This window comes from Acinonyx jubatus, chromosome A1 (assembly GCF_027475565.1).
Source record: "Acinonyx jubatus isolate Ajub_Pintada_27869175 chromosome A1, VMU_Ajub_asm_v1.0, whole genome shotgun sequence".
NCBI classification, from domain to species: domain Eukaryota; kingdom Metazoa; phylum Chordata; class Mammalia; order Carnivora; family Felidae; genus Acinonyx; species Acinonyx jubatus.
In genome coordinates, this window is record NC_069380.1 from 39414434 (window position 1) to 39486522 (window position 72089).

At 34.3% G+C, this 72089-nt stretch overlaps 1 pseudogene; it reads right to left on the reverse strand.

Annotated features, from left to right (window-relative positions):
• Positions 1-25970: 25970 nt before the first annotated feature.
• On the reverse strand, positions 25971-33121 carry LOC106970590 (CBY1-interacting BAR domain-containing protein 1-like; annotated as a pseudogene).
• Between the last annotated feature and the right edge of the window lie 38968 nt (positions 33122-72089).

A 72089-nucleotide genomic window follows, 5' to 3' on the forward strand; every position in this document is an offset into this window, starting at 1 on the left:
CCCCATATCCATTTGAAAATTGACAAAAATCATAAATAAAATGGCACTGAAGAGAATATACAGGCAGCAAATAAACACATGACAACATATTAAACATCATTAGCCAATAGGAAAGTGCAAATTAAAACCACAATGAGAGGGGTGCCTGGGTGACTCAGGTCCAACTTCAGCTCTGGTCTTGATCTCATGGTCCATTGGTTCAAGGCCTGTGTAAGGCTCCATGCTGGCGATGCAGAGCCTGCTGGGGATTCTCTCTCTCCCTCTCTCTCTGCCCCTTCCCAATTCATGATCTCTCTGTAAATCAATAAATAAACTTAAAAAAAAAACAACACAATGAGATCACTATACAGCTATCAAAATGGCTAAATTAAATATATATCAACAATTTCAAATGTTGGTAAGGATGCAAAGATACTGGAACATTCATACATTTCTGAGCAACAGTTTGGTAGTTACTTTCAAAGAAGGCAAAAAAAGAAAAAACAAAATATAAAACTGCCACATGATCTGACCCAGTAATTGTACTCCTGGGCATTGGAATAATGAAAATTTCTGTTTTGTTCGTACAAAACAAGATGACACAATTATGTATAGCAGCTTCGTTTGTAACAGCCCCAAAGTGCAGACAATCCAAATACTGTTCAACTGGTAAATTGTTAACAAGCTTTGGAATACTATTCAGCAATATAACAAACTAAATAGTAAACTACTGGAACATGCAGGCAGCAACCTGAATGAATATCCCAAGACTTACGCTTTATGAAAAAATTCAGTCACAAATGATCATATGTTCTTGAAATCACTCTTGACATGACAGAACCATAGAAATGAGAAACAGATTAGTAGTCACTAGTGATTAAAGAGATAGGGTAGGAGGGATATGGGTCTGAGTATGAAAGGGCAGCTCATGAGGCCCTTCTGGTGATAGAAATAATTTATATCTTGACTTTACCAATGTCCTGGATATTACATTGAAATATCATTTTGTAAGATCTTATCACTGGGAAGAACAGTGTAAACGGTACACGGGATCATTCTGCATTATTTCTTACAACTGCATGTAAATCTAGAATTATCTCAATAAAAAGGTAAATTTTAAAGATAGCCACATCTAGGGGTGCCTGGGTGGCTCAGTTGGTTGGGCGTCTGACTTTGGCTCAGGTTATGATCTTGTGGATTGTGAGTTTGAGCCCCGCGTTGGGCTCTGTGCTGGCAGCTCAGAGCCTGGAGCCTGCTTTGGATTCTGTGTCTCCCTGTTTCTCTGCCCCTCCCCTGCTCATGCTCTCTCTCTCTTTCTCTTAAAGATAAATAAACATTAAAAAAAATTTAAAGATAGCCACATTTGGATAGTGGTTACCATATTGGGCAGCATGATTCTGAATCTTAACTATTATGTTCTATGCATAAATCTTTCCTACTATTTTGTAAAGACTTTAAACATGGGCTTTAGAAAATGAATATATTTAACTGAAGCATCTAGTATTTTGCTTATAGCATAATAGATAGCAAAAAGATGTTAATTTGGTGAATATTTTTTTACATTTTATTTTATATATTGTTTCTTTCACCTAAATTAGATTGTTAAGACCCAGGTGCTAAAATAAGAATTGTCTCCTTTTATGTCTGTAGTCCCAGCATAGCAGTGATTGTTAATAGGTTTAGCCTTAGAAATCTTCACAGCACAGTAAGTTTCTGTGCATTGAACTTACTGGCATAATGAGTAAGATTCCACCCTATAAATTGGCCCATTAGCACAAGTCCTGAGAGGGCTGACCTCCTGTGCGCACCAACAGAGTACCTGCAGAGTACATGTGTGTGATTGTTTATTAAAGCAGAGAGAGGCCAAATGCAAGGGATTTCTGAAAAAGTGGATAGAACAGAAAGAGAGACTCTAGGGATAGTCTTTGCATAAGATACGTTCATCTGTCAGAGGGCAGGACAGAACAGCCACGGGGGAGCGACTTTGGATTTAAAAATCAAATTCTGTTTGGAGGATAGTCTATAGATAAGAAAAAACACTACTCTTAAGAGATTTTAGAAATATATAAAATACCAAGGTGAAACTCCTGGGCAGGGCCAAATTTGGAAGTCAAATCTGATAACTGTAGCATAAAAAATAGAGTTCAGGTTAAATTCATAGGGTAAAGTTAATTATCCAACCTCCAACTCTTTTTTCTTCCATTAATGTGAATTAAAAGGGCCTTAAGTATATCCTGTCTCAGGTTATAATTACTCTTACTCAGGTTAAGATTACCTTTAAAAGAATATTTTTAATGTCCTTAGAAATCACCTAAGTTGAATATTAAAAATGCAGATTCCTGTGCTTATCATAAACTATTATCATTAAGTACATCCCGTGTGTACCCCAGGTATCTGCATGATAGTGAACAGCTCATATCGTATAATAACAATGCAGGTAATTGGACCAGACTTAGAAAGGAATATTGCTCTACACCTGAGGAAGAACTAATTCTCCAGGAGAGTTAAAACGTCTCTACCTGTTGAGAAGACAAGGTAATAACAGAAGTAACAATATTCACAAAAATGCCCTTTGATAACTACTTATGCATCTACCAGGAGATATATTTCTTGTGAGTCCAAGACTTGGGGCTTTATACTAATTTGCATGGCTAACTTAAATTAATAGAATTAATTATCCATAGAGCATACCTCAATTTGCCTTTCTCTGACACCTCATTTTTCCTGTGTCTCAATGTAAGGTATTGGGAAACAGGGAGCACATGATTTTGGATAATAAGTTGTTGAACCCTGTGGAGAGCAGTTTATTATAATGAGTCACCTTTTGATTCTTGGAACTAGGAGAAACTAGGTTGCTTCTCCAAGATGTACTGATCATAACCTTTGTAGAATTCATACCAACAAGGCTAAATGAATGGAGTATGTAAATTAAGGCAATTATATATGTTGTCAGTTTGCCTTGCTAACCTTCACTAAATCTGAAGTCACTGCTCTCATTAATTCTTCATCTTCTCAAGTTAATTAACTAGTATGTGGTTCAGTGTCCTCATTTTTAAAAATGAAATAATAGTACTTTATTAATAGAAGGTGTTATGGTGGTTGATTACTTTTTCATGGAACTCTGCAAGATTAGTGAAAGAAATGGTGCCAAATTTAAATCATGTTTAACATTGCATTTTAACATTTTAATTACATTTGTAAAATTTACAATTAAATGGTAACTATAGCACAGGATAAATTTATATCAGGCTATTACAGTAATAGTGTATACTAGGTCTCCACTACCTGGTTTACATTCAGGCAAATTCTACTTGCCACTCAAAGCACAGCTCTTACAAATATAAATTAAAATTCTCTTTTCATTATACACCCAAACTCTTTTGGGCATTGTAGTATTTTGAGATAATTTGAAATGCTTTTGAAGGGTGATACAAATTGAAAAATACGTATCTATGGCCATAAGGAAGTTTTGAGCAGGGTCATTTATATTTATATATGAATAATTTGCCTTAAGTGGGAAAATTTGAAGTTTATTTTTTTTTAATTTAGTAAGTAAAAAAAACCCTAAATCTCATAAACAATTGTTTTCCTAGTTACATGCAGATAGGAAAATATTTTTATAATTAGCATATTAATTAAAATGGATTTAGCCTTTCCGCTTCTGTAGATTTATTGGTGCTATGATAATTTCTATACATATCTGACTGTGTAAACTTTTTGTATTTGCATCTAATATGCAAAGACAGAGCTAACAGTGACTTTTATTTTCTTATTGGTTTATTGTCTACTTTCTCTTTCAAGATATAGATCGACTTTCTCTTTCTCGAAAAATAATTTTGTACTTGGCCTTTGTAACATTCTCCTTGATTTCCCTGGCTGCTTTTTCTTAGTTTCCCTCATTGGATGTATCTCCTTTGTTTCATTTCTAAGTGGTGTTGGGTTAGAGATTAGTCCAAAGTCCTATTTTTACCTTATACATAGTATCAACAGATACTCATTTTGTTCTGCTTCTTTAAATGCTATCTATATGCTGATGACCAAAAAAATTATAACTCTGACTTTCTACTGAACTCCATAGCCACATACATAATTGCTGATGGAGTCTCTGTGAAATATATAATTCATCTCCTTTAACCATTTCTTTCCCAAATTTATCCATCTACTTAATAGTGTCACCCATCAGTTGTTCAATGCTAAATTGTCGAAATAATGTTTAACTCCTATTTTTAAAACTTTCATTTACAATATGTTAGCAACAACTTGAGCTCTGCATATAGAGAGTCTTCCTTGAACATCAGGGTCCCAGGACACTGACATTTTCAGTACCCTTGTAATTTACTGTAATTTTCCAGTTAACAGGTAAGCTCTATGATAGCAAGATCAGTATCTATCTCTTTTATGATTATGCCTACAGAGCCACCTATCAAACATTACAAGTATAAAAACATATGTTTTTTTAAATAAATGTCATGGTAATGCATAATCAATTATCAATTGTTGCATCCCTTTTACTCTACCTGCACTAGAGCTTATTTAATTTTACATGCAGAATTTCTAAGCTAAGAAATTAAAGGACTAAAACAGAAATCTTAAAATTTGTATAAAATCACACACACACACACACACACACACACCAAATAGCCAAAGCAATCTTGAGAAAGAAAAACAAAAACCCCAGATTTCAAGATACACTACACAACTATAATAATCAAAACAGTGTACTACTGGTACAAAAACAGACACATAGACCAATGGAACAGATTGAGAGCCCAGAAATAAATCCATGCATAAACGGCCAACTAATCTATGACAAATTAGGCAAGAAAATGTAATGGGAAGAAGGTAGTCTCTTTAATAAATGGTGTCAGGAAGACTGAACAGCTGCAGGCAAAAGAATGAAATTAGATCACTTTCTTACACCATACACAAAAATGAACCCCAAATGGATTAAAGAACTAAATGTAAGACATGAAAACATAAAACCCCTAAAAGTAAATATAGACATTAATCTCTTGGCCACCCGGCTTAGCAATATTTTTCTGGATTTGTCTCCTCAGGCAAGGAAAACAAATAATTGAGTCTACCTTAAACTACACATTAAACTGAAAAGCACAGCAAAAGACACCACCAACATGACAAAAAGGCAACCTACTGAATGAGAAAATATTTACAAATGATATATCTAATAAAGGATTAATATTCAAAGTACATAAAGAACTCATACAACTCAACACCAAAGACACAATCCAAGTAAAATATCCAGATTATTTTAATAATCCAATAAAAATAAAATAAAATAAGATAAGATAAGATAAAATAAAATAAAATAAAATAAAATAAAATAATCCAATTAAAAAGTGGGCAGGAGATCTAAATAGACATTTTCCCAAAGAAGACAATATACATGGCCAACGGACACATGAAAAAATGCTCAACATCATTAATCAGGGAAATGCAAATCAAACCCACAATGAGATATCATCTCACACAAATCTAAATGATTACAATCAAAAACACAAGAAATTGGGTGCCTGGGTGGCTGTCAGTTAAGTATCTGACTCTTGATTTTGGCTCAGGTCATGATCTCATGCATCCCGAGATCAAGCGCCACTATGGGTTTTGGGCTAATAGCTTGGCTTTCTCTGTCTCCCTCACTCTCTGCACCACCACCATTTCTCTCCCCCCCCTCTAAATAATAAATAAATGATAGATAGATAGATAGATAGATAGATAGATAGATAAAACTTAAAAAAAAGACAAAAAATAAAAAATGTTGCCAAAGATGTGGAGAAAAGGGAATCCTTGTGTACTGATGGTGGAAATGTAGATTAGTGCAACCATTGTTGAAAAGAGTGGAGGCTCCTCAAAACACTAAAAATGGAAGTACCATATAATCCAGTATTTCTACTTCTGGGTATTCACCTGAAGAAAACAAAAATACTAATTTGGAAACATATATGTACCCCAATGTTTAGTGCAGCATTATTTGCAATAGCTAAGATATGGAAGCAACCTAAGCGCCCACTGATAAATGAATGGATAAAGAAAATGTGATATATATACACAATGGAATATGACTCAGCCATAAAAACAAATGAAATCTTGTCATTTGCGACAACCTGAATGGACCTAGAGAGTACTATGTTAGGTGAAATAAGCCAGACAAAGGAGGACAAATACCATATGATATCAGTTATATATGGAATCTAAAAAACAAAACAAACAAGAAAAATGAGAGAATCAGATTCATAAATGTAGAGAACAAACTGATGGTTGTCAAAGGGGAAGGTTTGGGGGGATGCGTGCAATGGATGAGGGCATTAAGAACTACAATCTTCCATTTATAAGATAAATAAGTCACCGGGAAAAAAATTATAGCATAGGTGATGTAAGCAATATTATTGTAATATACTTATTGTGGCAAGCATTTCATAATGTATGTAATTGTTGAGTCACTATGTTGTTAACCTGAAACTAATTTAATATTATGTCAAATATACTTACATTAAAAATAAAGAAAATTTACAAAAAGAGTTTGAAGCAATATTCCCAGCCTTCCTTAATGCAATCCTTCCAAAGCTTTGACTTACAATATGTGAAACAACTTACACGTGTGAAACAACTATAAATCTTATTAAAATATAATTTCTGATTCAGAAGATCTGGAGTAGGGCTTGAAATTTTGCATTCTTAACAAGCTCCAAAATGAAATAGACATTATTTGCCTGACCACTCTTTCAGTGGCAAATTTTTAAAGACTTCTATCAGTCAATATTCTAAACTTTATGATGGAAATACTGTGAGCAATAAGTCAAGTGAAATTTGGAGGATCAAAATACTACTGAATAATTTTTCTCCAACCCTACATTTTCATTGTAATATTTGCATGGCCACATGCATGCTTTCACAATTCATATTAGAGTATTTTAAAAGCTAGCTTTGGTATGAATTATATTACTTATAATGTGAATAAGAGTCTTTCTCTTTACCTTTTTTTAAAATTTTTTAATTAAAAAAAATTTTTTTAATGTTTATTTATTTTTGACAGAGACAGAGCATGAGCAGGGGAGGGGCAGAGAGAGAGGGAGACACAGAATCCAAAGCAGGCTCCAGGCTGTGAGCTCAGCACAGAGCCCGATGCAGTGCTCGAACTCACAGATGCTGAGATCATGACCTTAGCTGAAGTCGGACGCTCAACCAACTGAGACACCCAGGCGCCCCTAAATACCTTTAATAACAATTTCATACGTTAAGTTCATTTCCAGTCACCTCCATGTTGGTTAATATTCCTCTGTAGAGCTAAGTGACAAAACATTCTGAAGTAATTAATATCAAGATAGATATTTTTGTAAATTGAGGGTAAGATACATAGCTTAAGAATTTATCACTCAGTACAAATATGAAGATACGCTTAACACGATGATTTCTTCTTGGAAGTGATCTTTTGCAGTGATAGAATGTTGTATAAGTTTAGCATTTTAGTATTACAGTCTCCTAGAAATTAAGATATTTTTCTGAGGAAATGTTTCTGTCTAGGTCATTATAAAAGTGGATTAGTAGAATAATTCTGGGAAATCTACATTTTGCTAAATGTTATGCTTATCTGAGGATTAATAGATAATGCTATTTATTATTAAAGTCATCATTTTAATTGACAAAACAACATTAAAACTAAAATATAATGAAAATTTCAAAAATATATACTAATATATACTAACCAATGAAGTCATTCGAAGTATTACAATTATTAGTTACACTGCACATTATTTTTTAGGCTGTAACATCAGACACTATAAAAAATTTTTCATGATATGCAATTTACATTAATTTGGTCAGTAAAAAATTAAAACAAATTTTATATGGGGAAAGAAAATCATTTAAACTGTGGAAATTCATGTGCAAATAAATATTTTCTTCTGTTTTTAACAACTGTACAATAGCATTTATGATTTAAGAGTTCTGCAGATAGCAATAGCTCTATTAAGAACAATAAGATAATCAGGAGCACCTAGGTGGCTCAGTTGGTTAAGTGTTTGATTTCAGCTCAGGTCATTATCTCACAGTTTGTGAGTTCAAGCCCCACACTGGGAATCTGCTGTGAGCACACAGCCCACTTTGAATCCTTTGTCGCCTCGCTCTGTGCCTCTCTCACTCAAAAATAAATCAATAAATACATAAATAAAAGAATAATTAGAGAATCAGAAATTAATTCCTGCATTTTTAAATTTTGAAATTATATTTTGAAATTAGGCTAAATATTTGGGCCTTTTACTCATGAAGTTATTGTAAAAGAGAAAAGAAAGTAGTGTTTAAATACACAATCAAAACTTTTCTAGTGTTTTGATTGTGTTAAGATTATTTTTAACTTTTAAGTATAATGAGTATTTTTTAATGTTTTATTTATTTATTCTGAGAAAGAGAAAGAGAGCATGAGTGGAAGTAGGGGCAGAGACAGAGACAGAGAGAGAGAGAGAGAGAATCCCAAGCAGGCTCCACTCTGTCAGCTCAGAGACAGATGTGGGGCTCAAACCCAGGAACTATGAGTTCATGACCTAGGCTGAAATCAAGACTTGGATGCTAAACTGACTGAGCCACCTAGGTGCCCCTAGAAGGAATATTTTAGAGTAATTAGGTACTTAGAATAAAATTTTGGTAAGCCTTTGACTGTTATGAGAGTAATATAGCATAGTTATGAACATCAAGTTGATAGTCATTTATAATCATATTTGGCTTATAAAAATAGCAGAAAAAATAGATTTTTTCACATTCCTGATATTTTTAATTTATCTTTTCTCTCCATAGGACATTTTAAATACCTGTGAAAGAAAAAAAATTCAATGAATTCTCACAAGTCTCACACATAGTTATGAGATGTATTTCGTAAAAGGTGTTCAAACATATACAGTTTTGATATTTTCGGAGATTTAAATAACTACTTTTATAATGATAGGTGAAGTGCTATTTAGAACTTGAAAATATCTACAAATTAAAGGATCCTGAAGTGCTTGAGGATTTTTCCAAACTAATAAATTCCAGGGCACCTGGGTGGTTCAATCAGTTGAGCATCTGACTCTTGATTTCATCTCAGACCGTGATCTCAGGGTCATAAGCCCCACATCAGGCTCAGTGCTGAGCATGAATCCTGATTAAGATTCTCTCTCCTTCTTTCTGCCCTTCTTTCCTGTTAGTGCTCTCTCTCTCTCTCAAAAATAAATAAATAAATAAATAAATAAATAAGTTCAATTTGTTGAGTATCTATTCCTTAGGAGGAAACTTTATGTTCCTTTACTCATGTCCCCATGGAAGAAAGAATTATTTAGGAGAAATAACTCAGGTCTCTCTATCTCCTTGCTTTATATCACATATTTCCATATGAGAAAGTGTCATTTACCTGTCAATATGGAAAGAAGAAATAGCCTTTTTCTCTGGGAGAAGCATATCTTATTTTCTCCTCAGCTACGAGTAAGTGTTCTATCAACAACGGAGACGTCTACCATTGTCCAGTTCTACCTGTGACAGATAATAACTTGATAAGTAGTGGAATGTGTATGTGTGTTGGGAACAGGAAGGGAAAGTTAATGGAAGTTTTGAGTATTTTCAAGTACATTTGGTAACAGATCACAACCTTGTTCTGCAAGCAATTTGGCATGATTGATAGTGATAGGATTGGAAACTTGCTAAATTAATATATGCAAAGAGTACCAAACAAAATATTTTTGATGTGTAAATGTTAGCCCCTGTCACCATTATTATTATTATATTGAGCAACATATTTTGATCTCCATATATCTCAGTCTTTTGCCTCAACTGGTTCCATTAAGGAGGGTAAGGGAGATGTGTTGTTATTGATCCATTGAACATCAGGAGAATCGTTACATGCTCTATAGTAGAGTAACCCTAGGGGCACCTGGGTGGCTCAGTCGGTTAAGCGTCCAACTTTAGCTCAGGTCATGATCTCGTGGTCCATGGGTTCAAGCCCTGCGTCGGGCTCTGTGCTGACAGCTCAGAGCCTGGAGCCTGTTTCAGATTCTGTGTCTCCCTCTCTCTCTGATCCTCCCCCATTCATGCTCTGTCTCTGTCTCAAAAATAAATAAGCAGTAAAAAGAAAAAGTTAAAATAAAAAAAGAAGAGTAACCCTAAAAGAGCAGAGAGAGTAGATGACCTAACCTTGGAATCTAATATATATCAGCTAGATACAAGAGCTTGTACCCTTCCCTATTCCTCAGTGCCTCTCAGAAGTTAAATTATAATGAATCAAAATACAACTCAAAGGCTCCCCCCCCATTATATAGTAAGAGCAAAAACAACAACAAAAATAAACTCTTTTTTCAGATATTTATGTTGTGATGGATTCTATCTGAAATGCCAGAAGTTGTATTTTTCCATTTAAGACTTCAAAAATTTAATAACACTCAAGAAAAAAATTAATGACACTCAGTTTAGTGGACATGAAAACAACATTGGCACTTGTGTCACCACTTTCACAAAGCTATTTTTTAAAAATTAAAAAAAAATTTTAAGTTTATTTTTTATTTTTGAGGGAGAGAGAGAGAACGCACAAGCAGCGGAGGGGCAGAGAGAGAGAGAGGGAGACACAGAACCTGAAGCAGGCTCCAAGCTCTGAGCTGTCAGTGTAGAGCCTGACACAGGGCTTGAACCCACAAACCATGAGATCATGACCTGAGCCAAAGTCAGACACTTAACCAACTGAGCCACCAGGTGCCCCTATAAAACCATTTTAAAAGTGAAGTGACGATATTGTTTTCTTCTGGTGTCCAATATTAAGACAAAAGTTCAGAATTCAGATTGATGTTAATGTTTTTCAATGTATACTTGTTGATGTAATGGGTATAGACATGATCAGTTATCATTTACAGTATATTTTAACAATGCCTTGCCTTTAAACATTAATTATCATGTTACTATGATCATTTATTTTTTCAGCTTTTGCTCAATGTTCTTATAAAAATTGTTAAATATTCTATTCCAATGCTCATTTTACTTGTTTTATTACTTGGCTTTGAAGTTATTCAGTCGTACATCTCTGCAGTAGTCTTATAAGTGCTCCCCACATTGTTCTTTTTTCAGGTCCGTTCAACAGCTGTCATGGTAAGTACTGCCTCCCTATTGGTGCATATGAAAAGTTCTTGTTGTTTGTTTTCTCCAATTAGGAAAACTCTCCTTCAAAGATAAAGTAAACACTTAAAGTGGTGCTTTGTACATACCAAGCAATGATTGATTTTTATTGTATTAAATTAAAATGAATTGAAATAATGCATTTTGCTGTCTTCTTTAATTTTTTATTTATTGGGAAACACATTTACCTGTGAACTTTGTGGGATCGGCAATTCTTCCAGTAAAAGGGAGTAATTTATGTTTCTTCATTTCCCAGATTTCACATCACTCAGAAGCACATGGACAGGCTTTCAATGAGGCATCCATGAGAAGACTCAGTGGGATGTCTGGCAGTTTAAAGCAAAGAGAGAGGAGATCAGGAATTTGTAGGGATGACCTACAAAACCACCAACATAAAACAACCTTTCTAGTTTTATGTTTCCCTTTGTCAAAAAAAAAAAAAAAAAGAAGTTTCTAAAGTATAATACAAACATGTGATCTCTGTTTTGGCAATTTCTTATATATCTTTTTAGCTCTGTCACACTGGACTGATATTTCTGTTTCTTTATGGTGCTATCACATCACATGACACAAAGAGAATGTGCCAAACCAATCTATATATGCAGTTGAATAAATGAAACTAAATCCCGTATGAAATCATCTTCAGGGAAATGTGCCATACATAAAAGTATTCAGACTCTCTGATAAAAGACGATTTTATTTTCTTAAAATGAATGACACTGTTTAACCATGGGATCAGCTACACACAGATATGCTTATAGTTTATCATCACAGGATAAGTGATCTTTTTGGTTTGTTATACATACAAACACACACAAAAATATATATTCAAATCCTTGGTTTATCATCCCAAGTGTTATATAGTGGAAATAAATGTAAAAAGAAAATTGTTTTAAAACTAAGTATTACATGTTTTAAAGCAAATTTAAGGAGTATCTTGCAGGAAGTTGTGTAAAAACTGATACAATGAAAAGGAAAATTTAACAGCCACATTAAAGGCTATTTTTGATATTAAAAAGAAAGCAGTGGCAGCTTTAATTAATCGTTAGGGTGAAAGAAAATTCTGTGTATATTTTTTACCTATTTTTGGTACCAAAGATACTGAATTTTATATGAAGGAAATATTGATTAGCACCACACTGAATATAAATTCATTAAAATACTATTTGCAGCTCTCGTGCAGAACCATGAAGAGTAAGCCTGGGACTGTGAATAAATTTCAGGACAAGAAGAAGAAAAGGAATATGAAGAAAAAGCAACCCAACTTAATGAAAAATGCTTAATGTTCTCATTCTGATTGTATAGGCAGATTGGATGGTCTTATTTTAACGCTAGTGTGCTTATTAAATGCATTAACCTCAGGTACCAAAGCAATATTATATTTATTTCTACTTTTTCTGCTCATCAAATATTACTCCAGTTATATATGACAGGGGAGATATGGGCAGGCAAACTCTGAATATATGGTACTTCTGTCAAATGTCTTTTAACTCAGGTTCCTGTCATTTTTATATTTATATTTCATATGCCATGCAAAGTTTTCTTGTGGGACTGTCATAAACTACCCGTGCTTATTTCTCACATGAGCTGTGATCAAAACATCAACATTTTGCCAGAGGCTTTTATTTCAGTTTGTTTTATACCAACTAACTTCTTCTTTGGAATCATTACAAAGCATTAACGGAACATTCTAGAGATGGGTTATGCACGGCATGCTCACTGATGATATACTAAAATGCCACATATTATCATTTTGTAACTGGGTTTTAAAGGTTACCGGCAAGGTTGTTAAAGGAAAACAATATAAAACTTAAGAGAAATTGTATTATGTTAGTTTTTGAGGTTTTTTTTTTAACATATAGTGTAGGCTAGAACCTTTTTTCCTAAGGCTTGCCATTTTCTCTTGAACTCTTAAATATATTTGAGAAATTTATGATATGAAGAATCATGAGATGTTTCGCAGCTACAGATAAATATGTGAAGGGTGAATATCTAAGAGTAAATTGCAAAGGGCGAGAAGCCAAGCATTAGCACAGAAAATGTAAGAAGTTAGATTTGAAAATGCTGTAACTATAATATCGTAAAGGGAGAAGGAATAGCTTGCAGCTAATGTTAAGCTTCTGCCATAGCTGGTCTTCTTTTAAATTTTTCTCATTCGAAGTTTTATACTTCAATTTACACAGAAAGTAAAACATTTTCAATATCCATAATAATCATAAATTTCAAAAGACACAGCTTTTTAAAGAAAAATGCTTCTTTTTAACAAATAAAATGTGTTTTCAATTGAAATCTCTAGTTAGAAAAGATTTCGCTCCTTCTCTTTTGACATAAAATTTCTACTTAAAACAAACTGATTGTCAAAGGATGCACTGAATGAGATGGTAGAAAGGACACCACTAATATTTTTATAATATTAAACAAGTCACTTAATTATATATAAGTCTCACTCCTTTTTTTCTTTCATAAAAACAAGATAAAAATTAACACAGTGGTTTTCAGTCTACTCATAGGAACATCTGTAAGTATTCAGAAAACATTTTATTTAAGCAACCATTGAAGCTCAGTACTTGGAGAGGTTCATGATCATTGATTGCTGCTAGTCTTTGGGCAGGAGAGAAAGGCCAAGGCAGATACCAGTGGAGGGTGAGTTGCTTAAAGATGACAAGAATTTCAAGTCCCATGGCCTCAGCCATGGTCCCTTGAGCTTCCCGGTTCCCCCAAAGCTAGAGTTTCTTGAAATATTTTGTTTGGAGATGGAAATCAATTTTCTGAAATAAAGCTAGATATTCTCTATTTTAATACTCTTTAGTGATCATTACAATTCTGATATTCTAGAAATTAACTTACTGATCAATTATTCTCTCTTGACCATAAGAAAGCTATGTTATTCACAAAACTTTAAAACCACTAAAAGTAATGTTAAACAATTAAAGAATTCAGATTGATAGAACACTGAAATACAACCCACCTATATTATTAAGAATACTGTGGTCTACGTACCTAAAAAGGAATTGAAAGTTATCTTTGTACAACATAAATTATTGGCAGTAGGAGAAAAGGTATGTTTGCGAGTAAACATTACCCAACAAATTAGTGGGACAGGCTTAAACAAAGAACAATAGATATTGAACAAGGAGTTAGTTTATATAGATAAGAATATGATCAAACCCTAATGCCTGGGCCAGAGTGTACGTTCATATTGAGAAAGATAATATAACGCTTCAGGGCAACATGTATCTCCTTCTTTAGGAAGAGAAGTAGCCCTAAGAGTTAGCAAGATTAAAAATATAGAAGAGGATTAACTCTGAGAATTTAGCTCTGGGTTTCTTCAAGTATGATCCATATGCTCTCAGGAGTAACGTTTGTTAGTAATGTAGGTTTCTAAGCTCACCACTTAGGTCAGAATGTAACTTCTTTTTTATAATTGATTAAGCTTAGGTAATGACTAAAACAGAGTAGTGAGGAAGCCTCAGTTATGATGTGACAAGTTTTATAAAGAATTTACAAATTGCTAAGGAAACTTGCTAAGGAAGAAAAAAACACTTTAGAGAGGAAATAGCAAAAGAAAATCCACAGCGTGGAGGAGAAGCAAGTTTAATGTATGACAAGAGAAGAAACATACAGATAATCCAAGGCAATAAATTTGAATCACAGGGATGATAAATAGAATGTACTGGATCATGAAAGAAAGGACATATGCCTATGGTTCAAAGAGTTAATACCCTTACTCCCCAAAACAATAATCAGAGGACTAAATATAATACTTTGTCTTACAAGTAGAAAGTGGAAATGAAATCAGATAACCCCTCAAATCCTGTAATTTTATTCTGTCCAGTGATGGGAGCCACAAAGGTTGCTTATTCTCATACTGCTTTCTAGGCTTTCACAGGGCAAATGTAAGAATTGGAAGAATTTTAGAGAGGACAGAGAAGAAAGGATGTGTGTAGAAAATGAGTAAAAGACCTGGAGAGAGTTGGAGCTCCTGGGTGTCTCTGTCAGTTAAGTGTCTGAGTTCAGCTCAGGTCATGATGTCACAGTTTGTGAGTTCAAGCCTCATGTTGGACTCTGTGCTGACAGCTCAAAGCCTGCTTTGGCTCTGGAGCCTGCTTTGGATTCTGCGTCTCCCTCTCTGTCCCTTCCCTGCTTGTGCGCTCTCTCTTTTTCTATATAAATAAATGAATGAATGAATGAATGAATGAATAAATAAATAAATAAATAAATTTATTTATTTAAAAAAGAAATGCATTAAAAAAAGTACTCAGAGAAAAATGAGAGTCGACATGGGAGATGATGCCATTGTTTACCATTCATCCACTCTTCATTTATTCACAAGTACTAAATGCCCTTACTCTGCCAGGTAAAGACAGAAACTACAGAGGGGAATAAAGCAGAGCTCTTGACATCAAAGTGCTTAGTTTTGTGAGCACTTGGTGAATTATAATGGGGACAATGGCAATTAATGTTTTGGGGGGAGATCAGCATCTGAAGGGGAACAGGTACATCAAAGAAATAGCTGTTCCACTTTAGGGATAAAACTCAAATTTTAAACTTGATAGCTAGACAATAGTCCTGAGAACCCAGCTTTGTTGAGGAAGAAGGCAGGTTGAGTGAGAGAACTGTGGGAGCTCCACTGAAGTGCAGCGATAGGGCAAGTGCAGGGAGAATTCAGCATAGGAAACATGTTAGAAGACAAATCATAAATGTGAAAAAAAAGCCTGTAGCGTCAATTGTTTCATGAAAAAAATGTGCTTAAGAGCATCAAACATTGCATCTAAGAACTAAAAATTGCTTATTTTATTTCACACTAAGGTCTCTAGCAATCTTAAAAATAATCCATTCAGTCTAGTGGCCAGGGAGCATTGTAGAGAATATTAAGTAAGAACTGAGCAGCTAATGTAAACAACTCTTCTATAAAATTTAAGGTGGTATCAGAGAAATGACTGTGAAATACAGAGGATAGTTGATGCTTTAGCTATAGGGATTTATACTATAGGGAGAGAGAATAATGGGTGCATCAAGGACCTCAAGCAAACAAGGTACAGGACCCAGAGCATAAGGAAAGTAATCATCTAGACAGTAAGAGAGAAATGTTCTTTGATATTTTCATCATGACAGTAGGGGAAAAGATCACAAGATTTCTAGAACTGTGCTGGTATAAGTATGAAAGAGTCTCAATTTGATGGTTTCTATTTCTGTTTCAGAAGTAGTAGAGAAGGAGGCTCTCTTCCCAAGTGAAGGGAATGGGAAGTTGAGGATAATTGAAACATTTTGAATTAGCCACTGTGAAGAATTATAAAAGGGAGTTACAGAAGTAGTTTTAAGGAGCATTGAGAATTCCATTGAAGCAGATTACATAAAAGTACTGTAACTTGTGAGGAAAGTATCTGTCACAAATGATGGATAGAGTTAGGATGAAAAAAGAATTTGGGGCATTAATTTTGAAAGGGATAAAATGAAACAAATATTCAGTTAAGAAACACTGAAAGGATGAAAGTTGCCTTCAAAAAATGTGCCCAACGCAAACTTAGCTAACTAAAATTGTACTGAAGGGTAGTCCTAAAATCAACTTGCTCCGTGGAACTCATTGATTGAACTTGCTTGTTCAAGCAAAAAGTCATTGAATTGGGCAGATTTATTGAAAAAAAAGTCAAGGATTAAAGCCTGCTGTCTTAGACTGTGATCCCTGGAGTTGTGTGCAAATGGTGTATAAAAATTGCTCCAGAGAGATAGGCTTGAAAAGAAGTTAGGGAGTGTATCCATCCAGGTTTAACCAGCAAAACAGACCAAGTAAGAGGTATATGTTAGGAGACTAATAGGCAAAAAATCAGCTTAAGCAATTGTGGGAGCTGGCTGACTAGTCAAATTCAAAATCCATAGAGCAGGCCATCAGGAAGGGTAGGCTGGACCTCTCAATATAGGCTGAAGCTGTTGTCCAGTGAGCCTCACTCTGTTGTGAACACTTTTTAGCTAATTGAATCAGGCGCAACCAGATTATGGAAGATTTCCCCTTACTAATATTCTATTGATTATGGACTTTAACCCAATCTTTAAAAAATACCCTTGCAGCAACATCTAAATTAGCATTGAATTGAATAACAAGGGACTACAAAACACCATCATTGGAAGGTATGATTGGACTGGACACACCCAGTCCAATGGAGGTTGTAATGGAGGCCTCAGTCCTTCCTCTGGGAGCCAAGCTCACCCTTCAAAGTTGTCCCAATTGAGGCATGAATGTAAGGCTTTTGTATTTCCAAAGACTCAAATAAATTCTCAGTATTGACCATTCTGAAATTGTCTAGAGAGATGGTGGGTTCTTTTTCTTCAGCTAAATAATTTGCTCTTGGTTCTAGAAACATAGGATCATTTGGTATAATCTATATTCAAATAAAAAAAATTTCTCTTCCCATTCTTTGTGACTTGATTACTGTGATTCACTCAGCAACTGCTACTCCTCATTTCCTTTGATGTCTTTGATGCTTTTGCAGATGAATCTTAGTGGATAGGAACTTCATGTTGATGAGGAAAATCAACAAAACAATTCATTAGGTAAGTGACTTTTTCATCTGAGTTGAAGCTATCAAAAGGCAGATATTTCATTACTTTGATCATCCTTTTTCTTTTTCTAATAAGCATATCTGGAAATAGCCAATCATAACAGAAATGCCTACAAGCACACTGGTGAAATAAACAACCGTTTAACTATCTTAGTAACCTATGAATTCACTGTTTTTTCCTAAATATGCTATTATTTTTATTCGAAGTGTCATTTAACATTAACTTTATATCTTTTGTCTAAAAAAATCCATGTTTAGGAAGTTTTCTTAAAAACACAAGAAATGTCTATATAAATATCCGCACAAGGATGTACATACACAGTTCTAATAACAAAGCCATGATGCTCAGTTCCAACTCTCTTGTCTTTCAACTGTGTCACATTAGAAATGTAGCAAAACATTATTTAAAAACTTACAATTTCCTTTACTATTCCCAAACAGCCCAAATCTCTCAAGATTTTCTTACCTTAAACCCCAACATGACTGCGGTACTCTGTCATAGTCATAGCCCTTTGGTTTCTCGTGGTCCCTTCGTTCATTCTCTCCTATTCTCAGCCATGCGTGGTGTGATGCTTATCAGTCATGGTCATATTCTTAGCCTTTCACAGTCTGCCAAGTAGGATCGCACTGTCCTTAATGGCTCTTTCTCCCTTGAAAGCACTATTCCCAGACACTAGGAAAGTCAGGCAATGGTAGAGGGGTTATGTTCATCTTTATCTTATAAGACACAAACACTGTATCTATATCTATTTATGTATCCATGAATCTACCTACCTACCTACCTATCTACACATAAACTGTCAATAATTAATGAAAATGAAGAGAATGTTTATATGTGAGTGAACTTTATTCAGACATTTGAGTCATTAAAGGAGAGTGTTTGCTGATTCCCAAAATATTGGTGAAGAAAAACAGTTCAACACAATTAATGTTTTAAGGATTTGTATAATACTGAAAAATAGCAAAAGGACGTATATAAAAACCTTAAGAGACATTATTGAAGACAGTAGGATGATGATTAGTTTTGTTTTCCTACATATTTATCTGATTCCTAAGATTTTTTAAATTGAGCATGGGTAGATTTCAACAGGGCAAAATATACAAATTGATCTCATATTAAAATGAAATATACCCTATTCCAGAAAACAAAAGGAAATAAATATCAGAAATAAATCAATGCTGAGATATGTTTTTAACTTATAGATCTTCCTCAACTGAACATGAGGTTACACCCCCAATAAACTCATCATAAATTGAAAATATCATAAGTAGAAAATACATTTAATATACCTAACCTACCAATCATCACAGCTTAGCCTCACTACTTGAAACACGATCAGAACACTTGCATAGCCTACTGTTAGACAAAATCATCTAACACAAACACTATGTTATAATAAAGCGCTGAATATCTCATGTAATTGTATTGAATACTGTACTGAAAGTGAAAAACAGAATGGTTGTGTCTTCGTTGTTTACCTTGGTGATCATAGGGCTGACTGGAAGCTGAGGCTTGCTGCGGCCGTCCAGCATCATAGGGTATGGTGCCACCTATCTTCTCTCTAGCCCTGGTGATCAAATTCAATATTTGAGGTAGAATTTATATTAAATGCATATCACTTTTGCACCATTGTAAAATTAAAAAAAAAAGCCAAACCCTCTTAATCAGGAACAGTTTGTACTCAAAATTTCTTACATTGTAAAATAATATGTATTTCCAAATAGTTTATATTTTAATGTTTAATATTTTCTGAAAACATCATTATGAAGCATTTGTTATAACTTCAGTCTTTTAAAATATTAGGTCACTGTAACTATCTTTCTTACTCTGCTAGAGTCTAAACTCAGTCAAGCCATGCACAATGGTGTACAACGGCCAGCAGAGAACAAACACACAACACACACACACACACACACACACACACACACACACACATATACATATATACTTTTTTTCTAGGCAAACATCCCATTTAGTATTGATTAATTTACAGTTGCAATATTCCTGATTCCATACCACATTTTTAGTTACACTTTCATTTTGACAATCATGTTTATCCTTCACCACTTTTTCTTCTTTGCACCATACCTGTGCAATCTATTATGATCTCCTTAGTAACAGCTATTGTTTCCTGAATATTCAGTCTTTACATGTGGCATATTTTCAGCATTTGAAAGATGATAGATTGTGCTGAATTGTGTTAACTTATGGCACTAAAAAGGTTTATCAAGTTTCTCCTGCCCCTTCCTCTGAATCGGAGGAGAATAGAACTCTCCCCGACTCTACTTCTATGTCAAGGTGTAAATATTTAAAAAACAGTCTTTCCAGATTATTCCCATATTGCATATAAAGCCAGCCACAGCGTGGCTTTGGAGGTATAAATTGCTTTAGCTCCTTCATGTTTATCTTCTTAGCATTTCCCCTTGATTATAAGCACAGAAACTAAAATAGAATGTGCTTGTTTTACAAGTACATCTCAAGCTATCCACCCAACTCTACATTTCCAGGTAGATTGACACCATAAACCATTACTACATAACATTTTCAGGCTGCCACTTATAAGAAACATTTTACTTTTTTTATACCTCAAAGTAGCTTAAGTCTAAACACACTTTATCATTAAAATTTAGTTCTTTTTCTACTCTTATGATTTTGGTGTCTCCATTTTGATTTGAGTCAAACCCTGGTCCTTTCATTATCTTGGAAGGGGAATGAAAAGTTAAGGATAGGGAATATGATTTATTTTTTAAAATAGACAGAAGAAAAGATTTATCTTCCCTTGCTTATGCATTCTTTGTTATAGAGACTCTTCTTCTAAGTCAACATTGTTTGCAGATAGGGAAACAGCAAGTAACTGCCTGAAGTCATGCTCTAATGAAATCATGACGAGAAAAGTGACTCTTTGGAATAACTGAAGGAAGTAAAAAGTGCTTGAGGAGACCAAAAATATTTTTTTGATAAAAATTAAAAAAAACACACAACCAAAATCTCATACACACACTGGTGGAAAAATATAATTTAAAACAAAATATCCTGCCAAGCCATAAAACCTCTCCACAAAGGCAGAAGAGAAAGAAAACAGTTGCATTATTGAATAAGCATTTAACCAGAAAGTGATGCACATCATAGACAATGCACTAAGAGGCAAAGACAATAGTCAAACATTTACATACACACTCTCAAGATAAACAATAACGGGGCAGCACCACTCGTCACCCATAGTTCATCCTAGATTCACCTTGTCATTGAGGTGACTGTTTGTGTTAGCTAATTGGCTTTATCCAAGGAAAAATAATTTCCTCATATCTTTATGGCAGTAGGTATTTTTGCAGATTGCAGCAAGGCCCCCACCAAAGTTAGATTCCTACCCTCCCACAGAATATGGGAGGTTAGGAGTGCTGTCTTCCATGATGATTACATTTCAAAGGTCCTTGAGAAAGATATCCCTTGGTTGTAAAGCTGGCAAGAGGCTTATTTAGCTCTTAAAAAGATTTATATGTACTTCAAAGAGGCAGAGACAGAACAATTAATATATTTCTAATGTAAATGTTCTAAGAAAGAGAGGTAGGAGAATTTCTTTCCTTATTCTCAACAGGGAGAATTAAGACTCTTATTTTTTAATTTATATTTGCCCTCACAACACCACACACACACACACACACACACACCACCACCACCACCACCACCACCACCACCACATACAGCATACAGAAGTTGACGGATTACAGGGAATCGCAGAATAGCATACAAGTATGTTAATTGTTTCTCTCTGGTTTCACCATGCTCTTAAGCTTTTATACCTTTCCTTGCTAAAATACTATCAACACCCTTTAACTACTCTTTTAGATAATTTGCACTGGTCACTTCTACAGATACCACTGCAAAGGTTAAAGAGGTCTTTAGACAGCAACCTCTGCTTATTGATTATCCTGTGAAGTAACGCGTCCAAAGCATCTCACACTCAGCATGACATTTCAGCTGTTTTATAAGATACATTTTATGTCTATGGAAGAGATCTCAGGAAACCAGCAGGAAAGTGACTGATATGCACAGTCAGTTCAACAATTATTCTTGGGCAGCTTGTCTATATCATGAAGTCAGAGAAACTTCCCTCTAGACCATTTCCTTTCTGGAATCTTTCCATATATTCCACTGCTATTTTGGTCCCAACTATTTCCCTTGTAGACATCCGACAATTTTGAGCTAGCTACTCTTTGGTCTGTGTATGGAAAGTTTTAAGTTTGTTTCTTTTCTCGACTCCCTGCTTGCATCCTGCTGCTAACACATTTGGTTATTAAGCAATTACTGTTGATTGATTCTGTTTATTCCAATATTTTCCTTTCTAACTTCTGTTAGAAATCTCATTCCATACGTTGTGACTTGACTCCATGTTTTATTCAAAGATCTCAGATTATTTCCTTTACTATTTCTTTGTGTTTCATGACTCAATATTCATTTCATTAAACCATTAGAGTTCTGAATTCTTTGCATTATCCCCAAAATACAATACTTATCATTTGCAATGGAAAACAGTTATTAAGGGTAGTGTATAGTTTTACACTAGGTGGAGAAAAGAACAAGATAAAGCATATCATAAATTCCTAATTTTATGACCAAACTGGGCCTGCCTTTGCCACAGCTCATAAGATAAATCCATCTCTCTCCATCTCTCCAAAACATGAAGAGACCCTACTTAGAAGTTAGGGATGGCTGGGGCACCTGGGTGGCTCAGTCAGTGAAGCGTCCAACTCAGGCTCAGGAGCCCCGCGACCTGCCCTGTGCTGACAGCTCGGAGCCTGGAGCCTGCTTCAGATTCTGTGTCTCCCTCTCTCCCTGCCCCTCCCCCATTCGCACTTTGTCTCTGTCTCTCAAAAATGAATAAACATTTGAATTTTTTATAAAGAAGTTAGGGATGCCTTGTGGAGGGAGAAGTGAAGAGGAAATGATATTTTCAATGAAGTTTTGAAAATAGGCCACAATTTGTCACACTGTGCATTAATTTCATTAACTACAATTCACAAATCTTACTTTTGTCCTATCGTTCTATCTTGAATAATCAAATAATAGGCCCAACAAGTGTTCCAAAGTCCTACAATATAAAAACTAAACATTTGACTTGGATATTGCTTTAAAAACACAATTTAACTCTTTATAGTATATATTTGCAGAGGTTAGGAGAAATGGTCTCACTGTTTTTTTGTAAATGATTAAAGTTAATGGTGTCATTGTGATTCTTTCACAAGAACATATATTATACAATGAAAATGAAATTCTCAATATTTTTTCTTTCTGAAACATTGTTATCGGTTTTCTCCTTAATGTAAAAGAAATAATGTTTAGCCTTGCCAAATTTCCTCCTATTCCTTTTTGCTTGCCTCTTTCGAGTGTCTCTGGAAAGATATCAGGCTTCTGCTTATTGCAACTTAGTCAACCTGTATATACTTATTTTCTTCCAGTAGTACTCCAGGTACTCCAAATCAACACTGGTCAAAAAATAACCATTTTCAAAAGAATATAAAATTTACATTTCAAATACAAATTGTTATAAAAAGAAACACCTGCTATTATTTTGATACAGCCATGTAAGTTAGTTTCATTGAGTTTATAAGGAAGGAACGTCAAATACCATTTAGAGCTTTGAATTTCATATAACTTTTTCTCACTGCACACCATTTCCCTCAAATTTTACACAAAATGAAAATAAAGAAAAAATAAGTATCAAAACAGAGATTCAAGCATTATGCAAATCATCAGATATAGGTGCTGAGTTAAAGCACAAGAAAATGGGTAATCATAACCTTTTGCTTTTCATAAATCTGATCAAATCCCATTGAATTTAATTTTCAGGGACTGTCTGGTTTCAGTTGATAATGAACAAGGCATAGTCCTGAGCTTCAAAATCATTATTGATTGTCAGAGAGTTGAATTAGTGTGACTGAGTCCACAGCAGTCTGGTTCAGAGATGTTTAGATAAGGTAATACATTTATAAACTCACTGGACTGAAAGCTATTGTACTTTCAGGAATTTCAGCTTCAAAAATATTCATTCTTTATTCAGCTATTTGTCAAAATAATTCTGTATTGCTCTTCCCTCTTTTTCCCTCTCATTTCTTCTCATCTGAGTTAGATACTGTTGTGTATGTGCTGTTGAAATAAATTTGTCACTCCTTCACATTATATAATATTCACTTAGTTTTAGTAAAACTAGGAAACTCCTTATTCTTTTTCAAAAATGTGGGTGATGTTATGGACCACTAGTTTTTTTATTTTATATTTCCCCTTCCCTGCTAAAAGAGTTGGTACATCCAGTGAATCTTTGAATTTCAACATCTAGTGAGGGGGATATCAATGGGCAGAGGAAATCTTTGAACTTGGGCATTGTGACAGCAACGAAGTTGATTTTGATCCAGCATCTGCGTCATTTGAGACTGATTTGAATCAACAGAAAAATCATGTTGAGAATACAGAAACATTAAGAAATTTAATACATATTTCTGAAAACGTAATTTTAGGAAAAATTGCATTATAAGCGATATTGTCTCTGGACTCATACATATTTTATTCAATAATATGCAGATGGTAATCTTTTATAAAAGGGTTTTCAGACTTGAGGAGCCACAATTAGGCTATCTTCTCATATAAATTTCTAACTCGGTGACATAATGGCCAAAGAACAAACACCACGTAATACTATTTGAAACTATAAATCAAGCTAACATTTTCAAATCGATATTGGTATCCAACGTAACTTTATATTAAACATATAATTTCAGAGCAACTAAGTGGTTTTTCCACAGACTGAAAGAGCCCATTATTTTGGCATTAGCTTGCTCATTTTAAAAATGAATAAGAACTAATAAGTATGAATTCTAAACCACCTCCATCTTACTATGGCACAGATATTTTTCTGTACTTTTTGGAAGGCTAGGACACATTTAAATCAATCTGTAAACATATGTTTTCTCACCTTGTTATTTATCTTCACTAACTTTAAGAAGCACATACATAGTGTGTAAAAACTTCTTCAAAAGCCATTTTTATCACTTTTTTCCTAAAAAGTCTTTAATTTTCTGGTACAAATTATTTCTTTTTGTGGTCTTCCCAAGTGATATTGTAAATATCATAATTTTATATGCCTGACTAGTGTGAAATAACAAGAGTATGATCCCCAATCAAAGAAACAAAAGCTTTGGACGCATCGAAAGGCTCTGATCAAACTGATTATTTTCTGGAATATAATGACAAAATACTCTTTCATTAATTAGACAGTGGTTTGGTAAAAATTTTATAGACTTTTAATGATTATTTGGTTTTCCATGTTTTCTTATGCAACATCCCACCAAACTACAGCTTTCCAAAAGTTGTAGTACTGTGTACGTTTTGGTATGACAGAATTTGCGTTTTTTTCCTTTTTTAATTTTTTCCCTTTTTTGAGAGAGAGAGAGAGAGTACACATGAGCAGGGAGGGGCAGAGAGAAAGGGAGATAGAGAATCCTAATCAGGCTCCACGTCCAGCACAGAGCCAGATGCAGGGCTCGATCTCACGACCATGAATGAGATCATGACCTGAGCTGAGATCAAGAGTCAGACATTTAATTGGCTGAGCAACCCAGGCTCCCCAACAGCGTTTCCATTTTAAAACCAGAATTGGACTTAATGTGGCTTTCTTTCTGAAGCTAAAATTTATGCTTTATGTATAGTTTTATGACACTGATATCCTAGTGTCTCATTACCTTTAATCAAAAGTAATTACAGTCTTACTGAAAAGTAAGTTATGTATCAAATAATGAAACTCCAAGTTGTAGTAAAAGTGAAAAAAAAAAGTAAAGGGCAAAAACACCTTGCTTCTTTGATTAATGCTTTATGGAATAGAATTTGTATTTAATTAGAATGACTAAAGACCCTTTTTTGGCAATGAGCTCAAAAGAAGCAAGTGTAATTGTTAGATCTCTTGGTTTTTGTCATTTGTTTATATTGTAATATCAACTAGGTATAGTATGTTGATATGAAATACTTCTGAAGTACATAATCTTTTTAAAAAGTGGAACTTATGCAAAAATCACATACTGTTAGATTGGGTGTTGAAATGACTGGTGTGTTATATTTTTTAAAATCTTCATTTATGGTCAGCATACATTTCCTTTAATTTGTTAAAGGATTTTAATTTTGGGGTTTCCAGTAGGATTTAATTTTGGGGTTTAACATGTATGAAGCCAGTATAAAGTTTTACAATTTGGTAATTCTGGATTAAGTCTGGATTAAGATGAAAATTGAAATGCAAAGTTTACAGAAGAAAATTAATTTTCTTCTTCTGTAATGTCTTTGTCCTCTTCATCATCTTCTGTTTGTTGATCCTTTTCTGTGTAGACAGGTGGCTACATGTCCTGTTCAAGATACAGACTTAGCTGACAGTAATCTTTCAAGAGGCCACTTTGAATTTGCTCTGACCAGATTTAAACCTGAGGAACAATCTGGTGGTACGGACAATTTTGGAAAAGCTCTAAATCTTCCTCAATAATCTTTTGTATGTTTTGGTAAGCAGCAGTGTAGACCTTGAATGCTTTGCCAATAAATAACATTTCAATAGTGATCAAATCTGAAAATACAGTCTTTAGATCCTCCTTACTTACTGCTTTTCGAAATTGTCCATAGTTTCATCCAGATGATGAGCTGTTTGGGTAGCATCCATTGCAGCTCTCTCTGCAATTTGGTTTCTGTCTGTGAAGTAACATGCGGAGCAGATGGGTTTCGCTGACATGTTCTTTCTGAGTTAATTGTTTAGCTTCTCAATTCCTTGCTGTTAATGTTGCTTTGAAGTCATTTCCTTTCATTCTCAAAATCGGTCCGTAAGCTTTCAAAGCTTCAACCACTTCAGCTTCAAATCTTTCAACCTCTGCTTGTAGATAATGCTCAAGTTTGGCAAACTCCTCAGCGAAGTTTTTCAGGCCCCGCTTTAAATGTGGAGTCTCTGCAGAGGCATACAATTGATTTCATTCACCAATAGGTCTGCTTTGCCTCATAGTCTGGCAGTTTTCCGCACATAAGCAGCAAAGATTTGGCACTGCTCTCGAAATGCTTCTCCACATTTGTGAGAATATCTTACAGTTGTCTGGTTGGAGCGGACTGGTTTTCCAAGCCCCGCCTTCACACCTTGCCTTGTGCTCAGCGGGGACCCTGGGCTGGGGCCTTTGACCTGGGTGTGTGCTGAGGGGTGAGCCGCCCTTCCTGGAGCCCTTTTCTTTTATGTTTTATTTTCTAACTGCTTCTTATTTTGTTGTAGTAAAAAATACAACATATAAAATTTATCATCCTGACCACTTTTAAGTGTAGAGTGCAAGTGATCTCTAAAACACTTTCATCTTGCAAAACAAGCTCTAAAACCATTGAACAACTCTTTCTCCCTCTCCCTCACCTCTGGGAACCACCATTCTACTTTCTGTTTCCAAAAAATTTTTTTTGATGTTTATTTATTTTTGAGAGAGAGAGAGACACAGAGACAGAGCATGAGTGGGGGAGGGGCAGAGGGAGAGGGAAACATAATGTGAAGCAGGCTCCAGGCTCTGAGCTGTCAGCACAGAGCCCGACGACACGAGGCTCCAACTCACAAACAGCAAGATCATGTCCGGATCCCAAGTCAGACATTCAACTGACTGAGCCACCCAGGCACCCCGTTGTTTCTAAGAATTTGACTACTTTAGATACCTTGTGTAAGTGGAGTAGTGCAGTATTTGTCCTTTTTGTGACTGGCTTATTTCTTTTTAATGTTTATTTACTCATTTTGAGAGAAAGGGAAAGCTTGTGCTGGCAAGACTAGGGAAGGGGCAGAGAGAGAGGGAGAGAGAGAGGATTCCAAGCAGGTTCCACACTATCGGGACAGAGCCCTGTGCAGGGCTCCTTCTCACAAACCGCGAGATCATGACTTGAGCCAAAATCAAGAGTCAGATGCTTAACTGATTGAGCCATCCAGGTGCCCGTGACTGGCTTATTTCGCTTAACATAATGTCCTTCAAGTTTCATGTCCTAGCACAGGACAGGATTTCCTCAATAACATTTAGAATGCCATAATTACTTTGATGTATTTCTTAAAAAGTTATTTAAGTAATTCAGAATTTTTTTATATTTTAAAGCAAAGAAACTTCTTTGTAAATGATACCTAAAAGAGAACACCCATAATATAAAGCCAATAATGATGATCATTTACGTATAACTTTGTTATGCGCAATTTTATTTAATAATATTTTTAAAAAATTAATGAGTACAATGAGTCACTAAAATTATTATAATAATATGATGACACAGCATGCTATGAATTCACTTTTTCATTTGAGTTTTACCTCCTGTTGTGTGCACAGATAGAGCAGATGCTCTCAAATATTTACTTGAGTGCAGGTCACATGTATTATAATGACATATTTGATTGTATGGAAAAGACTAAAATCATTTCCCTCCTAATAGGTGAAATATTTACAGAAAATGGTTGCATTATGTACGTGCTAAAGGTATATTATGGTCCTTACAAATTAATGAATTAAAAAAAATATCCCCTGTGCCTAAAACAATAGAAATAGTTGATAAAAATTTGTGGAGAGCTGGTGCTTGGTCATCTGTAGGGAACAAAAGGGACAGATCTCAAACTAATTCTTGTTTCTAGCCACGGTGGATAGTAGTAGTATTTATTTTTCCAGAATAAGAAACTTATAGGAATGTACAAGTTTTTAAAGAGGATAATAACTTCAGTTTGGAAAATCTTGGGTTTTGGAGATCAATTGAGTGCTCCAGGTGGAAATATTTGGCTAAAGTTATATGTATGGATTCAGATTTTAGGAGAGTTATAGACTTGGAGATATTGATTTGGAAGTTAATACAAGCAAAAAGTCTACATAATGAGAAGGTAGAATCCAATTGTCTATGGAATGAGCCTAGTTCCTAATCACAGTTAATTTATAATCTAGTCAAGAATAATCAAGAATTGACTATGTATTTCAAAAGAACAAGTGAACCAAACTTGTGCTGAAATACTTGTAAAGCCTCTATGGAAACCAGCTTGAAAAAAATGTTATCTCATAGGATAAACTGAAAGTAGAATTTAGCCAAACTTTTCACAATAGCTCCAGTTATCTTTCTAAATACTTTTGTACTTAAAATAATTTAGTGCCTTCCTACTGTGCACAGAATATTTAAAATATGTGCTTGAAATACTTTATGTAGATATCACTTATATATTATTTATCTCCCTGTATTATAAATACTTATTTTTTATCTTAGTTTTATTTTATTTTTTTGCCTTCACAAATTGTGAGATACTTGAGGTCAGGGACAAAATTGTATTCCTAAGTGCTAAATGTCATTGACTTTATTTATAGTGAAACTTCTTTTTGAAACCCTAAAAAATGTGAAATTGTGACTGACATCCAAGATATGTTTACTGACTTAGAAACTGACCTGAAGATGAAAGTCTACTGATGTGTGTTTGGCAGGCCCACCAACTTGCCGCTGCTGTTGCTGATCTCCCAAGTAATGAGCAATAATGATTTCTCCATGTGATCAGTCTTCCTTGTTGTAAAGTCTCTTCCTGATCTGCAAGGACTATAGCGTTTACTCAGTCAGATAGAACAGAGTTTAGCTGACTATTGTGTGCGTGTATGTGTGTGTCTGTGTGCTCTGAATTGAGATTCACCTGGGCCTGGAGAAATGATCTTATTTAGTGTAACTATCTCTTCACAGACTTGGGAATTTCAATTCCTTTGTCCATGTTTATTCTAGTCTTTCCATCTTGCAAACAGTATTCTTAATAGAAAATATGAAGCACATTTAAAGACGACTGCTTTTATTCTTTCTATATCATCTTTAGTTGAGATATCATTCGTCCTACACTTTTTAGCTCTTCTTCTTCTTTTTTTCCATAACATGCTTCACAAAGGGGACTTTTAAAAGGATGTTAGTATTTCCTACACTCCTCTGTCATTTAGGTTCAGATTTTTCTGAATCTCTTCTTAAAGACTATGCTGTTAATTTGTCTTGGGTTTTACATCACAACTGCTGTCTTACATACATCTCTTTAAAACTGGGCTTGCCAGAAAATAATCTTTGCGGCTATATGAATTTCTTTAGGTTCTTCACTATCTTTTGTTCCTGTTTTACTTTTTTGTTTGCTTGTTTGTCTGAGTAGGAAGATTGAATTAATCAGAAACAATAACAGTAAAGTCCTTGTACCCTGAGGCCTAATAGTAACCTAAACCCCTGCCAACATCTGAATCTAAGCCTGGTATTTGGGCATATTTCACCTAGGTAAAACTTTAAATATGCACTTTTTAAAGTACATATCCTTACTTTCTCATTTTGGATGATATATAGCATACTGCTTGTTAGAAAAGGTTATTTATAAGATTTTTAGACACCTGCAATGCAATCTGCTTGAGGATTATTACAATAGCCTGATTTAAATATCAATTTGTCAGTTTGAAGAATTAGATTTCTACAGTATATCAAAATTGACTTCTGGTTCTTAATAAGATGACAAACTAGTGTGGGCTGCTGATTCCCTCTTTCCAGTGTAACCCTAGAGATGCTGTAGGTGGAAGACTGACAGACTTGAGATACTCATATAGATTTTTTGAAAAAACGCTAAAGAAATGAAGTGTCACAGAGGTATAAAATGGCAGCCCAGAGCACCTAAGGGACCATTGTTATTTATGGGAGTCTGTGGGTAGAGCCATTTTGTTATACAAATTTTGGACCCTCCCATTACTAAGTCCCTCTTTTTCCACCCTTTTACCACTGAGAGGCAGAACAATAGAACTCAGGTTCTCTGAGGGATGGATTCGGTGGGAGAGACTAATAATATTTTATGAGGATCTTATAACCAAAAGGATATTACTGTGCATGCTCTCGATACTCCTTTCTGAGCCCATTCCCACGGGACACATAACCAGAGGAATCTGCACTGGAAGTACAGAGAGCTCCCTGGGAAGCAGAATCCCCTAATGGAAAATAAATGGGTGTGAAGCATTGGATGGGAGCTTCTGAGAGAAGCTTTCAGAACAGAGTTGTGTCACTGTCCCACCTTCCCACATCAGCAGGATTTTACCTGGGATCAAATTAATATGAGAGAAAAGCAAGATTCAAGAAAAAAAGAAATCATCAGGGAAAAGTGGGATTTTTAAATACCGGTAAAAGAAAGACCTATTCAATAAAATACAACGTCTATGAATATATATTTAAAAAAGCAATAAGGGTGCCTGGGTGGCTCAGTTGGTTAAGCAGTTAAGCCTCTGACTTTGGCTCAGGTCATGATCTCATGGTTTGTGGGTTCGAACCATGCATCAGGCTCTGTGCTGACAACTCAGATCCTGGAGCCTGCTTTGAATTCTGTGTCTCCCTCTCTCTCCGCCCCTCCCCTGCTCTCTCTCTCTCTCTCTCAAAAACAAACAGTAAAAAAAGTTAAAAAAAAGCAATATAATTCAAGTATGTTTGGAAGTTTTAGCACGTTTCCCAAAAAATGATAGATTTGGCAGACAAAAGATAAGCAAAGTTATTGAAGATTTGAATAATTAATAGTTAGAATTAATAGCTATATATTTATGCCAACAGCATGGGTAGATTTATTCTTATCGTGTACACTTGAACTTGAGAAAATTAAGCAACTATCCACTCATAATGGCACCCCCCCAAGAACCTTATTTATAAGGTCCAAAAGAAATAATATCATATTTCATAAGCAAATAAATACTAGATATCAATAAGAAAGGATAAATTAAAAACTAACAATCATAAAACTTGTGTCTATAAAAAATACAATACAATACAATAAAATAATTCTTGAGTTAAAGAGAAAAATCAGGAAGTAATTATTTAAACCAAAAAACTGAAGTTCAAATCAAGCCTATAAACCAATATCAAGTAATTAACCTTATTTGACCCTTGAGCAGAATTTAATATCATTGAGAATTTCCTTTTTCTTGAAACACAACTCTTTCTTTGGCCTCTGTGACAATAGCTTTGTCTATCTTTATGGCCTGTTTCCTCAGGTTCCTTGCAAATTAATCCTTCTTAGTCCTCCCATGAAATGTTTTAATTCCTCAGGATCATCCCAAGACCTTATTCTCTATTTTTTCTTTTCTGTACTCTTAGACATACTCATCCATATACTTGTCTTTAATGATCAAATGCTTACAAAATACTTCCAAAATACCTCTATTCTATACCTTTCTTTTGAGTGCCAAACACCTATGTACCAATTGTCTATTTGACATCTCTGCTTGATTATGTAAAGGTAGATGTAACTTAAAGAAGACTCCAAAGAATATCCTTGTGACCTTTATCCCTTAACCAGAGTCCTCTTTAATGATGCTGTAAACAATGTCCAATATATCAATGTTATATTAATAAAACATTAACATATTGATATGATACTAGCATCTTGTGCAGTATATGTTCTCTATACTCGATGATATTTTTTCACAATTTATTCATATACTTTCATGTAGTCTTTTCAACACTCCATAACCTGGGTTATTAATTGTAATCAGATCTTAAAGACTTAAAATGATTTATAGAGAAATTTTGTAATTTGCTCAAGCTCACATAATTAGGAAGTTACTGAGATGAGCTACGAACCCAAGTAATCTGACTCCAGAGCCTTCACCACAATCTCTCAGCACACATAACTGAATCCTGCCAAGTCCAGCTGAACAATTTCTGAGTCCTGCCTATTCTACAATATTCACTAAATATCTGTATCACTGACAGTACTTAGATTGGTGTAACAAATACCCCCCAATGTGAAATAGCTCAAACCAACTCAAAAACATATTTTGTTCAGAAAATATTCCCAGATGGGACACACCTGGTTGTGGATGACTCCCTTTCATTCAGTGGTTCTGAGATGCAATCTCCTTCTGTCATACAGCCTTTGCCTTTCCCTCTGATTGTACTACAGCTGTATCAGGATGGTAAAAGGGTGAGAGCATAGTGGGTACATGTTGGCTTTTTTTAATGAGCTACTCTTGGAAGTGGCTCATGTCGCTTCTGCACAAAGCCATTATTTATAACTCATTCAACAGATAACACTCATTAGGTAACTGAGGAAAGAGTTGGGAAATCTACTCTCACTGTATACTATTCTTGCTTTTGTATAAAGCTATCGTCACTTTTCACATAGTTTACTTATATAGTCTCCCAAATATCCCTTTTGTATTTTTTCTTGCTCTTTTCTAGTTTGTTCTCTACTTAAAACCTAACCTGATCACATAATTTTCTTGCTAAAACCTCTTCAATCCTTTCCATTGCTGTGAGAAGTCCTCAAGTCTAGCAAGCCTTGGCCTCCACTTACATTTTCAACCTCATCACACTCCATACTCTTTTTTTTTCTGAACTCTAGATGTGCAGACTTATCTTTGAGTTTGTAAACATGACTTGCTTCCTCTAGCCACCGATAATCTTTGTACATGCTGATTCATCTCCCTACTATGCTGTCCAAAGTCCTGACCAGTTCTAACTCATTTTTCAGAACAAATAAACACCTCACTTCCTTGGGGAAGCTTCCATAACATTCCCTTTTTGAAGCACATCCAAAATTTTGAAGTTGGTTTCTCTCATATTCTTAATGCATATTTAATGTTCTTTTCCTACATTATAACACTGCTTTAATTCTAATAGTACGTATTAACATGCATATTAGACTACTTGAGGATGGACATATAAATATCTGTTCTTCACAAATTTTTCTGTCATTCTAGTGCCAGGAAGTATAGGGGTTAAATGTAGGATACAGAAGTGGCCTTCATGAAAAAAAAATGTATATCAGAATAAGGGGAACTATTCCAAAAGGAGGACACACCCAGAAATTTTAGCAGGAATTTTGTGGCAAGATTCTAAATTGTATGGGTATATCAAAAATTATGTGTATGGGGTACATTAAGACAAAACAGATTGTTGTCAGAGTTTGCTTTAATATCTGGCTCTTCTAACTTCCAAATCTTTGTTAAGTTGATCACACTCTCAAAGAATTAGTGTGTGATTTTTAAGGTGCATTTTAGGGGCGTCTGGGGAGCACAGTCAGTTAAGCATCCAACTCTTGATTTCTGCTTAGGTCATGATCTCACGGTTCATTAGATTGAGTTCCATGTCAGGCTCTGTGTTGACAGCACAGAGCCTACTTGGGGTTCTCTCTCTCTCTCTCTCTCTCTCTCTCTCTCTCTCTCTCTCTTTCTCTCTGCCCCTCCCCCACTTGTGAGCTCCCTCACTCTCTCTTGCTCTCTCTCTCTCTTTTACTTTAAATAAGTAAACATTAAATACATTCTAGTTCATGTTTATAGCCTACCAACTTGTTCAGACATTAACCAGATGATCATAAAACATACATAGAAAGAACTGGCCTTTTAAATCTCAGTGAAACTTGAATCATCTTTGTTCCCCACCAGGAAATTTTGAGGGATAGAAAGAAGTTGGGGGAAAAAATGATTCCTTCCCATCCATATCTAAAATCAAGAATTCATTAAAATATATGAAGTATTTATTTTATGGCTCTTTTTGCACAAAACATCACATTTTTACAAGATGCAAGGAATATAAAGATGAAACAAAGATAAGGCCCATGCCCTTCAGCTGAATCACTTAGCAAGCAGGATTAGAAGAAAGAATCTTCAATAGTGGGGTTTTTCTTACCATAAAGGTGGCAATGACAGTAGGAGAGAATCCCAAGCAGCTGTTGAAGGATAAGGTGAAATAGGGAAGCCACAGGCATTTGGGCAGAAGGTACTCTTAGCACAACACAAAACAATTTCACATAGTCACGGATGTTTGGAAAGTGAAAGCAGCAGACAGACCACCCTGTGTGTGATCATCTGAGATGCACTGGCTCAATTTCAGCAAAACTGTCATGTAGCCTCAGGGACAGATCCATAAAAGAGAAAGCTGAAATTGGGTGGTAGCTTATAGCTTCTCAAATCCTGTTTGGGGAGAAAGGGAAAAAGGCTTGGAAAAAGGCCACAAATCAGCATGTATGAAAGGTCATCCAATATGTTTTCATCAAATTCCTAATAAAAATGATAGTGTCAACACCTGCTACGAAAAGCAAAGACTAAATCAGTTCTCTACACAAACAGTGTCGAACATTGTCCTTTTCAGTTTCCTCAGTTTGTCAAGCAGGTTGTGCTACTGACCACAGCCCGGTTTATGAATACTGAGGACTGAATTCACCACATTGGTCTAGAATGGTCATAAATCACCTCTTCAGTTTTCTTAAAACAAATCGTTCCCTTTCTTCCAACACAACCCGGAGAGAAAGAACAAAACACTTGTATTTCTACATGATGGGTATTTTTAAAAACTCTCTTTCCCAGGTCATTTTTACTAGGGTTTATTTAGTGATTGTCTTATGCTGTGTTCTGAATCCATAGGGCAATTTCTTATTTCAATATTTGACATTGAGACAGAGAATGACTAAAATCTGAAATTATGCATTTCATGAAATATGTATATATGTATATATACACACATAGATATAATTATTACTTGTCACACAAATAAAGGGAATTGACTTTCAAAATGTAAGCTTTGAACCCCATGAAATTTAAAATATCTTCTTTTGAAACCTTCTGTTTCCAGATGATAGATAGTCTATTAAATCTTATTTAGTGAAAAAATAGAAAATAAACAGAAAGAAGACAGAAGAAGGAGGGAGGGAAGGAAGGAGGAAAGAAAGAAAGAAAGAAAGAAAGAAAGAAAGAAAGAAAGAAAGAGAAGGGATGTAAAGTGACATACGTTATTAAATACATTATTAAAATATAGAAATACATTACAATTCCCTGAGATATAGTCCAAATTCCTAAAACTGCACTGGGAGCTGGAAAACAATTCCATCTCAAGGCAGATGTGACCTGGTCCTCTTTGCAGTGCTGAATGACATCCTATTACAGGCCTCCTCTGATAATATCCTCTCTTCTCTTTCACTTCAGACTCGTTTTCTCTAATTCTCTGTGTGCATAGCTATATATGGGAACCCCACAGTTCAAGCATTAAGAGAGAACCACAAATATGTCACAATCGCAGATACAATTTTAGATGACAGAGCTTCTCTTCGGCCCCATTTGGATCAGGTGTCTAACCGTCTTACCTACAGGTATGGCTAACGATAAAGGGTCATGGTTGTTGGGGGGGGAGGGTCACATCTCAGGGTGGGAAAAGTTGTCAGTAAAATGCAAGTGGATTATGCTCCTAATAAACCATTTAAACTACCATTTAAAAATAAATAAATAGAAGTGAATTGCCATTTAAATGATTCTATTCTCACATATGAAATTAGTGAGATCTCACATGTCTATACAAATGGTGTACAACAGTGAAAAGTATTCTTTGAGAGCTTTGTTCCAAATATAATAACCTAACATCGATTAAGCTATGACATTTTTGAATCCTTTATTGAATAATTCATTTGCGATTAAACTACGCATAGTTAAAAGTGAACAAAATCATAAGTTTTGACATAGATTCACCCATGAAGACACATTAAAATCGAAGACAATGACATATGTACTCCAACTCTTTCCTCATGCCTCTTTATAATTTTTCCAAACTGCTCTCTACCAAGCATTCCCCATACCTAGGCAGCCACTGATACACTTTCTGTTGTTAAAAACAAAATTTTATTTGTAGAAATGTATATAAATGTAGAATAATAAGCATCTATTGTTTTGTCTCTCCTTTTACTCAGCATACTTTTTCTGAGATATATTCATATTGGTGCATATATTCAATACTTCTTTTTTAATGTTTATTTATTAGTTTCTGAGAGAGAGAGCGAGAGAGAACACAAATGGGGGAGAGACAGAGAGAGAGAGAGGGAGAGAGAAAATCTCAAGCAGGCTGCATACTCAGCAAGGAGCCTGATGCGTGCTTAATCTCATTACCATGAGATCATGACCATTAGATCATGAGATCATGAGATCATTTGTACCGCTTTTTTTGCGTGGGCATATGTTCTTTTTTTAATGTTTACTTTTGAGAAAGAGAGAGAGAAAGAGAGAGAGAGTGTGCAGGGAAGGGGGAAAGAGAGGGAGACACAGAATCTGAAGCAGGTTCCAGGCTCTGAGCTTTCAGCACAGAGACTGACATTGGGCTCGAACCCACAAACCGAGAGATCATGCCCAGAGCTGAAGTCAGACACTTAACCAACTGAGCCACCCAGGTGCCCCATGTGGGCATATGTTCTTATTTATCTTGAGTAAATACCTAGGCATGAAATGCCAGGATATATTTTCCAAACCAGTCTTATCAGTTTGTATCCTCACCAGCAGTGTATGAAAATACTATTATTCCTCAGCTTTGCCTACACTTGGTAGGATCAGTCATTCTAAGTTTAGTCATTCAAATACTTGTGTATTGGAATCTAATTGTGTTGGCTAATGATGTTGACACCTTCATAGGTGATTATTTGCAATCAGTATATTTTCCTTTGTAATTCAAATATTTTGTCCATTTAAAAAAGTTGGTTGTTAGCTTTCTGTTCATTGAGTTATAATAATTCTGTATATATTCTACATACATTTTTTTGTTAACAAATATGTTTCATAAAGGGGATACAGTCTGTCTCTTACCTTCTTATTTTTTGATGAAACCCAATATATTGATGTTTTTCTTTCATCGTTCACATGTTTTAAATCACATTTTAAGATTATTTACCAAAGCTAACATCATCACAACTTTCTCCTAATTTTTGCCTAGATACTTAATTTTTTATTCTCTCATTTATATCTATGACACATTTATATTTATTTTTTCCTGAATTAAGTTTCATTTATTTTAGGGCAAACTCAAAAGGAATTTTTTCTTTTTTGCCAAATCTTAGCATATTATTAATGAAAATATCTGTACACTTACCATGATACACTTGAAAGTGAGACAAATAAAATATAAATACAGATATGGATGTAACATGAAAAGCCCAAATTAAATTTTGAATATGGTGTAAGGTAAGTACCTAGATTTCTTTTTTCAATATTGTGTAAGAATATCCAATTGTTCCAGTACCATCTGTTGACTAATTAATCATTTTTAAATTGAATTGCCTTGGCATGTGTGTTAAAAATCAATTGGCCATATGTATGTGGGACTATTGTTTTCCACTGATTTATGCGTCTATTTTCAGTACATTATCACATAGACTTTGTAGCTATATAAGAAGTGTCAAAGTCGGGTGCTTTAAGTTCTAAAACTTTATTAATCTTTTCAACATTGCCTTGACCATTTTAAGTAGATGGTATTTCCACATACATTTTAGCTTTTCAACGTTTATAAATAAGTCTATTTGTATTTTGACTGGATTGACTTGAATCTATGGGTCAATTTTGAAAGAATTAATGTTTTAACTATTTTGAGTGTTCTCACCCATTACCCATTAACATAATATGCCGCTCCATTTACTTAGGTCTTCTTTCATTTGTCAGCCATATTTGTTTTATAGTAGTCAATGTAAAACTTAAGACTTTTGTCAAATATATACCTATATATTAAATGTATCCCTAAGAATTTTATTTTTAGACTATTGTAAATAGTAACTTTTATTTCAATTTTCAGCTTTTCTTTGTCTGACCCACTCCAATTTTCTTTTAATAAGAATATAGATACTCCAACTTGCTTTTGATAAGAACATGATTTATCTTTTTCCATATTTTAAATTATAACCTATCCATGTCTTTACATTTAAATGTTTTGGTTTTTTTGTTTGTTTGTTTGTTTGTTTTTGTAAGCAACACATAATCTCCTGGCTTTTTTATTTAATCTGATAGTTTCTGCCTTTTAGTTGGGGATTGAGACTAGTTATATTTAAGGTAAGTATTCATATATTTAGACTTAAATCTAATGTCTTGTCATTTATTGTTTATTTGACCTATCTTTTTCCTTTTCTTCTTTGCCAATTTTCTTTAGATTAGGTGAATATTGTTTTCATGATGTCATTTTCACTCATTTGTTCACTCACTAGTTAGCAGGAATTGTTTTGCCCTTTTAGTGATTACTTAAATTTTATGGTATATATCTTGAAATTAATGCATCCTAACTTCAATATATATTACACTACTTCACTAATGGTATTAAAAATTTAGAACAGAATATTTGCACCCTCTCTTGGCTTTTTTGCCATTTGCTCTCTAACACTTTGTCTCTGTGTTTTTATTAGTCCCACAAAAATTATATGTATGTATGTATGTATGTATGTATGTATTTTGCTGTAAGAAGTCACTTATTTTTTAAAAGATTTGAAAACATACTCTTTTGCATTTATCCACACAAGTTAGTTATTTCGTGTGGAAAGGTAAATCTGTTCCCTGTTACTTCCTACTTTCCAAGATATGTCCAAGACTATCTTTTACTTTAGATTTTATGCTTTCTTCTTCATAGTTTCATAGCCTATACAAAGATAAATATTATTTATTATTCAGATAAATAACAAGCAAAAAGATAAAAAGAGTCCAGATTTAATCATTCATGATTCTTTAACCCAAATATCATAGTATTTATAGATTCTGCAACAGTAAACATTTAAACTTAAGAATCATTCTGACTATAATTATGAGTCTGAAATATTTTCTACTTCATATTTTCCAATTGAAAATTTTCAATTTCAAATTTTCTCTTGGGAAAGTAACAAATGTGTGATATTGAATTACCACAAATCGATAGATGTTTATATAATACAGCAAACAAGATTCTGTGGGGATACATGTATCCATAGGATACATAGGATATGTATGTCAGTACATAGGAAAATAAATAAAGCTCAGATTTCTGAGATCAGGGTGTCTGTGAAGCATGTATACAAATAATTTAGTGAATGTTTATGTGTTTGTCTGGAGTTCATTGGAGGATGTTATACATTTTTGGCAGTATTAATAAATAGCTAGCCAAGTTCTTGAGTACGATGAAACTGTCAAAGAGAGTTAAAAAGAGGGTAAAGATTAAATTTGATGATGTGATCCTGGAAAACTCAAGTACACAGCCACAAATTAAAAACAGGAAGCATGTAAGAGACAGAATGAGACAGAGATTCTAAAGCTTTATTGAACTGTTGAATTAAATAAAGAGAATGTTCTTCTCTCTTTTTTCTTTAAATGTTTATTTGTTTGTTTGTTTGTTTGTTTGTGACACAGGGAGCACAAGCAAGGGAGGGGCAAAGAGAGTGGGGAGAAAGAATCCCAAACAGGCTCTGCGCTGTCAGCATGGAGCCCAAAACAAGGTTCGAACCCACAAACTATGAGATCATGACCTGAGCCAAAATCGAGAGTCAGAGGCTTAACCAACTGAGCCACTTCCCTTAATAAGGTACCCCCCTCTTCCCTTAATAAGAAGACAGCCTGTAGTTTTAACTCTATAACTCAAAATACTTCATTTTTCATTTCTAGATTTTAATATGCAAGGCAATTTCATTTGTTTCAAAAATATTATATTAATCTACCCCTCTCTTTATTTTGAGGAAAAGAAAGTCATATTATTAAAATAGGCCTAAGAATGGAGAGGGTGCAGTTGGAGACATTTATGTGAGCCTGAAGTACATGGTTTAATTTAATCATTATTTACTAAATGCCTACCTATAATCAGTTACTGTTTTAGGAGCCAAGATACATGAGTGAAAAAAGATAAACATCTCTGAACTGATGGACTCAGGATAGATTACGTAATTCTCAGGGTTCAGTGCCAAATGAAATTATATAGTCTCTTGTTTAAAAAAAAAAAAAAGATTTTCAAGGTGGTAAAAACAGAGAATTAGCTAAACACAAAGCGTAAGTTTCTATAATTTCACAGGTCACTGATCCATAAAGCCAGTCCGGTGTGAAGTTAAATCCTGTGGGAAGAAATAAATCATGTATAGAGTTTTAAGGTATCCCCAATCGTGCCTTAAAATCTCTTCCCTTACACTCTAGATTAAAGAGAAGAATTAAAGAAAGAAAAGATATTTTCCCTTAATATTCCTTGAAAATCTACTCTTTTGGAACATTAATTTGAATATTTCAATAAAATTTGCCTAACACTAATGAAGAATAAATATTCCTATAAATATTTAAAATAAATTGTGAAAGGTCCCATATGGGGCACATAGTCAATAAAAATCCAGTTTAAAATTCTTCAGGGCAGCTGGGTGGCTTAGTCAGTTAAGCGTCCAACTTCAACTCAGGTCATGATCTCATGGTTCGTGAGTTTGAACCTCAAGTGGGCTCTGTGCTGATAGCTCAGCGCCTGGAGTCTGCTTTGGATTCTGTGTCTCACTCTTGCTCTTGTGCGCACGCTCTCTCTCTCTCTCTCTCAAAAATAAATAAATGAACTCTATAAAAAATTAAATAATACGATAAAATTCTTGAACAGCTCACTACCACTTTTCTTATTATACTTGTCTTCCCAACATTTAGCTTTTTATTAGCTACTAGATGTAATATATATAGATACACATTTTTAGAAGACATTATCTGATGACATACAATAAAATTTCAATTTCAACAGCTAACTCACCTGCATGTCCCAGCCTCAAACATAGTTAATAAATACCAACTTTCCACTTTAGGGTCTGCATCTTGTGAATTGGTTATCTAATGACTAGGTCAGTGATCAATCTGAATATGCAGTGTCATTGCATAAAATATGTGCAAACATTCTAACTATAGATTCCGAAAACCTGTCATATTGTCCTTTTACTGTTTCTGTGCAATAATTGTATAGTGGGTTGGAATTTATTTTAGTGAATTTTATTTCCTCTGATATCCTAAAGGATTCATCTTTGTTCAAATCCTTATTCAAATTCTTTATTACATGTGAAAGTTATGATCTGATATTCATGTTACCACTTATTCTTATAGGGTTACCATCAAATTGTGATTCCAATATTGATATTAATTTTTCTGCAACCATGACATCAGAATATGTATATATTTTAGATTATCTTCCCCATCCACATAGGAAGATATACTCTCAATTTATTCTTATCATACAATTTGTTGTTATTTTATATGTTTTCCTGTAAAACATTCCAGAAGATTCCAGTTATATGCAGTAGAGATGTGTCATTTGAAGATTCAGAATGACATTTAATTACATTTTTAATTCAATTTTCCTCCTTTAAAATAGTTACTCAACTTCACAGATGTTATCTCAATTCATATGCAACTTAAATTTAATATTATTCTAGTTGTTGCTGTCTGCGCTGTAAATTGTATTTACTAGACACATAACTCTGAAGATGATTTTCTTGATGAGGGCCTATATATAAAGTGTACCAAATACTGATTTTTAATATATTTTACAACCATGTTATTTTATAATAAATTGGCTAAATTTTCTGAGGTTAATCCCTATTCCTAAAAATATGATGAAAAAATCATATGGATGTAGTTATTTTCCATAAATAAATATTTAATCAAGGTATCCTGTATGCCTGGAGTTTTTCATTTCATCTCTAAACTTTATTTTAGCAGACAGAAAGAGGAAAATTTGGAGGAATTATTTAGAAGGTGATGTCAGCATACTACTAATAGACATTATAGTTAGTCCTTTTCCTTATTATAAATTTACAAATATCAAAAATTGACAAAACTTACATATTTCTACTGTATATACTTTGTGATCTTTTAAAATTTTTGGAGAAATTCATATCTCTGCTTCCCAAATTTGTGTGTGTTTTTGCCATATACTACTCTAAGGATTAATATCTCAATATTTTAGTGGCTACTTTAATTTTCAAATTCTAGCTACTTTGTATAGATGTTCAGTGTCTGCATAGGGTTCTAACCTCTCTCATTTTCTCAGAGACAAGAAAAGTCTATAGAAATTTTGATTCAGAACTGAAAATACCAAGATCTAGTTGCTTGCAACTTCACAAAGTATAGGTGTTATAGCCAATATTCTCAGCCAGAGTTAGCCCAAAGCAATGAGAAGCTTGAAGCATACTAGAACTCAAAGAGTTCTGAAGACATTCTACTGACATTCCAATTTCTGGATCTAGTGTTCTTGAGGTCATGCTGAATTTCTATCCTTGTGGAAACAAATAATTTATCATTCAATTGTTGGCACATCCTTTAATTCTACATGTGCGTGTGTGTCGCTACTGTACCACCTTGGATCTCAGCAAGAAAAAGAGCACACTTGAAAGAGAAAATTGAAAAAAAAAATTCAAAAAGAGTATATACAAAGGTATGTGCAGGGTATAGAGAAATAGCTAGAGATGGCACGGTATGTGGGAAACTAGCAAGATTGGGACATTTTTATCTACGTCCAGATTTAAAAAAAAAAAAGGCAAAGGCAGAGAGTGATTATCTGAGCTTGAAGAGAGTATTTGTGAGTTTTGCGCTTCCCACTGGAACTTTGTCCTTTGGTGGAGGGAGGCAACCAACTCAGGAAATACAGGACAGGGAAAGCGGGGAGCGTAAATAAATATTCAGTTCTCATTGTCTTAAAGCCTTTTTTGCCAGTGCTTTTGGCCAGGAGCCAAACTCAGCTAGAGACATAAAGAAATAATGTAATTATTAAGATAAAATGGAGGGACTAGGTTTTAAAGAGGATTTGAGCACGTCAGGTTGAAAACAAAGCTATCCAGAATTTGAAAGGTATTTTATTCAACCACTAGGAGTATGTTACGCCTCTAAAACACACACACACACACACACACACACACACACACACACACACGCACACACACAGTGTATGCCCTAGTGCAGAGTCTAAATCAAACATAATTACTAATATGTACTTTGTGAGAATGTGAAAGAAAAAAATTACAAAATTTCATATTTATCTTCAATTTTTATTTTCTTTGTATACACACACACATGAATCATATATTCAGTATTGTATCACAGATAAAACACATACATGAAATACATCACTCATAACATTTCATTGTAAAAAAGAGGAATATATTTTATGAAATATTATTTTATTATTATAAAAATGCTTTTAAAAGTGGAATGAAAATTCAATTTTCTCAAGGAGTTGGAAGCTTTGGCTTATCTTTTAGAGCATATATCGCTGGGAAGTCTATTGCCCCATTTGTCATTTCACTTTTCCCTACAGGCTCTGCCCTTACGTGAGATATATTGCTTGTCCAACATAAAGAGTTGGAATATTTAAAGTATGGATTGGTTTTGGTCATATAGTGTGAATCACCTAATATATGAGGGATTTTGTTACTTACATAGTTTTTATAATTTAATAGAGCTATCTTTTTTGATAACATCACAATCTCAAAGTTGCATAGGTTTTATGAACGATTATATTTATCAATAAATAGAAACTGATATCCAGTATTTTTTGTTTATTTATTTATTTTGAGAGAGACAGAGACAGAGCGAGTGGGGAGGGGTAGAGAGAGAGGGAGACAGAGAATCTCAAGCCAGCTCCATGCTGCCAGCACAGATCCCAACCCAGGGTTCAAACTCATGAAACTGTGAGATCATGACCTGAGCTGAAATTAAGAGTCAGACGCTTACCTACCTGACTGAACCACCAGGTGTCCCCGACCTCAAATATTTTTAAGTTATGAAAAATTAAAAGATCAAGAAGATGTCACAATATTATATAAAACACCTCTTCCTTAATTTTATGTGTTGAATGAGAGTATTGTGAAAGGATATGGTCATTAGCAATCAAAAAATATCTTTATTTTTTCAAGAGAGAGAGCATGGAAGCGGTGGGGAAGGGGCAGAGGGCAAGGGAGAGAGAATCTTATGCAGGCTCCATGCCAACCGTGAAGCACAATGCGGGGCTGGATCTCATAATTGGGAGATCATGAGCTGAGCTGATATCAAGAGTGGGATGCTTAACCGACTGAGCCATCTAGGCCACCCAGCAATCAACAAATATCTTAATGCTGTTATTCTAAGATGTCAAAAAGTAATCAAAAACTATAGAATAATAGTTATAAAAGAGTTTCTGTTCTTAAAATATTGGGGAAGAGATAGAACATTATATAGCAAATATATTTTACATCTTGAACTTATGATAATTAATGTTGATAGTTTTTTCAGAAAAAGATGAGATCTCTTTCAGCTGTGTAGATAAGGAATGTATTATACAAAAAGCAACACTGAGCTACATTTTGAAGAATAGGTAGGTATTTGACAGGCAAAGAAGACGGGCATGTCATTTATCACTCATGCATGATTCTGGAATGAAAAATCATAAAGCATGTTTAACATACACTGATTTATGCCTTCACCGAGGTATCTTGATTTGTATCAGTTTCCTTGGAATAGTTTTTGTAAGGAAACAAACCTGAAGAAACAAGACTGCAACTAGATTGTAAATGCTTTGAAAATCATGTTTCTTTCATTCTATTAAAAATGCCTTTGCTGAGGTCAATATCAATAAGCTCTATGCTCCTCAGTCCTTCAGACTTACAGTCATGGCATCACTTGAAATGGTTGATTGGTCCACATTCTGTTTTGCCTTCTGTCTTAGTCTGATTGGGCAGTTATAACAGGATACAATAGACTGGATGGCTTATAAACAACAGAAATTTACTTTCTCAAATTCTAGAGGCTGGGAAATCCCAAATGAAGGTGTCAGCAGATTGGATGTCTGCAGAGGACCTACGTCCTGGTTTGCAAACGGCCATCTTCTCCTCTTACCTTCACATAGAAGAGAGCTGAAAGAACTTTAAGTCTCTTTTATGAGAGCATTAATCCCATTCATGAGGATTCCACCCTCATGACCTACTCACCTACCCTACTTTCTAATGTCATCACATTGAGAATTAGGATTTAAATATATGAATTATGGGTAAAAAGGCGGTGGGGGAGGAGGGAGACATAAACATTTAGTTTATGGAAGCTTCCAAGGCACTCCATCTCTTGTATTGTTTTGTTTTCTCCCCCAAATTTTATCTCTTCTCTCCTAGTTTCTTTTTAGGCTTACTTTTCTTTCTGAGCCTCAACTCAGAATATATATATTCTATATACTGTCTTATTATTTCTTTTTCTCCTTCTACAGAAATCTCTTAGATAACAACAATCTGTCCCAAAATTTTATTTTTTAATGTTAATCAGTAAAATGTTTTGTCAATATTACTTATAGTGAATAAATTTATAATTCAATGTGGCTAAAACTCAATATTATTGATACCAAAGGTTATATCATTGAGTTCTAACTCTGACTGCCTCTTCACCTGTTCGATTACTCAAGTCAAAGACACAAGTCATTATTGACATCTACCTCATGCCTCACAGCCATATCCAATGCATCATAATTATAGAATGAGATTCATACATTCTTTTTAACTATTGATGATTTGATTGGCTGCTCCCTATTGGCTCTATTCTCTTCATGTTCTGACTGAACAAATTCGATAGTTGTTATTTTCTTAGAGATGAGGTTTCAAGCTTGTCTACATATTTTTCATCAACTTCTTCAAACCTATATTTATTTTTAAGAACATTTTTCCCCTGTACTTAAAATCTTTTTAGTCTTGGGAAAGGGGACAGTATATAGGGATAGTTTCATGTATACAACATTCAGTATTTATGGAGAAAATCTTTACTGAGTTTTCCCAATTAACTCTAGAGATTTATTGACAAGCCAAGAGTCTTGGAGAGACCTCCAAGTGAAGCTTCTTGTTGGAATGCACGTACTGGAATATAGTATATAAGCAATAAGCAGACATGCCTTGAAAGCTGTAATAACCCTATGGCCCATGGACTTTAATAGCATATTCAGAGTAGTGAACATTTTTGAAATTTGTAACTATGCTGAACAAAATAGGTCATATGGGTAAGATAACTGTCATTGCCACACAAAGCTTCCTTTATGATATGTTTGCTGTGTAATGCATTGTACTGGGGAAAATATTTCACTTAGACCAGAATATCCTTTTTCCTCATCCCAACTTTGTAATTTAACCTCCAGATAATTAGCTATTTTCTTTTGATCATTTCCTTGACTACCTGGAGGTTTTTGTACCATTGCATTTATAAGATTTTTAACTTAGTGTCTTACAGTTTACCCTGAATATTAAAGTTAGCGTTATCCTTTAATTCTTTGAGACCGGGCATTTCTTCTGCTATGAGGTAAATATGCAGAATGGACAGTGCTTTTCAAACAAACTTACTTCATATACCTAGAAAATATTTATTGCTACAGTCTTATTCATCAACAAGGTTTTATAAATCAGACATTTGTACACAATCTCTTCAATGTCAACTATTTGCCATTTTTATTATGGAGCATGACACAACTCTTGAATCTATCCAACTGTATAAGGCTTGTTTTTAACATTAACTTCTTTGCTGACTCATGACTCTTTTCCACAAACTCCATCATCAGCTGCTCAAGCAAGGTCATTACCTTCAGTTGGATCAACAAGTGAAGAAAGGGATATCACTATCACTAGACTCTTCGTCCATTTTACTAGTTATTGCACAAGTTTTTCTATCACAAAATTAGGTGTTCCTTTTGTACAATGCATTTTACTATCAAATACTATCTACACAACTTCTTGTTCACTCTTTATGTTAGCATGCACTGTGGTAACTGGCATATGCAGCATGCATATTACTGTTTTGCAATGTGCTCCTTTATCAAAGACTATTATATTCTCATTTGCATTTATTCAACACGTCTCAGTTTTTGAGTTCAAATACAGTTCAAGAGAGATTAAAAACAAAGGCTAAATAAAAAAAGCATTGAACAAACACATTGAGAACAAATACAAAATGTCAGACAACTCTCACTGAGTGTGACCCTGAGTTGCCTCAGAGCTAACAATATCTCAGATGCTCTTGTTGAAACTCTGCATGTTTTTCAGAGAATAATAGATATGAAGTTCTGCAATTTTATTTTCAATGTTGTTCAAAGATATTTCTGTGTACATATTGCTGTTTTTATTTGATTCAGGCAGTCTAATTTTTTTTTCATTTATAAATACTAAGCTAAAATCATTGAATTAAAATAATATATAATGAAATGCATTTATTCCATAAAAATGATACTAAGAAACAAGGAGACCTCTAACATTTTGAAGAAGATGGCAGGGTTGACAGGGTATGTCTATTGTTAAAATTTGTACTTTCTCGCTTGGACATGTCCAAAGGACAAAAACCCCAAATCATTTAAAATTGAATTTATTAATCTTATTGTTACAAGTGATAGTAAATTATTATATGTATAGGGGCACCTGGATGGCTCAGTCAGTTAAGCGCCCAAGTTCAGCTCAGGTCATGATCTCACGGCTTGTGAGTTCAAGCCCCAAGTCGGGCTCTGTGCTGACAGTTTAGAGCCTGGAAACTATTTCAGATTCTGTGTCTCCCTCTATCCCTCTCTGCCCCTCCCCTGCTTGTGCTCTGTCTCTCTCTCAAAAATAAACATTAAAAAAATAAATTATTATATGTATAAACATGATAAAGAAAATAAGTATACTCAAGTCATTAGGAATCAAGATTTTCAGTATTAAACAGTTCAAAATATAAAATCTATGAAGTTAATTAAAATCCAATAGTCTCTAATTTGAATTGTAATAGTATTATGAACATATGATTTATTTTTGCTTTTTAAAAGCTATGTAATTCTTAACTGTCCCCTGAGAAATCTTAAAAACTATAATAACCCAAAATAAGTGGGAATCTCTAGGGTCCCAAGTACTTGTAAGTACCACTTTCCACTAGAAAAAAAAAAGCTAATTCTAGGTTTGGAACATAAATTTGAAAGATGAGACATGAACAAGGATTCTATCAGTAGAATTTAGGAATTAGCCTAAAGTGGCTCAAATGGGGTAAACGATGAGATATTTTGGACATTAAAACAATTAAGATGTAGTAGTTTGAAGTACATTAAGTACTTCAAAAATTGAAGTATCCATAATGAAAATCAGCTAAAACAAAATGATGCCTCATGGGCCATAATTGAGTTTACTAAAACACCAAATAATTATTCTGACATTGTTAAATAAAGGTTAAAAAAATTCAATGAAAAATGAGGTTACTTTTCATTAGAATTTAAGTAGGAGGGGCACCTGGGTGGCTCAATTGGTTAAGCATCCAACTTTAGCTCAGGTCATGATCTCATGCTTTGTGGGTTGGAGCCCCACATTGGGCTCTGTGCTGACAGCTCAAAGCCTGGAGCCTGCTTCGGATTCTGTGTCTCCCTCTCTCTCTGCCCCTCCCCAGCTTGCACTCTGTCTCTTTCCCTCTCTCTCTCTCTCTCTCAAAAATAAGCATTAAAAAAAGTTTTTTAAAAATAAAAACTAAAGTAGAATCAGGAAAATGAGAAAGAAATATTTATTCTCTTCTCAGTTTTCCAATGCCCACATACATATCATATCTTATGTATCACCTTTATGCTTTTTTTAAGGACAATATAAAGATTTCACATTTTCAAATTTATTAGCCATTCTCCACTCTTATCTCTATCTCTGTAATTGTGGTAAGTAACATTTAAATTTAGGTGTAGTCTATCAAGCAATATAACTCACTATTTTCTAAGTCCCTGTTTTCAAAATAAAAGAATATTGTATGGAATAGGACCAATGTTATATAATTACATCATAAAGACATATATTTAATATTTTTCTTAATAGATCCCAAAGTGAAATGCAGGAGGCCTCTTGGATCCCATGATTTTTGATTTTCTGAAATCCAAGATACTTTATGCAATTTTAACCAGAGTTTAGTCTTCATTTTATAAATGTGGGTTGCATCAAACTCTGTCTACCTACATGAAGGAAATGGTGTGCTTTCTCTGGAAATGTATGAGGTTTAGAATCTACATTTCATTATTTAAAATAATTTAAAATTAATCCCTTTCTCTTGGCCTCATAGAATGAATGTTTCAGATCAAATGGTATTTATGGCAAACTCTTTAGAATGGGACACTGGAAAAAGAAAAATAAGTAAAGTGGTATAGATCTTAGGTATTTGTAATTAACATAGAATCTAATAGGCTAGTCTGAATAAAGTGCCTAAATATAGCACAAGTGGAATAAGATATATATTCTCTTCTCGTATTAATAAGAGCAGAATGTATACAATGTCCAAATATTGTATTTGTCACTTGGACTACAGTAGTTCACGAGATATATATGTATGATCCTTGCCCTTGGAAGACCATCACACATATTTCAATGTGGAAAGTCCAAGGGCAACCACCACCATTTTACTCTGTTTCCATGAGTTAAAATTTTCATTTTCATTTTAGATTCCACTCATGAGTGAGATATACAATGGTGGCTACTATGGCAAGGGGACAGGGAAAATGTATAAATGCTGGTCAAAGGGTACAAACTTCCAGTTATAAGATGAATAAATTCTGGGAAACCAATGTAGAGCTTGGTGACTATAGTGAATAATGCTGCACAGTATACTTGAAATTTGCTAAGTAAATGGACCTTAAGCATTCTTATCACACACACAAAAAGGTAACTATGTGAGATGATGGATGTGTTAATTAATTCAGTGGTAAAAATCATTTCACAGTGTATACGTTTATCAAATCATCATGCTGTACACTTTATATATAATTTTATATTTCAACTATACCTCAGTAAAGCTGAGGAAAAATCATAAATTGAAAAAAGAGAAAAAGACAGAGAGGGACATAGAGAAAGCCCAGGGGCATTATTGTGAAACATTATGCAGCAGTAGGACAAAAGTTGTTATATCAACAATGTGGAATCACTGAGGATAATATCCCAAGAGGGATAGGTATCTGAAGGAAAAAGAAGGTCTCATAATTTGGTGAATAAAAACAGAACAGGAAAGGGTTCTCTTGCATCTTAACGTGAATTTGTTTTACTAATCCAGGTATCCTCAAGGCTTGGAGAAACTTGGCTTTATCACTAAGCAGATCCTTAAAAAGTTCTCTTAACAGCACATAGGATGAAACACAAACCGTATCTCACAACACACTTCCATATTCATTATACCTTCTAATGATACTGTGGATATATCCTTAGCTCAGGCCACGGTCAGGAATAAAATAACCTCAGGAGCTAGTGTCCTTTATTCATAATAAAGTACTAAATGTTTACTTCAGCTGATTTGCTCAAAAATATGCGCTATCAGATACAAGAAAGATAAGAGGAGAATGTAGAGGTAGAACTGAAAAGCCAGCGTAGTAGAAAGTGAGTCAATACTTCATCATTAAATTTGAAGGACTGCACAGTATTTCTGATATGCTTACTTGATGTATTTACTTCAACTCACCATACACTTGATCTTTACAAGCCGACTGACCATTTGTGCCTTCACTTTGAGAACTGAACTGAGCCATTACCACACAAGTGTGGCATCTGATGGACTCTAATGAATGTAATTACTCCAGTTTATTGGGTCAGTAATCTGTGAACAAAAAATTATCTACAAAGATTTTGACAATATAGATCCAGTGAATAATTTTCTTTTAAAAATATTTTTTTCTTTGAAGAGAAAGAATTGAAAACAGCTAAATTTTAAAAGTCTGGCTAACACTATAATTACTGGATAACCAGTATGAAATAAACAATTACTTTGCTGAATGCCAGTAGGTAATAATTGTCTGATGATACCCAAATTAATTTCAGATCTTGGAGCATACAAAACTGTTAATTTCCTAGATTTTAAGAAGGGATAATAATATAACATGTCTGCCTACAAGTACATAAAAGAATGTTGTTCAAGGATTGAGGAAATACGTATGAAATCAGTGCTTTTGTTAATTATAGAGTTTTACTTGGGCTTTGCCCTTTTACCAAAACAGAATACTTTATAACAATGTATTTTTCAAGGACTTCAAGAATATGTTTGGCAGTTTTCTTTTTCTCCAAAAGGTCATCAGTGTTGTTGATTTGATAGAAAGACAAAAGTCAATTAACTACTGATCAATAAAAGGTCATTTTTCTGATCTAGATGAGATGTTTAATCAGAAGGTCTGAAATGTATTTTAACCTAATCATAAATATTTCTGGCACTGAAGGTAATGTGATCAAGGTGTATTAAAAACATCAAATTATATACAATTTTTAAAATTATTGTTCCAATTTCAATTGAGAGGTATTTACATTTTAAAGAACATTCAATGAAATGGGTGCGCTTATGAGTAAAAACTAACAAGGCAAATATTTTTACTTTAAGCCTAATGTTACTGTAAATATTGATACCATATTGGCTAAACAAACAAATTCTAATTGAATAACAATAGAAATCATCCTTCAAGGATATAAACAGCCTAAATGTGTTTTTTCTGTGAATTATTCTAAACTCTTACTCCTGATTCAAAGTATTGATGCATAATTGACATGTCTGTTTAAGAAATTTAGCCTATAGATTGGTTTTATATTATATTAGACGCATCCTATCATAGGCTGATTGTAGAATGCACTATTCGTGGTCTTTTGCACTCTATAATATTGTTCAATCATTATCTTTTTTAGTTTTCCAGACAATGCTGCCTTAGATAAATTTTCTTGCTCTATTTAAAGATTTGAATACTGACTACAGATGTGTAAGAGGTCATCCTGCCTTCATGTATGTGCTGTCTTGAGGTAGATAGAAGGTAGAGTACGATGGCCCAGGAGTGCCATGGTGAGTCAGAAGAGAGGATGGAAAGTGGTTAATGGTGAGGGTTTGCATATAGACATACTTCTGGACACTTACAAATAGAAGGACGTGGGATTATACTCTGGAGCAGTGAGACAAAAGTGAAGGAGTGGGAAATCAGGGCATATTCTGTGGTGGGAGCATTAGAACCCAGTAGGGCAGTAGTGTGCATACCAAGACTGCCCCACCTGGAGAACTGTACAGAAGGTGAACTTAGGTTGATGACTTACTATGGGCTCAGGGGTGAGGAGCAGATGTGCTTGGACAAGGCCTGGGCTCTCAGGGCAGCTCTCAATTTACAGGGAGCCCAGCATATACTGGTCATAAATATAAATACTACTCTTGAGACCTGGCGTGTTTTAGGTGACATAGCTCCTTCTTTTTTCTACTAAGATACTGTGAATCTGAGTTCTTTTATGCAAAAACAAATCAAGCTCAGGCTTATTTAACTTCAGGGGGGCTATAAAAATCTGAATTGACTTTCATGGACCATTTTGGATATTTGGAAATGAAAAAAAATTAGTAAAACTATTATATGTCACACAATTATAAAAAGGGCAAGAGGAAAAGATGTTAGTTGGGCTTTTGGGAATTTTTCCTCAAACAAAAAAAAAACTGTCCCATAGCGGACCAATTACACACAGTTAACAATCTTGAATATTAGAAACCCACCAGTGAGACGGGTAATTTCAAAACACATCATTAGACTTCCAATGCCAATTAACATGCCATAAGCTAATCACAGCCTATCTTTTCCATTGATTACAATTAAAATCCCTAAACAATAGAGGACTGAGCATTTTGAAAGGTAAATAGAGAATAAATAAGCAGATTCTAGATATGGACCTAGGAGTTCAACATCTTCTGGAACAGATTTGAAGCTAAAGTGAAATAAGGAAACTACTGGGTCATAGTGGAATGCATTAGAAACTCAGTATATGTAAACTCCCTCTTTTCTACTTTTCTTTTAAAAATGTTAATAATGTTAACCGGAAGATTATAAATTCCAACTTCTAGTCTCGTAAGAAAAAAAAAAAAAAGGAAGTGACATAGTTTGCTAGAGAGCCATCTGGTCAGGTGCCTGAGAGACACTGAGTCTCTTGAAGCGTCCACAATTGTTCACCTGATTTTTGTTATTATTGCTGATGGTGGCTGTAGGGTATGTATTTGTTTGCTTGTTTTGTTTTGTTTCTCGCTCTACATAGAACCTAAGATATTCTTGCCAGAGTTCTAAAGAAGTTTTGATGGATAAAAAGGCCTATGGAAACCAGAAAAGACTTGGAAGGAGAAAGAAGCTTTATTTAAAATTTATTTTAAAAAGTTCCTGTCAAAGTGGGCCAAGAGTGATAATTTCGTAAGATATGTATATACATGTATATATGTATCTATCCATCCAACTCCACAGGGATTAGTAGTTACTAATTACAGATGAGAACAATTTGTGTGATAACATAGATAATGATTAATTGGAATAATTGATCAGCACCATAGGAAAGTTATCTGAGTTGGATCAAAGCAAGGACAACAAATATTGCACTTTACTCTCTTAAGCTTAACTACATTTTTTAAAGTGTTGCTAAACATGAGGCAAGCTGAGCTACTAAAACTATTCTACCCTAGAAACAATAGAGATTGAATCTACTACCACTTATATTTAAATAAGTTTAATAAGTTAAATGGGTTAAATATTAATTTATTTATAAGTGCTTGATTTTATTGTATATAGTATGCCCATTTGATTCCCATATACATTTTTCAAAAAGCAAGGCTATCAATGTAATTCTGTTCTTGGAAAAGAAAGGCTTAAAGTATTTCAATTAGCAATCTTCTAGATAACTACCATTATAGTAAAATAAATACTAATTAACATGCTAATTTTGGCAATTAATTGATATCCAATCAACTCACTATAGTTATTTTGTTAAACACCAGTTAAATGTTCAAATTCTCTGCAAGTTTAATGTATGAATTTGGGCAATAAAGCACATTTAATGTTTTCCTTGTTGAGATAATTATATGGCAAGTAAATTAACTTACTCTTACTCATTTAAGTTTATTACAATATCATGTATTTAGTGTACAATAAATGTGTAATCTAATTTAAATACTGAGAAAGTGCTAAGGTTTATGTAGTTCTAGACTATTTAAGGACAGTTCCATAAACCTTTCCTAGGAAGAATGATATAAACTGTTTTTGTGGCTCTTATTCATTCTTTGCTTATTTAAGTTGTACTTATGAATGTGTGTATATCTATACAGATACAGATATTTACAATAAATAAATTTGATACCCTGGCCTTAGAAATTTCTTACAACTGTCTTATTCATAAAGGTAAAAATGTTTATCCTTCTAATATATGTCAGTAATTTTAGAAAACCATCATCTAATAAATAGGTATCTTCAAATTATTCATGACAGTCTTTTATTTACAGAAAATATTCAGAAGTAAGGTTGAATAATCAACATATCTTTCTGGGATTGTTAACCATTGAAAACTTAACGAAGTTAAAAATTACTTAGGAATCAAATGCAAATGCTAAATGCAAATACTAAAAGTATTTTTTCTTTTAATTTCTAAACTTTCACAAACTAAATTTAAAATAACTAATAAATCCTTTTGCTGTTATGTTTTTCCCTGATTAGTCATGTAGACATCTGCCTGTTATTCACACTATAAATACTCCAGGAAAAATCAGGATTTATTATACAAAGTATGTATATTGGCCATCTATTTTTTTTTTATCACAGTGAAACTGCACAGTAAAATTCACTTTGACGATACAAGCTATTCACTTCTATCCTGCCCAGCCTCTACTCCAATTTGACTTACCTAAAGTCCTTCTCTTCCAGAGTGTATTGGGTGAGTAGGGAGCAAATGCCTCAGGGAGACTGAATATATCTGCCTTATAAACATTTGGACTTTTTCATTTTCATTTTTGATCAGTTGTATAAAGTCTGTTTCATAAACTGTGTGTGTGTGTGTGTGTGTGAATAAAACTGTCTTTTATTTATTTCATAATAATACAGACCTGTACTGATGCCCTTTCTGCTATAGCATATGTCCTGCTAGTATTCCACTTGATGTTGTTTTGAGCTTTGTAATAAAAATAAACAATTGACTCTTCTTATTCAAATTTTTCTTAACAATCTCAGAGTTTTCTCTCTGGGTAGAGGCCATCATTCCTACAGTGTTGACGTGTTCAACCAGAAACATTTGTTGAATGTCTCCACATGCATGAACTAAGTCTGGCAGATGGGGAACACAAGGATGTAGGTACCATTCAACCCTCTGGTCAGCTCCTGGGAATAAGTAGGGGCCCACAAACATAAATTAGTGGTGAGTTACGGTCCCTGTGTGTTACCAGGAAGTATCTAAAATGTTGTCAGAAAAGAGCATAGGAAGCCCTCATTCCTGATATTCAAAGTTTAAGCAAAGTCAAAGCAAGGGATTATTTTTCCAAATTTCATGGTGAACTCAGGAATAATTCTGATTTTCACAGGCAGACAATGAAAAATTCAATGAAAGAGAATCATACTGCAACGTAGTGATTCTGATTCTTAAAATTACAACATAGAGATTGGTTTTGCATAAATTGCAATGAATTTTATTTTACAATGCTATTGTAATCATGGAGGATAGCTTGGCAATACATACCAAAAACCAACTGTTAAGAAATGTTCCTAAAGTAAAGTATTATAAACATTTGCCATTTGCAAAAATTTAACTGCAAGGAGGAAATATATGTATTTGGAGTGGAATATAAAAAATAAAATTATGGTAGGTCTATAAGCAGATTTTATAAAAGCGGGTTTTTTTTTAACTGCAAGGTGTATTAAGATTCTCTAGCAAAACAGAACCAGTAGGAGAGAAAGAGAGAGGGAGGGAAAGAAAAAGAGAGAAAAAGAGATTTGTTGTGAGGAATTGGCTTACATGATTATGGAGGCTGAGAAATCCCACAATCTGCCATCTGGAGACCTAGGAAGCCAGTGTTGTAATTTCAGTCCAAGTCCAGAAGCCTGAGAATCAGGGGAGCCAATGGTATAAATCCCAGTCCAAGGGCAGGTGAGGACCTGTGTCTCAGCTCTAGCAGACAGGCAGGAAGTCAAAGGAATGAATTTCTCCTTCCTTTGCCTATTTGTCCTATTTAGGTCGTAAACAGATTGGATGATCTCCACTCGTGTTGGGAAGGGCAATTTACTGAGTTCACCTATTCAAATGCTAATCTCATCTGGATACACCCTGACAGATACAGCCGCAAATAATATTTAATCTGGGCACCTTTCAGCTCAGTCAAGTTAACACATAAAACAACCTTCACACAAGACTATTAGCGACTAATAAAATGCAAATTATAAATAGTACGTATTAGATGATCACAGCTTTACATTACGTGTGTAAATGTGTTTATGTGACACCATACCTGTATTTATTTGTCTTGACCACATATACCAATTCTTAATAATTTTTGTCTATGCATATTGAGATTACAAATAGTTAAAAATTGTTTTTCTTTCATAATTTTTTCTTCAATAAACATACATTATTTTTGTAATTATAAGTGTTCAATGTTGTTTACTGTGTTTATCTTTCTCTACTCAGAAGGAAAAATTAAGCACAAATGTACATTTTTAAATTACCTTCACAACTGAAAGAGAAAGATGTCTCTAGTTCAATCAAGAGTAAAAGAAATCCTGCACATGGAAGAGAGTGGAGTGCTTTGTACACTGTGGATATTCAATACAAGTGTATTTGTTTGAAATAAGCGTTTTTATCACTCACCAAATTTCTTAGCCTCTTCTGGTATATTTATTTACAGAAAATTATTTACAGAGAAATGGCTTCATACTTAGCAACACATTTGACAGTCCTCAATTCACATGTCCAAACACATTTCATACAATGATTTGTAAGTTATTATAGGATTACTAAAAACAATAATGAATAAATAAATAATCAATAGATTGTACATATATACACACATATATATAATGAATTGCTAATTTCATCCATTGTTAAATTCTGTTACACATCATTTTGAAGAAATCTAATTATGTATTAGGGTAAAGGAGCACATTTTCCTTTTCTTGATTAATCTCATTTTACATGGTTTAATGTCAGGTGATGGCCACACTTTCCATGTAAGATTAAAATACTCCTGGGCTAAATAGTCATACCTCTAACCAGAGCCTCAAAAATTACACACACAGACACACACACATATTTGCAGATACATATATACAGCTTCTAAAGTATCCAGATATACTCAATTGTTTCCTTCAGTCGGGCCTAAAATTCATGCCTTTTTCCATAGTTATTTGCACTTCTTTACTTCATAATTTTTCTCATTCTGCCTTATGAAGACTAAGAAATGTGGCTGCAGACTGCCTGCAAAGTGACACAGGCAAGTGTCAAGTCTAAGACAATAGAAGACTCCAGATTCTATTCTGTACAATGACAGAGGTCAGATTTTAAGTAACTTAAAAAAAATTTCTTGATCTATGCTAAAAAAAATATGGATCCTTTCTGAATAACTTCAACCTTTCATTTTATAATTTAAGCTTTATGCTATGGTCGGAGGTCTACAGAACTGTGCATTTACGTCATTCAGTTCTTACTATAAGAAATATTGATACTTGAATAAAGGTATATCATATACAGTACACTAAAAAGTGTAGAAGTGAAAATAACTTTTCCAATTACCTTGTGAATGCAGCTTTGGTGCAAAAGAAATCATTCATTGTATGCTTAATACTTGACAGAGCAGAAAAACAAAAGTATGCATTAACTAACCCTGGTTTCTACTGCCCAAACCCAAACCAATTAACATCATGTTATTTTTTTTATTAATTTTATTTTTGACAGAGAGAGAGAGAGAGAGAGAGAGAGAGAGAGACAGAGCATGAATGGGGGAGGTGCAAAGAGAGAGGGAGACACAGAATCCGAAGCGGGCCTCAGGCTCTGAGCTGTCAGCACAGAGCCTGACGTGGGGCTCGAACTCATGGACCTGGAGATCGTGACCTGAGACGAAGTCGGTTGCTCAACCGACTGAGCCAGCCAGGCACCCCAATCATATTATTTTTTAAGTGCTATTTTATTTTATTTGAGAGACACAGAGCTGGTGCGAGTGGGGGAGGGGCAGTGAGAGTGGAGAGAGGGAGAGAGAGAATCCCAAGCATGCCCTGTACCATAAGCTCAGAGCCCGATGCAGGACTCAAACTCACGAAATCATGAGATCATGGAACCCGACTGGAAGCCAAGAGTTGGACACTCAACTGACTGAACCATCCAGGTGCCCCAACATTATGTTACTTTTAACTGGAGTCTTTAAGTATGCATTTAGGTAAGAAAGTAATTACCACACTATAAAATAGAAATCCAATGAAATTGCTTTACACTGTAAAATCTGGGAAAACTTATAGTGGCCACATCCAAGACAACTTCCCCTCCAATACATTGACTGGTGCTATTTTAAAGCTGCAGAATATTTGAAGATTTTTTAAAAATCCTACCATTAAAAAAGGAAAGGAAATGAAATTGAATTCTATGAAAATTACTCATTTTATCCTAAAGTCATAAATAGGTTGGCATTGGAATTGGAACTGAAACTCAGACTTCCTGACTCAATACATATTAGATAAATCTTTTATGTAGCACATAAATTCCTGAGCATAAATTTTCAGAATTGTGTGTCATTTTTAACATAGACTTCAAGATTACATATGTTGATACATTTAAAAACTATATCACATTTTCCCAAAACTTACAGCTATTTTTGACAGTGAGAAAAAATCTGGGCAGTTATGAAACTATAATAAAGCATGACCTCTGCCATGAGGTAAAAAATAAAGATGTTATATAAAACAATAAATTAAAGAAACCAACTGTTAATCGACACTGACCAGTTGTCTGACTAGTGATTTTTTTCAGGTTAATATTTTTAAATGATTCTGAAAGAACTTATAAAACTCCAAAGGAGGGGTTGCATTAAGAAAGGAATGGGAAAGGCAATTACTAAACTGTCATTCTAGCAAATCTATGTGAACTCTGTAGTCAAAACAATTTTTAACTCTTATGTCGATAGACAACTTAAAATTATAAAGGTAATATAGTATACTTTTACTTACCATTTTCTATCCTGTTTGCAATATTGGCACATTTCAATAGTAAACTTCCCCTCCTTCCAAAAAAAGAAAGTGAAATGAAACTAATAAAAAGATAAGAAAGCATAAAGAGATGTATCTTCTAGTACACGGGGGAACAATCTAATTTTACTTCTCTTGTATTTCTCAACATAAGGCAAGTAAAAAGGATGGCAAACATCATTATATTCTGAAAATCACACCTGGAATACGAATATAAATCGTGTCAATGCAATGCCACAAATACTTGCGTTCAATTTTGTCTTCTAAGTATTATCCTTCTCCCAATACTTTAAATGACATGAAGAAAATCAGGTTATATTAACTTGCTTTTAATGGTTTCTGCTTGGAACCAGGATAAACAAATGAATATAGAGAAGGCAGGCAATGAGTTGAAAGATTACTAAAATTCCTAAAAGTAAACTTTGGGAGCATGATACACACATTCACTTGTTGACATCCACTCCATGTCAGGTAGTTCAAAAGATAGTGAAAATACAGTGTAAATAAAATCTAGTCCCTGACCATAAGAAGATACACACTGGTAGGCAAGGCAGGCAAATGAACAAGATATTACGTACTGACGATGACTTGAATCATAGAGATGTGTATCAGATGCTGTGTAAGGATGGAATGAGGACACTAATCACAGAAGAGGACAAAAGTAACAGTTACAGTAAGCCATTTCAAGAAAGGTGGTGATTTAGCTGAATTTTCAATAATAGTCACAGATGATAAGAGAGGCTACATCCTTCAAAAGAAGCAGCAAAAAAAGTAGCAGGAATATGCAAAGGCTAAAAGTGATCTGGAACAATTTTTCAGTCACTTAGTGCTCAAAACTGAGGGTTCAATTTAAGTGTGTAAATAATGCGACAGAATCTGGCAGTGTAGAAAAGTGTATTGTCTATGCTTGTAAGCCTGAATTTTTATGTCTACTACATTTGCCTTCAAATGCCATTTCATCTAAATATTAGTTACTGACATAAGGAAGTAACCCTTTGCCTCAGTATTCTGAACTGCAAAATGGAGAGAACACTGTATATCTTGCATGTTGTTGGAAACATCCATGATAATATTATTTAAAGCCCCAACTCTCCAACTAACCAAACTTGTTCATTGCAACCATGATATATGTATTCACAACATACATATATGGCATTCATACTATCCTTGATCTCTCAGCAACATGCCTCAAATTTGGCCCTCCTTCTTTCTGAGGAATAACTTAGAAAACTTCTATGATTCCACTTTCTGTTCCTCATACTTTCTGGCACCTTACACTTAACCTGTCTTTGTTAATTATTACTTTTTGTTGGGTCTTTTTAATTTTGAAATTTGTCTCTCTCTGTGCTCCTCACTTATAATTCTACATTTTTAGTTTTGTGAATGTCTTTTATTCTCATGACCTCAAAAGCCTTACACATATCTTACAAATATATATTTAAGAGCTCAGCTGCCTTACTTTAGCTCTAGGCCTATATATCTAAATGTTCACTGACTATCCCCACTTGGTATCTTGCTGACATCTCAATCATGGTAAAAAGTATCCTGATATTGACTGCAAAAATATATTTATTTCCTTTGTCTTTCATCTTGTTAAAAAATGTTACTATTCAAGCAGTTAATTTCTCAATTCTGAAACCAATATTGACAACTTCGTCTTCTTCCTTTCTATTCATTGTCAAATCATGCTCATCATGAACACAGTGTATGAATTAGATTCCTCAGTTTGTTACCATCTCTGCATCCATAACCTTGTACTGTTTGGGTTATGTAAATGATCTTTGAACTAACCTCTTTCTCTACTTCTCCCCAGCTCTAAACACCATGCCAATCCATTCCTTACATATCCAGAATAATCTTTTAAAAATATACATCATCAAGTTTTTCAAATACTCAATACTCTTTAGTGACTTTTCTTCACCTGGAAATGTTTTCATCCTTAAATGTTCGTAACCATGATTATAATACCTTATAACTCTACCTGAAAATATGCCCCCTGCCCATTTTTCCTAGCTAATTCCTACAAATCCTATAGATTTCAGTTAATTATTATTTCTACAAAAAGGCATTTAACAACCTAATCAGATTTGACCCATCCCTCTTGCTCTTCACAATGTCTATTGCAGGCTTCAATGTTACATGCATTTATATATTTTGTTTTATGTTTATCTTTGCCACTGAGCTTCAAGATGTCACAGATCTCATAGGTGGCAAAAACACTACAGGACCTAGCACATAGTGAGTGCTCAAAAATAGTCACTGAATAAACATAAAATGAATAAATTAGTTATTTCTTGTAGATATGAGTCAACATGATCACAAGCATGAAATAGCTGGGGTGTATGAAAAGTTACTTTTATGTTTTTCCTTTTTTGTAGCAAGGCAAAAAAAAATTGTAAAATAAGTCCTATTCACAGAGAACACTTTTGGTTAGACTATGCCATATAACAGTACATTTTTTAATTTTTTTAAATGTTTATTCATTTTTGAAAGAGGCGGGGGGAGGGGCAGGAGAAGGGGGAGATAGAGGATCTGAAGCGGGCTTTGTGCTGACGGCAGAGAGCCCGATGCAGGGCCGGAACCCCGGATACTGTGAGATAATTACGAAGTTGGATGCTTGACCGACTGATCCACCCAGGCACTACAACAGTATATTTCTTAAATGAGTTCCTTTTTTGTTCATAAGAGGAAAAAGACTACATCATCAATTTGAGCATTGTGTTTCTTTATAGACAAGAGTAATAGTGTAAGAAGTAATTTTTCCATGGTTCCCTCACCTTCAGCCACTACTATGTAAAGCTAAAAACAATGTCATTCTATCTTTCAATTTTAGTAATCTAAGAAATCAATGTTGCTGGGCAGTTTACGTTTCATCAGCAAGAGCTTGAGATACTGCTCCATATAATATCAAATTGAAAGTGACAAGTTGCTGTTCTTAAGTCTTTTGGTCTTTGCAGGTTACCTAGTGTCAATGCAGGTTTATGGCATCAGATCAAAAGGAATCTGTGTTGTCAAAATAATAATAATGAAAAAGATGTTGGTGGAATTGGTTTATTAAGGTAGTTAATCAGAGTTTCTCCAGACAAACAAAATACCTCTATAAAACCTGTTTGGCTTATTTTTAACAGATAAAAAATAATGTAATATATGATAGTTAAATAACTTGTTATGGTAAAGTTTTTGATTTTTTTTCTCAGAAGATAAGAATAAATAGATATAAATTCTAATGTGACCTATGCCACATAAAACAGTCTCAAATTTACATTATCTGTCTTGCTGAGTACACAGTTTCTTAAATCTATGTTGAAGAACCAAAGACGCCTGAGAGATGGGAAGTTTTCTTGAACTGCCAGAAAAGCATTGCGGGGCAGGAGACCCCTGTGTCTGTGCATATCTGCATTTACACCTGCATCTATATTTAGATCTGTATGTTTTCTCCCCTTCGGACACTCCTCAGACCTCAAAAATGGAGGGACTTTTGGGTGATGACAGCCATGAGAAAGTCTTAGTATTATGCATGAAGTGGTTTCTAAAGGAAAGTATGAGTTTTCTACAAAACGTGAATGGTGGCAACAAAAGACAGTGAACAAAGATTGCGTCTTCCCTAATTATAAGTGGAGTGAGTCCAAAGAGGTGCAAAAAATCAAGTAGGAAGGAAACAGCCAAAATTTGTGTGTATAATTCTGTGTATAATCATTGGACTAACTTGTCCTTTTTTCTCCTGAGAAATTCAAAGAAGACAACAAAAACAATGAGGGATTTATTGGGCTGAAATTAGATATTTTAAAACTTATTCTTTTACTTTATTTCAGTTTTTCTGAATTCTTTTTATATATATTTTCAATCTCTCATTAGAGAGTAACACACACAATGTTAAAAATGTTAAAATGTCTTATCAAAATGAAATATACAATTTAAAAGGATCACAATATACTATTTTCAAATAGATCTTAAAATATGTACTCTTATGAAAGAAGATAATTTACATTTAAGCATTATCGGTTTACTTCTCTTATCCTTTTCATCATTCGTGTGGGGGGTGTGTGTGTGTGTGTGTGTGTGTGTGTGTGTGTGTGTGCTTGTTGTATCCCTACCATGTACCAAAACCCAATTCTGAGGTTACAAAATGTACAGAAGTGAACACTACATAATCACAATCATCAACTCGGTGTATTGGCATTGCCAAACCCCAAAAAGTGTTCTGGAAAATGTTACTGGTGAATATGTATTAGCTAAATTCAATTGATTTTAATTGCAATATTTAAATCTTTTCTGTCGTTTGTGACTGTCTCTCCTCCTTGAAATTCTCTATTCTGTCTTGTTCCTCTTCTACATGTATGGCAGCTGATTCTCAAATTTCTGCTAAAAGTTGAAGAAAAATGGAGAAATTTTATGTCAGAAGTGTAAGAGTGTGTGTGCCTGACATGGGCCGGAAAGCAGTTTTGAACAGCTGTATCACAAAGAGTAAGTGTCGGAGAATGGCCAAACACTAGGTCCAGATGCTAGCACAATGGCTAACACATATAGAAGTTCAATATATTATAGCCTCTTTTTTTTTCTCATACACAAATCCTTTTATTATGGTTCTTCACCTTGATTTTTTGTGTGTCTTTTTATTGTCCAGAAAACAATGTTTCAAGACCTAAGTGTGTCGTGAAAAATCCTCCATTACCTCACTCATGAAGACTTTCCTGCTTTACTTCTCACTTTACCGACCTCTTTCTGTTCTCTCCAACAGTGGTGCCCCAGAAAGCCCTATCCAAGAGGAAGTTGTCAGACGATGGAAATGCTCCACATCTGCATGATCCAATATGGTAGCTACTAGTATTTGTATTTATTGGTCCAGTAAGCACTTGTACCTAGTGCAATTGAGGAACCGAATCGTTAATTTAAATTTAAATAGCTATATGTGGCTAGTAGCTATTATATCGAACCACACAGATCTAGAATTTTATTTAGTAGTAGGTTAAGAATTGCAAATGCATTGGATAGTTGTGCTAAAAGAATTAGGCTTTTGTATAGTAAGTATTTCTCCTTAGATTTTATGTTTAATTAGTTCATGTCTCAGAAGACAGAGATGATTATAATTATAGGTAAATTAAAACCTACCTCCATGCTATTATTAAAGCTCCCCCAATTTATATTCCAGCTGTAACATACTGTCTGCAGTTTTCTGAATTCACTATGGCGGTTTCCCACCTCAAAGACTTGGCTATTGCATATCCTCTAGAATGTCATTCCACCGTTGGCTGCCTGGGAAACACATACTTATCTATCAAAACACAGCTCATCGTCACTTTTTAAACATAGGTTTTCCAGAAACACAGGAAACATTATCTAAACTATGTGAGATTCTCTCTAGAATTCCCTATACTGCCCTTTATCTCACTGTAACAAGCTTATATTTCTTTCTTATTTCCATTCCATAGTTTCCTATAATTCTGTCAAGCAGATTTTCTTGATGACTTAATGTTTTTAGGAAATATACATGACAGTCAGATGTTACAAATGCTGCTCTCCCAATGACCACGTTGAATGCATGCAATAGCTACCTCAATGAATGAAATAGCAAAAAATTAAGCATTATGCAACTTCCAGTAAAGTTTGGTTAAAGTAGTTTTTTTATTACATTATTTGCATTCAGTTTGTTTTACCTTTTTACGTGACAGTTCAGTCCTTTTTAAAACTTACTCAGAAAACTTGAAATGGCAGTAATGGTTTACATTTGAAAAAGTGTTCTATTACATACGTTTTATCGTCAAAGATACGAAGGTTATTTCATTCCATCCAATGTGTTTTTGGTTGTTTTATTTTGTAAGCATCTGTTGTCCTCTTTTTTTGTTTGAGAAGGGCTTGCATGAAAGGAGCACACTATATTACTTGAATTTATCTCTCTCCTTTTGCTGGCAAAACCTTTACTCCTTTATCTTCATCTTTTAAATCTGACAGTTTGAATTTAATTTTTATCAGTTTTGTCATTCCCATTCTTTTAGCTACATGGGAGCTTGAATATCTCTCTACGGTGTATTGATTTTTGCCCTTATTTAAATATTGTAAAAATTACTATCGATTGTCTCAAGATGATTCTGATGCGCTCCCGCCGCCGCCCCCCCCCCCCCCCCGCCCCCCAGCCTCCTTCCTTACCAGTATCTTCATGCTAATGGTGTGAGGGTGACTTTGACTGGGAAAGAGCTAAATTAAACCGGGGTCCTGCTTACTGCTATGTCCTTGGAATACTTTTCTTTGGCAGCAGCACTTCCTCCCCCCACCTCCCCCACCCCCCCCTCCCCCCGCCCTGCTCTTCCTGCAGTTTTGTACAACAACTTGTTCAGATATGCAAGTATAGTACTGAGTCCAGCTTTGGTATCCATGGCAGCAATTTCTGCCCTAGTTTTATCTGACTTTTCATTTAATTCTTCTGAAAGGGCATTCATCCCTTTGTGGAGGAAGCTAATGAGGCGCTGGTACCAGAGCCCTGGTTCCTATGTGCCAAAAACAGCATCTTGCAAAGCTGCAAGACACATGACCTTGGGGAGTAAGTCTCGTTGAGTAAATTTTGCATTTCAAATATCTTCAAACATTGTCCTACAACATTAAACTTTTTTAAGTATCAGAAATAGAAGTGGATGAATAGATTTTCACTGAAAATTTTTTTCACTATTAGGGAAGAAAGAGCTCTTTTTCTCTTTCTCTACCCACATTTGTTGAGTTTTATCCAGGTTTGGAGAAATACAGCATATTCCACTTCCACTGGTTGTAGTGCCCAAGTGATAACTTGATAGCATGGTCAAGAAAACTTCTTGTGCTATTTTATAAATTATAATGGGATTTCATAGCCCATACTACATTTAATCTCTATTGATACTTAAAAAATCAACTCTCAAAAAGCCAATATTTCAGAAAAGTATAGTACAAAATAGTAATCCACATAGTAAAGTTATTAAACTTTACCCAATAATGCATAAACCGAAGGGATTTAAAAAAGAATCAGCAGTTGGGGTGTCTGGGTGGCTCAGTCAGTTGAGCAACCGACTTCGGCTCAGGTCATGATCTCACAGTTTGTGAGTTCGAGCCCCGCATCGGGCTCTGTACTGACAGCTCACCGTCTGGAGACTGTTTCAGATTCTGTGTCTCCCTCTCTCTCTGTCCCTCCCCTGCTCATGCTCTTTCTCTCTCTGTCTCAGAAATAAACATTAAAAAAAAAAATTAAAGAAAAAAAAAGAATCAGCAGTAATGTCTTTGCCATTGTCCATCTCCTTTGCTAAACTAGTCAGCTCAGCTTTACATGTTTGTGGTAAAAGAAGTGGTAATAATTTAGCTTCAATTATACTTTTTAAATTTATATTTTACGCAAATTAGTAAGGCTAAGCTAAATAAAGTGTCTTTTTGTCTCTGGATCAGAAATTCTAGCACTGTATTTTTAAGTCATGTTATTCTTATAAAGGAATACAGAAATGTGTCAATCACCAAAATTGCTTACAGAAAAGATTACAAATAATTTTATGCACTCGAGATAAGCATAAATGTCAATTTTTCATTAAAAAAGTAAAAAAGAACAGTGAGTGTGTACCTAAGACACAAGTTTTATTACCTTTGTTTTGTTTATGGTATTTTTCATTAGCATTTCTTACTATATTTCTGAAAATCCCATTATATTTAACATATACTGGTCTTACCATTCCAACGTTTAATTTTAAATAATACACAATGTCACAACCTTATACATATCTTGTATATCACTATCTTGTATATTTAAAATTTTGAGAAATCCAGTATCATTGCCATAGCAATATAATTATATAGGGCCTTAATTTTCCTAAAACTTCTTCCTGAAAATTAAAAACATGTGTATAGAATATACTTATCTATTTTAAGAGCAATTTTTAACTCAGAATGCATAATACTATGCATAATAATGTTTGTTCTTTATTTAAGCAATAAAAACAACATGAAAGCTAAGTACTGTTTCGTTGAATAGTAACCAAGGGTAATCTAAGATAAGAAAATGTCACTAAATTAATCTCTTAGAAAAAAAAAACTTAGATTTTAATGATAATAAAACATTTTTTTCATTTGAATGATATTTAAAGAATCATAATCTCACTTTTGTAGCAGAGACCACAGAGGAGGCAGGGCTTGCTTGCTTAATAATGAGATTTGTCTCCAATTTAGTATGTGGGTAATATCTTAGGTAGAATAAATTTAAGGGATATTTTTAAAGTAATTATTCATTGATGCAGTTATGCTAACTAGCAACTATAAAAGGAGAAAAAAAATAGTAATGAGAAGAGAGTACATTTTGACTGGAAAAGTATAAAGGATTAGGTTTCAAGAAAAGGCAACTGTCACAGTCAGAGAGAGTACCTTAGAATACTCTGGACAAGATAGGTAAAAATTACAGTTTTCAAGGTAAGTCTTAAAAACTGTAATTGTTATATAAGGTAATTTCTTGGAGAATGGGTATGACGTGACAGAAATTGTCCTGCATGTTATGTGTCTCTGTTCATAATGTCAGACGGTAAGCCAGTGTAACTTTATAAACATACTTGACTTAAGTTTTTACCCATTAAATTAATTTCCAACTGAAAATGCTTGCCTTTACCTTTCATTTTTCAATCATAGACAACTCACTAAATTTCACTTGTCGCAGGTTTATCAAAGCCTTTCCATAGAAGCATCACTCAACACCACTAATTCAGTTAACTGGAGACTGTTAACACATCCCTGATGTGAAATGGAGCCTCCTTTTTACATCCCCCACCATTCTGTTTTGTGTTGACTCTGTTCCATCTTTACGTGTTTCATCTTCTACATGCCAATGTGTTCCATTCATGTACAAATTAGACTTTTTAAATCGTCTTTTTTTTTTATTTAAAAAAAAATTTTTTTTTTCAACGTTTATTTATTTTTGGGACAGAGAGAGACAGAGCATGAACGGGGGAGGGGCAGAGAGAGAGGGAGACACAGAATCGGAAACAGGCTCCAGGCTCTGAGCCATCAGCCCAGAGCCTGACGCGGGGCTCAAATTCACAGACCGCGAGATAGTGACCTGGCTGAAGTCGGACGCTTAACCGACTGCACCACCCAGGCGCCCCTCTTCTTCTTTTTTTAATGTTTATTTATTTTTGAGACAGAGAGAGACAGAGCATAAATGGGGGAGGGTCAGGGAGAGGGAGACAAAGAATCTGAAGCAGGCTCCAGGCTCTGAGCTGTCAGCACAGAGCCCAATACGGGGCTCGAACTCACGGACTGTGAGATCATGACCTGAGGCAAAGTCAGATGCTTAATTGACTGAGCCACCTAGGCACCCCTAGGCTTTTTAAATCTTCTTGAACAACACAATTAAATGGTATTGGGTATTCTGATCACAGCTATCCTTTTTTAAAATAGCTGTAATTTTAAAATCAACAGACATTTAAAGCAGCATATTCTATTCCCTCTGATTTTCTTCAGATGTTGAATACAGAACATGAAAAACATGGTTAGAAAAATAATACAATTTTTTAATATAATCACTGCTTAATACGTGCACACCTACCAAGTTCTTCCAGACTAGAGTCCCAATTTATATGCAATGCAGTTATATTCCTCTTCATTTTGTTAAAATAATTGATACCTCGCATTAACTTCCTAATCACTCCCTAATATTCTCTATGCCTAATTAGCCCTGAATATTCTCAATGCATGCTTATACAATTTCTAACATCTAGCTAATTTTAAATACTTCCATTAGACATCATTAGATAGCAACTTACTTTTCTCCCTAAAGTTATGTCTGCATTTTCACTGTTTATATCATCATATATGTGAAAATAATCTAGGCTGATATTTCTACGACTTGATAACGAATTGTCCTTGTTTTTCTAGCGCTGCCTTCCTTGCTCTTTTTCTCAGATCTCTTTGATAAAATGAAATCCTGTGCATTTATAGACAAATCAAAAAATCCAAATAATACATAATAAGTGGAATTCTTAAAAGGATATTTCAAAATTAAAATTCCTACAGTGAGATTACTTAAACAACCTAAGTAGTAGTTAACAAAACACAAGATAAAGGATCAGAAAATTGATAGTTTACCTGAAGAACTACATACAAATATTTCTTGAAGCCCAGAGCAATGAATCTGTATTATGATGTACAATCTAGGATTTTGCTGATTTAAAAATGCTTCATTAATTCTATCTGTATTTTCTTTGTCTTAACTAAAACGAGTGTTTAGCAGTCATGTGTAATGATCAATGCATTTTTCTTAATAAATACTATTTTTTATTCATCATACTCTCTGTGTTCTCATCACTCTCATTTTGTTCTTTAAATTTTTCATAATATGATTCATTTTATGACTTATTTTCTCTTTGGGTGTTCTCTATATGTTTTCCGGACTGTCAGTATGTTCTTTATAGAGAACAAGAGAACTGTGCCCCAGCTGTGGTTTAATCCTGCTTTATGATTTAAGTTCATGCCTCTGGTTGTATATCCAACTGTTGAATTTTTTATCACTTTATGATAAAATTTGCTTTTGTCCATAGTTCTTCTTTGGCAATTACTCTGACATTGTTTTAGATCCGAATGCGTAGTGCCCCTTTTTGGCACTGGTATATGCATGCATCTTAAATAACAATGTGCATAATTGCATAATTTAATTATATACATATTGAATGTTGTTCGGCAAGAACACATGATTGCAAATCTAACACAAAAGAGAAGGCTGTTTAAAGTTCCAATTTAAAATGTTTGCTTCTCCCTTTACTAATTCATGTGCTAAAGCTGACTTAGTACCCCTTTGCCCATTCTTTTAATCTCTCCAGATTTTATTAAATCTTAAATCTTCAAGCATAGTATTTGCTTTTCCTCTCATTTTGAATCATCTGCTTCTCAGCACTCTTTCCAGATTGTTAATAAATATGTTAAATAGCTATGGGCCTGAAACTAATCCTAGAGGATCTTACTAGATGCTATTTTTTTGAAAGCCCAATATGGTTCTATTAATAATAATACCTATGCATTTTAATATGGCTCTCGTTTTGATACCCACAATATTATGTTGTACTGGGATAAATTTTAATAGGATATATTTGATAATAGACTTCACAAATCCTCATTGAAGTCGTTATTAAGTTGAAATTGAAAGAATAGTATTCTTCATACCCATACCAAACATAACCCATGTATATAATTCTATTTAAGTCCATTTTAAGCAAGTATAATAAATGAAAATAAAAGCCAATGTGGCATCACCCAGGAGGAAACCTCTGGGCTATACACAGTCAATTACCTAATTTTCTGAAACTTCCTTGGGGTAACCCAGTAAGCACAACAAAGGCTGTGAGCATTTGAATTGATTATCTTGAGATTTCCTCTTTGGTAACCTGAAAGTGTTGAACTGATATCGAAAGTGACTTCCTTCTTTAAAACCCACAGGGATTAATAAAATCAGCGCCAGAAAGGACATTTTCAGTAAAGACAGTCCCCTTGAAACTAAACCTGCATGTAGCTGGAAATGTTGGCAGTCTTGGAGACCTTAATTGTCAGAAGCAATTCTGTACATTTAAGGACCTGGGGCTCACTGGAATTAAAGTCAACTGTAGCTGCAATAAGCTGTCTACAAAAATCTTATCTGGACCTTTACACAAATTACTCTTTCTTATAGGGTTGTTTCGTGTATATGTTTTTAACATAAGCATACATTATTTTTGTCTAATTAGCCTTTCCTTGTACTTTGATGTGAAGTCAAATGTCTGATTATTTCTTAATTATGTATTCTTTGGGGGAAGAAGCATAGATAAATAATCTGTGAGAACAGAAAACCCAAGACATTTATGTTGAACTTTAAAAGTGATTTCTTATTTGTGTTTGCAATTATGTTTACACTAAATGTTCAGGATTACATATACCTCAAGCCAAAATATGTGATCACAGCCAAGGTTAAACATAAGAACAGCCACAGGATTTCTTTATCTTTTTGTTGTGGTATTTAACTCTTTGCCATGGTCTACCACCCAAGTAGAGGGAACAAAATAACTCAATCACAACTCAAAAGTAAAATGAAATACCACATTCATAATTCCTATTTACTTTTAGAGAGGGGCATGTTGAGGATATTTCTGCAAAAAATCCCAGCACTTCTCCCCACAAAAGGGAAGAGGGAACAACAGATAAACACGAAACTGGATAAATCAAGTTACAAAATTGAAATATACTAGATGAGATTATACATGTAAAACAACCTCAGAAATAAACTGTTTCCTGAGCTGGAAGACAGTAAAGCAAAGGCTGATTGGACCTGAAGGAAAACTGCCATAGAAATAAAATGTCTATAAGATGGGGGATGGGTGCTGGGCGCTGTTGATCTGTTGCTAGGCAAGGAAAAGCATTGTTTATTCTGGTGGGTACGTTAGTCCTGTCACTAGAGAGAGGTTCCTTATTATACAGCAGAGACTCCATTAGTTCAGAATAAATACCTACTTTCAAAAACACCCACTTCCTCCCTTTGCTCCATGCAATGTTTTAAATGTAATTTTATCCTCCTTGATATTTCAATAGAAAGAGGGTGCACTATGTGGGAGACTAGATTAACATATTTTATTTTCTTTCTTTTTTAAAAATATTTATTTTTGAGACAGAGAGAGAGACAGAGTACGAGTGGGGGAGGGACAGAGAGAGAGAGGGAGACACAGAATCAGAAGCAGGCTCCATGCTCTGAGCTGTCAGCACACATCCTGATGTGGACC